General features: G+C 40.2%; 1 protein-coding gene across 1 annotated transcript; it reads left to right on the plus strand.

The window, feature by feature from the left end:
• Positions 1-15,285: 15,285 nt before the first annotated feature.
• On the plus strand, positions 15,286-47,857 carry mao (monoamine oxidase). The gene is made up of 15 exons (XM_044132609.1): positions 15,286-15,726; positions 22,963-23,057; positions 23,497-23,634; positions 34,948-35,052; positions 35,146-35,237; positions 36,083-36,224; positions 38,153-38,302; positions 39,465-39,624; positions 39,705-39,801; positions 41,181-41,234; positions 41,333-41,390; positions 41,474-41,571; positions 43,057-43,168; positions 43,834-43,896; positions 44,040-47,857. The coding sequence occupies exons 1-15, from the start codon at positions 15,594-15,596 to the stop codon at positions 44,193-44,195; spliced, it is 1,653 nt and encodes a 550-aa protein (XP_043988544.1). The 5' UTR covers positions 15,286-15,593; the 3' UTR covers positions 44,196-47,857.
• Positions 47,858-59,028: the final 11,171 nt, after the last annotated feature.

Raw genomic sequence — 59,028 nt, forward strand, 5'->3', positions numbered from 1 at the left:
TGGACGCCTCCCTGGTGAGGTGTATCAGGCGCATCCCACCGGGAGAAGACCAAGGGGAAGACCCAGGACACTATGGAGGTTTCTCAGCTGATCTGGGAACTCCAGGACCAAGTGGCTGTGGAGAGGGAATCTGGACCTCCTTACTTAGGCTGCTACCCCTGTGATTTGAAGTGGATGGATGGATGGATGGATGGATGGATGGATGGATGGATGGATGGATGGACAGTTTGTATACGCCTCTTGTATTAACTAATAATGTTTAGACTTTTATTTATTCTTGCAGTTTGGCCATAGCCAAACTCAATACATAGGTTGCTCCGGTTTTTCCTACCTTCGGGAAAAAAGTGATTAGGCTAATTGGTGTCTTTTAAATTTATCTTGGTTTCTCGTTCACTGACCATTAGAGATAGAAAGAATATGAACTTATTAACGTATGCGATCTAAAGCAAAAGAAGATGGATGGATGGATGGATGGACGGACGGACAGTTCCTATACGCCTCTTGTATTTACTAATAACGTCCGCTTTTACACTGTAAAAAACGAACTTAGGGGGTTATCACATTAACAAAAGAATATCATGTACTTTTAACTAAAGAATTTCATGTTTCAAACAAAAACGTGATTCAACAACTTCACGTTTATGAAATTTAATCATGTTTAAACATGATTCATTACAGTCAGACTGATATAGTGCTGAAGACGAGTGAAATCACGCGAGACAATCGTTTTTGTCCCAACTTGAATAAAGTATTCAAGTTGAGATAACGTGATTCATTATAGTCAGATTCATTTCCCTCCGAAGAAGGTCTAGCGAGATCAGGGGATTACCAGAGATTATACGACATAAGTGTTCTGTGCCTGGGAAAACTTCAAAGCAGTTTTAGTTACACATTAAACTATAGATGTCTAAAACTATAGATTTAGAGATAGATTGGGTCTCAACAAATATCTGCACAGTTCTGTAACAGTGCAGTTCTTAAATGGACTGATACAGTGCATTTAAGAACTGTAAAAATTTAAGAACTGTAATAAAAAAGTTCTCAAAGACATTTTTTTTTTAAAGTCAAAAAAATTTGACTTTAAAAAAAAATCTCTTTGAATTAATGTAATTAAATCATGGAAAGGATTTCCACACGATTAAATAGCTTTCTTTCAGCATGAAACATGTTTGTTGAGCTAACTTAATTTTCATGAGTTGGATCAACTTAATAAGTAGTGTGAAGGTATCACTGTGACATAAGTTGGTTTCTCCAGCGTGCTGTGGTGGTGCAGGGCTTTAGCACACTGCACGTTTGGAGGCCTTAGTCCTCGATGTGGACGTTGCTGGTTCGACTCCTGGGCCTGGCAACCTTTGCCATGTCCTCACCCTGTCTGCCTACTGTCTCACAAAAATATGAGCCACTAGTGCAGCAAAAACTCTTCGAAGAAAAAAAAAGTTGGTCTCAACTAAATTGCCGTTAATTTTGGTCAAGTAAATTACTTGGTGCAAATTAGTTGGGTTGGCTCTTTTAAATTACATTGAGTCCAACTATAGTAAATGAGTTGAATCAACCTTAATAAATTATATTGGGCCAACACATTTTATTTAAATTAGAATAACCATAATATATTAAGTTGACCTAACACATATGATTTAAATAGGAGTAACAGAATTACATGGTGCTGAAATAAAGCAATCAGGTGGAAAACCTTTCCATGATTTTTTTATGCTCATCCAAAGAGGTATTTTTTTCAGTGTATTTATTCTTGCACTTTGACCACAGCCATAATTTTCTGTTTTAATCTAATCAATTTTAGATTAACTCATTAATTAATAACTTGCATCCCTACCTGTACTGAACATTGTGTTTCTTTCTACGATACACTCTTTAAATGGGATGAATAAGTTTTGTCGCAGCCTTCCAAAAACCAAAATTTCCAACAAAGGTCTCTAGGGGGCGCAGAGTAAGAGACAGTAACAGCAAGCTAGCCATCCAGTAAAGTTAAGTGTAGCCATATATTTATAGTTTTCTTCTGTTACCACAGCCAGGGGCGCAACTACATATTTTTAGGTGGATGTGAACATCTCACCGGCGCCCCCCCCCCCCACCCTCCCAGGACACAAACTTGTAGAAGTGACCCAAAGAGCCTGTTAGCCTGTGTCTAGAACCTCCTATGAGCTGCAGGTCTGAGGCTTTTTGTTAGCATGTTTTCTATCATTCTTATAGCTTGATAGGAAGCCTGATCCAAACTGGCAACCAACATTAATAAAATGGTGAAATAATATTGACCACAAAACACTATTTATAAAATATATCTATTCATTTTAATGCCCCTATTAAACTCCACTGTGATTGTTGTCTTCCCCCTACCATCTATATTTTTGCCAGAGGTTTTACTTTAAGGACGGCGTACAATGGGTGGACATTTTAAAAAGACACTTTTTTTTTTTTTTTTACTTTATTTACAAATAACAATTTACAATTGCAGACAGTAGAATGCTCGAGGTGCTGGGGTAACAAATTTTAAAAAGACACTGGTTGATAGCAGCTCACTGCGGCTGCGTAGTGTCCGTCTCTAAGTAACCATGACAACAGTGTCAGTTCGTGGAGTCCTATTTAGGTCCTGCAACAACAATTTATATGACCCTAATATTTCCCGTGTTTTGTTTTGGTCATTATTATTACACTTACTGTTGAGAGGTGTGTGATCAATGTGTCTGTCAGACATTTATAGCAATACGGAAAAAATCGCGTCCCGTATTGGTTCGATACAGGCGGAGACAACAACCAGCTGTCATTTTAGGCTAGCTTTAGCTAACCTGAATATTTACAACTCTCTTGTTGATACACTGACATTATTTACCTTCTGTCTTTCAACCACTTTGAAAAGCTCTTCTTCATCTCTCCAACATCTTTATCCTTCCCCCTCTTCCGTTTTCTGTTTTGTGCCCCGGAGTTTTTTCTGCGCCCCATCTTTAGCTCCCTGTTGTCGAAGCATTACTACAAATTTAAAAGAAAAAAACGCGCCTCAGAACCTTCTCGAAGGGCCGCTGCCCAAGCTACCTGTATGGGAGGGGAGAGCGGTTAGCAGGAGGGGAGGGGCGACTAATCAGTGCTGTTCCTCTGTTATTGATCATTTCATACACAAACAGCTGTTAAGTACTTAAAATGCTGACTAGAAAAAAAATCCCCCTCATCGTTTTGCGCCCCATATAGTGCAGCGCCCCTATGCGTTGCATGCACTGCATAGCCACCTTTTGCGCCACTGAGTCCTCTTGTCTGTACGCCGCCAATAAAATGGTTAAAAAACGCTCAATATATAAACTGATTTTCCATAATTTAGCTTATGTATATAATGTACAGTGTTTTTTGTCACCAGCTGTGTGTGCTGAGGAGCGATCAGAAACGACAGAGAGCAGATTCGAGGTGAGGCAGGCAGTTCTCCTGCCTCAGGGCAGGGGGCGCTCATGATCCCAGACTTCGGTCTTGTGACTCCACTTCTGCTCAGAGTAAGTGACTGCGATACAGTAAATAAGTCAAGTGCTGCCATAGATTTTTTGTTTTCTCCTCTCTTCAGTCGATAACATGGATGACTACATTTTTCTAAAGTTAATTTTCAATTAAAGCAGCAAATAATAACAGGCAGACCAACACTGGAGCTGAAAGGTTTGCTTCAAACAACGAGACAGAAGAGAACCTGCTGTCTTCAAATGGAAAGAAAGGACAGGCTTTATGGATGTCCTGCTAGAAACTGCTTTTTCTGCTTTCCTTGCCGTCTTTTCTCAACTTTCTCAACTCAATGTGTCGAGAAAAGATTTGGCTTTGGATGAACGGATATTTTTGTGCAGAATGAGCTGCGCATGGACTTCATTTATAAGTACAGGTTTGGTTAGTATGTGTAAAGGATGCAGAAGAGAAATATAAACTACAAACTGCTGTGTTAGATTAGCTAGCGGCAGAGGTAGCTACAGTCTGCGCAGCAGTCACATCCATCCATCCATTTTCTAACACTCTTGTCCCTAGTGGGGAAGGAAGGGGTCCTGGTGTCTAACTCCACCCAACGTTTCGGGTGAGAGGCGGGGTCACCCTGGACAGGTCGCCAGTCTGTCGCAGGGCAACACAGAGGTTGTTTGTCCGTGTGTGTGCATGGACAAACAACCATGCACACACACTAAGGAGAATTTAGAGAAACCAATTAACCTGACAGTCATGTTTTTGGACTGTGGGAGGAAGCCCAGAGAGAACCCACCATGCACAGGGAGAACATGCAAACTGCATGTGTAACAGTGTTTAGGTTTAAGTTGTATAATTCCACTTGTTTCATATTTATTAGTGCAATGGGGAAATAGCGCCCTCTCTCTCGGTGTGGCTGGTTATATTTTGCTGGCCACTGTAATCAGTGCCAGTCTGTGAAAGCTACATGAGAGGTGAGTTGGATTTTTCAGCACACAGTAGAAAAAGTGTTAGCAACATAATAAAACATCATTTTTATTAACTTAGACTAATAGTGTATAATAACTATTTACTATATGTGTGTCTGGCACTAATTTTTGTACTTTTAGTTTTGTCAAAATTGTAAAACACTTCTTGTGCTAAGTTAACAGCTAACATAATGCTCTGTTGTAGTGTGCTGAGTGAAGCTGACCCGTTGCACTGATTCGAACCCCTGATATGTTCTTGTTCAGGTACATCATTTATTATTGTATTCTCCATTGTATATTGAAAATACAAATGTTTTACTGTAATTACGGCCAGTCTGTGAAAGCTACATGAGAGTGTGCTGAGTGAAGCTGACCCGTTGCACTGATTCGAACCCCTGATATGTTCTTGTTCAGGAAATAAACTGACTGTTCACCCAGAAACTCCTCGTCTTCATTAAAAAATCTACACAACGCAGAGTCGAGGGGTTACTTGGGCCGGCCTGGTACAGTGGAGTGAAGCAGAACCCGGTTACACATGCAGAAAGACCCCGGGCTGGGAATCGAACTCACGACCTTCTTGCTGCAATACTACTGCAACAGGCTGAATGTTCTGTTCTTTGTGAGGGAAATATTTGAGTGCTTTTTGGTGTTGAATGCTGAAACATAAAGCGCCGTTGTTGTCCGTTGCTCTCTGGGTCAGGCAGTTGAGCCGAGTTGTATCTGTCCACAAAGTTAAAGACGGTTTGATCGTCGTTTACGTCAGTTTTGATTTTCTGCCGATGCCGTGTGAATATGCGGACTACCTCTGTGCTGGAACTCTACTCTGTAAAAGTAGTCAACAATTTCACCAAAGGGCTGTGCAGGAGAAAATAGCAAATCTCTCAACAAAGCTTCTACATGCTTATCAAACATTCTCATGGTAGTCACTGGATTTGATCTCAGTACTTCACACTTTTCTGACCAGTCAAGCGCTTCAAAATCAACTTGTCCACCTTCCTGCTTTTTGATAGCTTGAATAATTTCAGGCCAACACATCTCAGCAGCAGGGAACGTCAGGAAAAATCTTGGATGTCTGAGCCGAGCCAGCATACTGTACAGATCACGTGTAGTTTTTTCTCAGTAAGCTGGAGGACCCCTGAGTGGCTGCATAAATCTGATTTCATCTTTGTTTCTGACAAGTTTCTCCACTTCTGCTTTGTTTCGCAACATTCCTGATGTTATCCTTCGTCCATCTTTGACCCTTCCTTTACTGTATTGTCATGCTGGAATTAGCCAAGGGCATTTCAGTGACAAACTGTGAGTAAAACAGGTAATTAATATCCTTAGCAAATTTCTAAAACATAGAGAATCTTCTCAGATGTCCACAGGCTGCAGAGAACTTTCTAAAGCAAAGCCTCGATTTTGCAAATCATTTTCTGGTTCCTCTGGATTTGGTTCATCTGGTTGTGTACCAACGGATGACTTAATATCTTGTTCATACATAGCTTCTTTCTCATATCTGTCAATTTCCATTAAATCTGCTTCATCATAATTGTCACTCTCCTCATGTAATGTTGGCTCACAAAGCCATGCATCATCTCTGATACAAATATCAGCCTATTGTGTATCAATTTAGACCATATTACTGTCTGAAAAAGTTGATGACCTTTGTACAACAACCGTCTTTTCAGTTTGACTCTCATTACCAGGGACTCACGTCTCAGTCTTGGTAAACAGTCAGCCACTCCATGTAATTCTGATGGGCCACAGACAAGATTGTCACGGATAAGCTGCTGTCTGCCTTTTGGAAGCTGTGTAATCTTAGCGAATGGTAATGTCTCTCCAAAATGTTCAGATCTTGTAGCTGCTACTTTGATGGAGCGCTCTTTCTTTTCCATAAAAAAATGGTCTTACTATGGGCATAATTGTGCTCTTGTATAAACAGTTTATTCCATAAAACAGTGAAGAGAGAAGAGTTTCTTCAACATCCACGTTCTCTTCAAGATGGGAACTGATACATATGTAATTTGATTGTACTGGCGGGGGTTTGTTATCAAGGGACATGTTACACAAAAAAGATTATTTTGAACTCACAGAGAAGTATTCCACCCTGTAATGAATGATAAATTATGTTACTTATCCTAAAAAACCAGAGTGGTGTGTTTTATGGAATTATGGAACCCTCATTTTTGAGTATTTGCCACAATAAAATGCAAAAATTTAACTAAATTCCCCATTTTGATGTTGAACTCTGAATTATTTCCGATCAATATTTCAGTCAATAATTCCATTTAAATGGTACATGGTAATACAGTAGCACGAGAGGACCCAGATCTACATCACACAACTATGTGAAATAAATAGTGGTTTGAAAATGTCTAAGTGGCTGGTAAAAGTGTACGTTGTTTTTTTTTTTCAGAGAAATGTTTTATTTCCACCAACCTTTAAACTACCACCCAACAAATAATCGTGTTTTTAACAATAAAAGTAGAATCCGCTTTTTATTGACATTTTTTCGCTGGATCGTAACTCTTAACTGAACCCAGAAAGCTGAAAAAGGCGCGTTAAGAAGGCGTAAAGCGAACTGAGGGACCGCGGGGTGCCCGAGTTGCCGGTCGGACTCTATTTCGGGAGACACGGCGGGCCTCCAGCGTCTCATTAGACGTACTTTCTCGTGTTTGGGGTCGGGGTGCAGCCAAGCTCCGTCTCAGCTCCTCGCCCACCCGGCGCTGACGTCACTGATGTGCTCGGAGCCGAAACGCTCGCGCGGCTCCGTTGAAACGGCGTTAAACACTCCGACCGACGGAACATTTCAATCCCGACAGCATCTGACAGCTGGGGCCGCTGCTTCACACGTGAGCCTAATAAAATCCTTTTCCCCGAGACTCTGGAGACTAATTTGCCTGTCTGCTGTCTCCTCTCACTGTGGCGCTCCTTTATCACGGCTCTCGCTCCAAATCTGCGCGCAGAGCAGAGAGAAGGCATTTTCTGACAAAAAGGAAAACGGTGTAATTAGCTGGCGGCGCTACAGCGCGACAGAGTGACAAGATAATGGCTGTCAGGCTGATTGTAAATGTTCTCTGTTCAGAGTCTAATGGTGGACAAAAAGAGGCAAAGAGATGCTTCAGGTATTGTGGTCACACTTATTGAAAGGGCAAACTATCGTTCTACAAATCATGTTTTTCTCTACATCCAGGTGTGAGGCAACCTGGTGGACAGATGTGATCTTTTTATAGCCCTATACTTCTGCTGACACCACAGTCATTTGTTCCTCGTGCTAATCATAACCATCTGATCGTTTATTTAAAAAAAAAAAAATTTTAAATCATAGAAAGGAGGGATTTTTATTGGACCGCTCCGATGCTGCCTCCTCATTAAAGAGAAACTCAGGTCCCTGTGTTTATTATTCCATTATAATCCCAGACATGGACAACAGCCATGTGCTGGAGGGCTCACAATATGACTATTCACTGCCTTTCACATTTACTACTTTGAGGCCTGTGATTAAGCTGTCAGCACAAATTTACAGCGAAAAAATCAGCACAATTATGCGAACGCTCTGAAAGAATAGATTCGTGGGGCTTTGCGGGTCCGTCTCGAGACAATGACCGTTTACCCGTGTGAGCGGCAACAGGAACGTTTCAAAGTTGAGCTCTGTGTTTTTGTTTCGTTTCTTCGTTTATTTAGACTGACCCTCGCCGACTGAGAAGGGAACAGTGCGTGAACCGGCGCTGTCCCCCAGCGCTCGTTTCTGGTCAGATGTTCTTCTGTTCCAGCCGACGTTTGCAATATTAAAAAAATCGAAAAAACAACCTCAACTGACAATATTTATGTCAGTGGTATACAGTACTTAATTCTGGATGTTAACATCTTGTAATTTCACAAGAGCCTGTTGTTAGATTCGATGCTCTTTTGTTCAGTGTCTGTGGGACGTTCTCCGGTTGAGCGTTCCTGTTGTATCAATCCTCCAGGCCCACAGAGACTCTACCAAGAATGAAGTAAGCTTCTGGATTTTGCTGAGTCACCTTTATACAGATGCGTCCGTTGGTAATAAATTGTTTTCATGCAGAAATTTTGGTCTAGTGCTGTTTTGATAGAACTTGTTGATAACTGAGCTTTTAACATATTTCAGTGAAGTTTTAGTTGATAATAAATTTTTGTTGCAGCTTCTGTATACGACCAGTAGCTGCGTTACTGTCCATTAACCAGAAATTTGCACAAATTGAAATTACAAAACTGAATTTGCTTAATTTAAAGACTCCAATTTCAAAATAATCTCACTTTTTAAAAAAAAAAAAAAAAAAGAAAGAAAAACGTTTTGCACTAGGATGATATGGATTTTCAGCCATTTCAAAATAGAAGGATTTGGCAAAACTGCAATGGAAACACTTTTTTGCATCACGAGTCACATGACCAACGTTACTGCTGGCGTAAACGACAAAGAAAACGACAGGAAGTGGTAGGAGGATGATGTCTTTTTTTCAGCTGGCTCCTCCAGAGCTCTAACAGCATCACACAGTTCATAAAACATTTTGCATCATTCCAATATGTTGAATCCATTGCTCTTCTATAAAATTGCTGACTGCAATTTCCCCCAAACCAAGTATAAGTTGTTGTCGCCGACGTCTCCTCTGATGGATGATGGATGCTGAGCGCTAGCGCCGTGGCTGAATTATGAATATATCTCTCACATAAGGGTTTACATTAGCAGAGTATAGACAAAGATTTGAGCACGTGTAATATAGACGCAGCTCATGTAACCTTTCTGCAGAACTGATGCAGGTGAGGCTCAAGTATGGCAGTAATGACCAAAAGAAATTAAATGAAATTAAAAACTGAGACTGTGAAGCCACAACAAAAGTGCTGAAATCCACAGCATTGATCCCAATACACAGTCACTATTCAGAACAGGAGCACAGGACTGAAAAAGATACTTCAAAGAAGTAGCTCCACTTTATTTATTCTTTTTTTTTTTTTTTTAGCAAATTCTTTACACACATTTTACAATGTGTGTAAAATGTTGTATCCTATCTTGTTATGCCATACATAACAAGATAGTATACAACATGACAAGCAGCTCTTCAATTTATAGCCTTCCTTTATTACCACAGGTATCAATACAGCCGCCAAACATCAGAGATGATGCACTCAGGATGGCAAAAAGCAACAGAATTTAGGAACATTTCAGAAAACCTGAAAACTGAAACGGATGTATGAGTAGGGATTTATGGAGACTAAATTCAGCTGAAAATGTCTTGCAAACTTATTGGGTAAACTGGCATTGCACAGCAATTCTTTGCCAAATGACTGTAAGATTATTGCCACAAAACAATGTGAGCTCCTTAAAAAGAAATGAGTGTTAAGCAGAGTTTATTAGAACATATTTATTGGTGTAAAAATAAAATGTACTTGGTCATAAAATTTTAATATTCATTCATTCACATAAAACCTTAAATTGCATTCACATATTCAGTGCTTTGAGGTTTATTGTCTGCCACGGTTTTTACACAAAGTTAAAATGAAGTTTTTTGTTTTTTTGGGGGGTTATTTTCTTTGGTTATTGGTGTTGGACAATAACCAACACCAATACAGTGTTTTAATTCCTGTAAATCACTTGGAAACCCTAGAAGAAGATTCGTCTGTGTGGCCAGTGAGGCGTAGGAAACTTCTATCATTCTCTGTTTTCTGTAAATTGGGGGTTTCACCGAGTGTGTAATGCTGACTTAATTGACCAAATCAGATAGAAAACATCGCCTAAAAGAGTCAAATCAGGAGGTTCTGGGACTGCGACCAGCTGGAAATGTTTACTGGCAGGAAAAAAAGAAAACCCAGCTAAACTGGCACCAAATGTTCTGATCGCAGGATAAAGGAATTTATTAGGTAAAATTAGAAAATTGTGTTGGAGGCCTATGCGCAGTCATGTTCAATAATTTAGAATATGCATTCCAGTGGGATTCATTTGCCAGGTTGAGCATAACTTTTTTGAAAATGATCTTTGAGCAGGTGCTCAATCAATGTTCTTTTAAAACCAAGGTTTCGTTCTTAAATGCTTTTTATTGTTCTGTTGCCCCCATGCAAATAAACAATAAAGAGAGAAAGAATTTTACAAGTATGAACAAATACCGAACCATGTGACATTTATAGCCTTAGCTAATTTGCAGCATGCGTCACCAGACACCTCGAACAACATAAAACCGTTTAAAAGACAACATAGCAAGACAACCGACCTTTAGATATTGGGTTTTTATTAACTGTAAGTAAACAGTCATGATTATTAGCAGAAATTAAGGTTTTAAAACATCAGTGAGTCTGTAATTAATCTATAAAATAATGGACCTTTTCAGTATTCTGACTTATTAAAGGTGACTGTATGGTTATGTGTAAAGGAAGTAAGGTTTAGATTGTGGTAAGGCTTAATTTTACATAAAGCATGTTGGACCTTTTCAGGCAACAGAGACTTTTTTCTTCTTCTTTGGGAGGAGGATGAGGGGGTCAAGATTCAAGGCGGACGAACCGTTTCTGACGATGTTAGGATGCTGCTGCCCTCTGGTGGCAAGTCCCAGGACACACATCGTGTTCACTCTACTTGACTGTAAACTGTGGAATTTTCTGATTATTATTCAGACAACACAGAGAGTAAATATGAAGATAAATGATGATAATAATAACTAGGAGGAGGTGTTGGGTGAGTGAATTTCATATGTTGGATCTCATTAACGCTAAAGAAGTGTTTGAAACCTGAGCAAAACAACGTGCAGCACCTTATAAAGAAATTTCATACCCCTTAAAATTTTAGACATGTTTGTTATAACCCCAGCCATTAGAGTATGTTTTCAGATGGTCATCACATTAACAGAAATTGCTTTAATAAACAAAATAAAAACTCAACAAGTTGTGACAGTACGTTATGAGACAGATAATCTGCGAGAAGATCAATTTCCTCCACCGCCTCTCTGAGTGGATATTGCCATCTGTACCAATTCAGTGCTTCAGAACAAAATCAACCAATCAGAGCCAGGAGGAGGGTCTTGGCGCTGTCGATCAACCTCTTGTATGTGCTGCTAAATGTGCTGATGGTAGAGAAACAACTTATCGTTACAGGAAAACTGTTTATCCACCGTCATCATGGGCCATGCTAACTAGCTGTAGCATTCATGACACGCTGTGCTAACTGCAGCGTAGCAGAGTGAGGGGATGAGCTGCGCCACATGGAGGGTGATTGATAGCGCCAGGACCCACCCCCTCTCTCTGATTGGCTGTCTCTAGGTTAGCACTGGGAGAAGGCAGAGGAGCTCAATATTTAATTTTTTTTACGGATCATCTGTCTCGTACCTTACTGTCACAACATAGAGAATAGAGATAGTTTCAACAAATATTTTAAAAAAATATATTTTTTCTAAAGGTTACACAACACAACTTTTAGTGGAAGAAAGATGAAACATGATTTTTGTCACTTTTAAGCCATCTAAAAACATTGCACTTTGCCAAAATGACTTGACATAAGACTTACATAAAACATATAAAATAAATGTATTTAAAAGGAAAAGGTTTTAAGAAACCATTTATGTAATATGCACAAGAGATGTGAAATCCATTAACGGGAGAATGCTTTCATTTAACCATAACTGTGTCTTCTGTTGCAAGACTCTGTAAAATGAAATAAAAGGAGGTTCTAGAAGTGAACAATTTCTGATTAATCAGGATCAGAGGAACATTTCTGTATCGACACGCTCACCTTCTCCTTTCCTGCTCAGTCTCACTGCCCTACTCCCTGAAAGGACATCGATGTGCTGGCGTCGGACTTTAGTAGCTTATTCCATAGATGAGGATTAGGATTACTGACAATCATGCTCAGATTACGCCAAGAGGGGAACCTTAATGTATATCCAGCCCAGCTGAAATGTGAACTAAAAGGATGTCCATGCATTGCGTCAAATCTAAGCAGGTGAAGCAGAGAGTTTCACTTCATCTGTGTTCACTTTGCCAAAATAAAATAAATGAATAAAAATTCTGGCAATCTGTCACACATGCCAACCTAAGTCAGGGGGTTCTGTTCTGTCAGATATGACTGGAATGTGTTCAATAAAAGCTGGATGTCTAAAATTGCAGTGGACATCTCAGCACTTTCAAGTGGCCACAAGAGGGAAACAAAAGCTAAAGAACGCAAAGCGTCGTTTTAGTCTCTAACCACATGTATGTGCAAAGCCTGTGAGTCACACAGACGGAGCGGCCTGGATGTAGGCCACTGTGCCATAGCATGACAGGACACACAGGGTCACAACTGCAGAGTTAAAGGGGCAGTGTTATGTGTTTTCCAGGCACATTGTGCCATTTGATGGCACAATTAAGTCATTATGTTGCCTTCACTTGCAAAAATGCTGCATGAATCAAAAATGAGTTGAAAGAACTTTTAATTGGTAAATGAATGTCTTGAAATTGGGCCTCTGTCTCTTTAAGAAACCCCTGCTCTTTCTGAAACTCCACCTTCAGAAAGTCTTCACAAAATTGCTCGTTTTTACCAGCATCGCTCTGAGAAGTATTCGATATCTGTATTGGTATTGAAAAACAAATTCTAGCTCGTATTGGTGACAATGTTTCCCATCTGTCAGAGCAGATCTATTCAGTCTAACTCTATGCTTCATGCTCTGAGTGACATCGGACTTTAATATTCATTTTACATTATGATCAGAATTCCTAGTTGCTCTTCTGAACCATTTGAAAGAAGGTTTGCAACAGTTTTTGTTGTGTTTGTTGCCAATCTGTTATTCTACTCCTGTCTGAACTGACTGAACAAATTAAAGTTGTGGTTTTTTTTCCCATGTTTGACCAAACTTGTGAAACTATTGGTGTATTTAAGTGTGCTGTACTGGCGCAGAGTTATCAAAATAAATTTCTAATTCAGTACATTTATGTCTGTGTTTAAAAAAAGAAGTAGAACATTGCAGAGACAGTTGCAAGAGTATTGATACACGTTGTTACATTTTGCCACACTGCAGCCATAAACCTTCAGGTATTTTGTTAGTATTTTATCTGACAGACCAGAACAAATCTGAAGCAGGATGGAGACGATTCATGCATTCGAAACCAGAAGTTTAACTTCAAGGAACAAAAAGACTAATAAACCTTTTGGGTGTTTTTTTGTTTTTTTACTGTCTGAAGATAAATCAAAACCAAGCTTCTCTTCAGTTGGATTCACTGAAATGATTTCCATTTCCCAAAAGCCACAAAAATGAGAGAAAGAATCCATCTTCAAGATCAGAACTTTACATACACCTGCTCAGTATTTGGCAGCATGGGCTTTGTACCGGATGGGTCGAACCTTTTGGGTTTCCTTATGGAAACTTCTCCCAATATTCTCCTGGAGTTCTGGTCCATTACTTCAAACAGAACTGACTGAACTGAGTCCATTTTGGAAATCCTCAAAACACACCTTTTCAGGCCCGCCCACAACATCTCCATAGGACTGAGGTCAGAACTTTGTGATGGTCAAACCAAAATCCTGACTGTGTCGTCCTTAAGTCACTCTGTGACCAGTTTGGTCTTCCAGATGGACAGATTGGTCCATTTGGAAAACCAATCTGTGCCCAAAGTTTTACTTCCTGGCTGATGTCTGTAGATGTTGCTTCAGTATTTACTTCCTCATGATGCAATCTATTTTATGAAGTGAACCAGTTTCTCCTAAAGCAAAACAACCCCACACCATGATGCTGCCACCACCATGCTTGACAGCTAGGATGGTACAACCATCCCTGTTCTTCCTCCAAATGTAACAATGGTCATCACAGACCATCTCTCCAGAAATGAAGCTCTTTGTTACCGCAGTGTTCACCTGCAAACTGACACATTCTGTTTATGTTTCTGAACATGTTACAGTTTGTGGCAGAATGCGACACTGTGTGAGAAAGATCCAGGACTATGAATACTTTAACAGAGCACCACCGCAGCTTTACGCAACTACACTGAAAAATGAGAACAGGTAATCCAACTTTAAAAAAAACTGGAGTCCATTTGTTAAAACTATAATCAAATTTATTCAAGGAAAAACACTAAGTGTAAGTTTACTGTTTAGTAGAAAAATGCAACTATCACTGTTTTCTGTTAGTTTGGACAAAGAAACAAAGAGAAAGCCAGGAAATCTTTTTATTCAATAGTTTTCTTTTTATATTTGCAGTTTTACGTTAAAAAAACAACAACAACCTTTTGGTGTCCTTACAGTAATGACAACAGTTTCAGATTTATTAGGTTGAGGTAAAATTGCACAAGTTAATGTTACTTAATCAGCTAATTTAATGAAAACTAAAGAAAAATGAGGCCTGTTTGCATACTTTTTCAGTAAGGAGAACTAATTAGGTATTACAGTATTTAAGTTTTTGTCATTAAAACTTATTCAAAATCATCAAGTTAGTCACGTTGTCAACTTAAGATGAACAGAATAAACAACATTTTGAGGTTATGAAAACTTCTTTTTTTAAGCATACTTATTTAAAGTAAAGTCCACTTATTACGTTTTACAGTGTGCAGCTCTAGAGTGGATTAGATCTGGTCTGCGTCTGCATTGCAGATGAACACTTTTTTATTAATGATAAAAGTGAAAATTTTCCACTTTTTGTTAATTTTATTAAGAGTAAAATTTTTACAGACATAATCAAAAAAATAAATAAACAAATTCAATGAAAGCTTTGGATACAAGAAATTATTTCTCATTTATTCACCAGATTTCTTACTTGATTCAAATTCTGTAGCAAATAAAACCATAAACATCTGAGGATGAATTTAAGTAAATATATACAAAACTGTCCGTTTAATTTATTATTGGACAGAAGAAGAAACTTAAAAAGAAGTGTATAGCCTCAAAGTGATTTGAAGTTGAATTTTTTTTTATTTTATTTTTTTGCTTTCCCCGGCAAAAAGTTGAGACAGAACAGCTGTGAAAGGAGGATAATTCTCCTGTTTTTATGGTTTTTGGAATCAACTCAACGATTTTCGATCATTCCGCCATCAATCTTTGACTGAAATAACAAACAAACCCCTGATCAGAGAAGACTTTGGGCCTGGCAAATCTTATCTGATCAGGAATGAAGTTCACGTCCTGTTCACCCCGCAGACCCACGGACACCTCCCTCAATTAATCCTCCTTCCCCCGGCGCGCGCGCGGGGGCCGCTTTACTATATGTGGGCGGAGCCAGGTGGGTGTGGGCCTGTTTAATACAGATGCGCTCCTCGGTGTGCAGCCCTGCGTTCAGCGGCGATCGGACGGTTCGGTTCGGAGCAGAGCGGCAGACGGGAACCATGACGGCACCCGGCAACAACTACGACGTTGTGGTGATCGGAGCGGGGATATCAGGTAGGAGCGACTTCTAGGGATGATTATTGATCCTGGGGAGACTTGAGTCCGGGCGCTGTGGGCGGGGTGGCCGGCGCAACTGTTGCACAAGAGCCGCTGGATCACCGCTGGGGGAGGAAACGGACACAGAGCGATCCGCTTCCCTTGATTCCGGTTTCCATCCACGTATCTCTCCCCCCACCTCCCTCCCTCCGCTGCTTTATTGTGGGTTAAGTAACGGCTAATCAGCCGCAGCGGACTTTGTCTTACATAAGAGGAAGAGGAGGGCTGCTGGAGGAGGGAAGGGTGGGCAGAAATCATTCCTGGTTCCATCAGTGAGGCTGAGCAGCTGTTCGTTTCACCGCAGCAGCAGCTGCTTGTTGTTGTTGTTGGTGATGGTCATGGTGGTGATGGTGGTCGCCTTCTGTCAGAGGAAGCATGGAGGAAACTCGGTCTGTTAGGCGACACTTTCATGAAGAGAGAGAGGCCAAGTAGTTCCAGGAAACAGAGCATTGTTCTGAGCACAGAGAGCAGGAAGTGCCTGTGCTCCACAGGACACAATGTATGGATTAGCCTGGAGTAGAACACGACTCAAGTCTGCTGCCGTTACTATAGTTACTACAACTTCAATCTATTTGTTTTTCGAAAAAGTAGAACACATTGAGGCGCCGGGCTAGAGGGTCGCCAGAAACTATCTCGGGAAAATTATTTCCCGCCATAAGAACTACTGCTTACAGTGACCCACTGTTAATCAGACTCACCAGACAACAGGAATATAGTATATTGAGTGAAGACAGTACAGCCCAAACATCACTGCTATGTTTAAAAATGTATCTGTTTTACGATTCATGATCAAGTTCAGCAAATGATTACTGTCTGAATGACAAAATGAAGTTGTTACCTCGAGAAAACCACAAGGAAAAAAGTATACGAGGAAATTGGTTCTGTAACAAGCGCTTTTCTCTTTTATTTATCTCACATTATCCAGTTACCATTACAACTGAGTGAAAACCTTGTCAATATTCCGCTAATGTTGGAAAAAAAGGCAACTGTGCAACTGCTGTGTTGAATCAATAAGTCATTAAAAAAACTCGCCTCACTGTATGTCCTTGTCTTCTTCTTCATGGTTTCCACCAGCAGCAACATCTGACTGTTGGTCATGTGACTCGTGTGATGTTAGAAATAAAGTGTTTCTATTGTGGCTTTGCAAAACAAACTTTTTATCAAAAAACAAGGGGGGGGGGGGGGGGGGTTTCCTCCAAATTTGGTGTCTCCATGAAGCAAACTTATTTGTGAAATATGAAATTACACAATGATTATATGGTCAATGAAAATTCAACTATTACCGAGTTACCTTTTTTTTTGTATTGCATTTTTTAATGTTCATATATTTATATAGTACATTTCTGTCATAGTACACATCTTAAACTTCGTTTGTAAATGGTCTTAAAAGTCATAGTTGAAATAATAATAAAACAAACCCTTCATTCTTTCCCTTTAAAGAAAACTGAGCGTCTCTGTGTTTGATCACTGGAGAAGAGGAGTGCGGGCCTCAACAGAACCGGCCCTCGGAGGCATTTTAGCCTGAGTGCGGTTCAGTTTGAGGGTCTGCTTTTCTCTCCTGTTTGAATGAGTCAGTTTACTTAAAGACCTTCTTGCGTAACGTGTCTGAATCTGAGTACACCATAAATCCAATGCAGTTTGCTTTACAGAAAGCTAAAGTTCAAGTTTGTGATTACAGCACTCAGTTCTGATCCTAACTAGAAGTCAACAGGTTTGTTATGGATGGTGCAAGCCATATACTCTATTGTTTGCTTCATGTCAGTATTTCAGCGTGGCCTTCACTGGCCTGGGTAAAATGAGGTTCTACAGGAACAGAGGAGGAGCCGAGAGTTTGGGGAGCGAAGAAAGGGAAACGAGTTTGAAAACAGGGAAGTCGAGGGTCAGGGATGTGAAAACGGAAAGATGAAGGGAAGTGGTTTTAAAGTAAAGCACCGATGAGGCGATTCTCACAAAGTTACTCCTAATAATCCATGAAGGGGAGGATTTGTGGAATATGTCGACTGATGAACTCGTCCAGAATTGGCCGAGCCTATCCAGGAACAGAGCATTGTTCTGAGCACAGAGAGCAGGAAGTGCCTGTGTTTACACATCCATAAGGACACAATGTATGGTTTATTAGCCTAAACCTGAACATGATTCTGATCAAAGGAAATTCCTCCATCTGAAGACATGGAGCTGATGGATATTTGTACAACTGGAAGTTTCTCATCTGTGTGTGTGTGTGTGTGTGTGTGTGTGTGTGTGTTTCTGAGGGAGGGCTCTAGGCTTGAACTGTCAAACTTTTTGAAGAATGATCAAGCTGAATTCATAATTGTTCTATAAAATGCGTGTTTTACAGTTGTAGTTCTATTTTAGGGTTTTACAACAATGAAAATTCAACTTTGACAACAACCAGATCCATCTGACCTATAAGAGGTCAGATGGATGGATCTGTTAAGATGTTAAGATGCTGCTCCAAATTCAAATCCTTTAGAGTTATTGAAGATGGCGATGGCTGTTGGCAGGAAAGATTTTCTGCAGCGGTCTGTGCTGCACTAAAATGAAGGTCAGGGTTGTCCATGATTTTCTTGATCTTATGAAGAATAATTATCTCCAGAGGTTTCACAGTCATCCCCTACATGAAACAAAGTTTATTAACCTAAGAATCTAAGGTGCGGCGATAAACTGGCCGACCGATCAGTCAGCCCAGATTTTCGTCTTCTTAATGGGAATATGCTAATTTAGAAAAAAACATGTTTAGTTTTATTTATATATATTTTTTTTTTTTTTTTTGAAAAGTCTCCAGTAGAATGAGGTGATTTTTGGGCTGTATTAAAATTTGTGTATTTGGCAAAACTGAGATGGACATTTTTTATTGTGAAAAGCAAAAAAAGCAACAGGATGCTGCTACTGGTAGAAATGATGAAGAAGATGACAGGAAGTGGTAGCAGGATGATGTTTGACTTTCTTTTTCTTTCATTTCATTTAGGATTTCATGTCAGAAGGAAGCTGTTTTACTGCCTGCTCTGATGAACCTGTTTGATGAACAACATTCTGTCCTAAAAAGAGGCCCATTGCCTCAGAGTATCTAATGTAAAATATTGAAAAACCTGGTTCTACTTTATATTCAGCAGAAAGGGCAGGCCGGCCACCAAGAAAGACTTTCTTCGGAGGCTTCAAATATACTCACATTAACTGATCTGCTCTGAAGGTTTTAGTGTTTGTTTGTTTTTTTTGTTTTTTTATGCAGTTCACATTTTTCAAGCTAAGGTGCCATAATACCTTATCGCTCATTCAGCAAAGCAATCTAACATTTTTCTGACTACCTGTCTAAATAACCGTAATTCCAGAACCCATCACTATTCTTTCCTTCCAGCTAAAGAAAACAGCTGAACATTTTATTGATCACTGGAGAAGTCGGTTCTGATTATGAACATAAAGCTGAACTCTGAAATCTGGATTGTTCATACTTTTCATGTCAGTATTTCAGCGTGGCCTTCACTGGTTTAGTGCGACTGATGGTAGCATCAACAGCCACATAAAAAAAGAAATTACATTTCTGGAAAAACATTGGACTTGCTGTTAGCCAGGTTTAAGAGGTGCATGCCTTTCACAAAGTTTGATTTTTGTCAACAAAAAATTTCCAATTTCACATTAGTATGTGATGTTGTCGACTATAAATTTCTATTGGTGCTCTCTTATATTTTGTTCAGTAGAATCAGAGCCATCAGTGAAAAAAAGATCTTAGTTTAGTTTTTGTTTTACACATCCTATCAAAACTTGCCTTCACTTTGGATTTGAAACTTTGGTACTGAGACGTATTGTGAGGAACCCAGTTCTGCTTTTAATACACAAGTCTTAAACTCCTGGCTGAAGGTTCTGGGTCGGCTCACGTTTTGGGTCCCTGAAGAAAGGCTGATGTGATTTAGACGCCCTGGGGGGACAGAAGCTGTGAGAGCGAAGAGACGAGTGACAGGGAGGAAGACTGAATGAAAATCAACACTCTTGAATCATCTGCATAAGAACATCTTTGGGCTTATTGAATAATGTTAAACTGAACTAAACCTCCTCCGACTGTAAGAACTGTGTGTCCACTCATGAGGATATTGTTTTATATTGTTTGACTCGTCATATTCACACTCGTCTGTGTCAGTATGACGAGTCTTTGAGAAAAGTGGACAAAAAAATGGAGCGTCAGATTTTAGTTTTTGGTAAAAGACCACAAGCCGTTTCACCCACTAATGTTGGACTCTTGCTTTCGTTTTGGTTGTACAACCAAACGCTCTAAGGCAAATGAGTTGAGATGAAATCTGACCAGACTGGACTGGTGTCACTTAATCTCACTTCAAAGTTGTTATTCCGAAGCGGGAATGTGGTTCAGCGGATGATGGTTTAACATGCTCTGCGTATTCAAAATTTGTGTATTTTGAAAAACTGTGAGATGGACATTTTTTATTGTGAAAGCAAAAAAAGCAACAGGATGCTGCTACTCTGTCCGTTTAGGAATTCACTGGAAACAAACGACAGATCCTCCGCAGACGTGAAAACAGGCACACGTTAGCCCCCTTTTTTGTCCAAAAATAAAACGAAACCCATAAAGTATGACTGATTAGTGAACCCAGTGAATAACAGAAAGCAATGCATCATCATGTTCCAGCCATCAGGCTCTTCCTGTTTCTCGTTTCATGGTTTTTACCTCTCCCTTGCTAGAAGCATGAAAATCTTGACTTTCATGAATTATTTTTTTTCCCAGCTCCGTTCACTGATATGAACGTCACGTTGAATTGATCAGATATGATTCGTGTTTCACATCAACATCAAGTTGAAACCAGAAGTTTACATATACTGAATAAACACAAACACCTTTTTTCTCCTTCTGAAGCTACATCAGACCAAACGTCTCTCGTTTTAGTTGCCACAATAACAGAATGTGTCAGATTTATTTATTGATTTCTTCAAGATCAGAAGTTTACATACAGTATGAGGAGGGAAGGCCCAGATGATGATGTCACAACTTTGGAAACCTCTGATTGGCTAACTGACACATTTCAGTTAACTTCAGGCTGACCTGTGGATATATTTTAAGAAACAACCGTTCTCCACGGCGAATGGAGAGGCGTTGAGCTGTTGATGTTGATTCAGTGTTTGGAAGCTCAGCCCAGACAGACTGAACAGCTTCGGTGAAACTAGCTAAACCAGCCAGGTAGCTAGAATACAGTATAAACTGTAGAAAATCAATGTTTAGAGCGTCTCCATCTGTTTGCTGATTGGCCCGGTTGAAATTCTACTGTAAAGATCTAAGTCAATGGGAGAAAACGGAGACTGAGCCGTGAAAGGAGATGAGAATCCAGCAGAATTACGTCGGAAGGTGATTTCCAGGCTAACGGATCGCTGCAGTCCCTGGGGAGTTCAAAACATGGACACTTCTGGTTTTAACTCAGATATTCAGCACAGGAGCAGGATGAAGGTGGTTTATAGAACCAGTTAGATTTAGAGAGGTTGCTAAGGAAACAGCCAAAAACAAAAAATTGAGTGAGACATTGACTACTGTGAAAGTTATTGACAGAGCATGTGTGTACACTGCAGGTTTAGAGATGTTTATTAGATCATTTTTTTGTTTTTAAATAGAAAAATGACATATTCTTTATGCATTCTACTATGTTCACTTCACTCTTTACTTAAATTATCACAGGGAATATTCACCTAGGAAATGCAAAAGTTTTCCTGAGTATACTTAATATGAAAACGCTATTTTAATAGTAACATGTTGTCATCTTCCTAAAATAACAGCCTAAGTTATTTTTTGGCAAAACTGATTTTTTATTTTTTATTTTATTGCTGCCCAAAAAATCTTTTTGGAAAATAAAAGAGGACATGATTATTATTTTTTTCTTATTTTATTTTATTTTTTTTTAGTTTGCAAAAATGACTTTTGGCAAAAAATTAATCGGGTCATTATTTTAGGAAGGTGTCGATACAATCCTGTACAGTTTCAGAAGTGTACAGTAATTTAAAGTCTTATACTGAAATTTTTCTACTTCACCTGGGAGTAAATGTGAGGGAAAATAAAATATATTTCGATTCTATTGTAGTGATTTATTCTTTTATATATATAACTTTTTTTTTATAAACTAAAAAAAAAAAAAAAAAGAGGAAGCCTCGCTAATGGAAAACCATCTCTGTGATCTGAGCGTTATCCCAACAGGACGTTGGGTTTTAGCAGTGATAGCTGTAGGCATAAACAAGAGACGCAGACAGAACCTCTTTGTTTTTGCTTTTAACTTCAGAAGATGGCATCAATTTGAGTGCAGAGTGAGCCAGCAGGGCTGAGGCCAGAGAAAACCCAGCAAACTGGACTTAAACTGGTTTAAACCCCGCTGGTCTCAACAGGCTTAGTGGGACTCAGTCGTGGGAAGAGGTGGGGGTTCGTGAAGACGATGAGGGAAGAAAAGAATTTAGGCCAAAGGACAGAAAAATATTTACACAGATGTGTTAACCTGGTGAGAGGAGCGATGGGATAGTTTGTGAGCCGCTCTGTGTGTCTGGACCAAAAACTGGTTCAAATCTTAGAAGGAAGAGGTTTTATTTCCTTGCTGTACTGAAAGTAAGACGCAATAAAATGATCATGGCTATTTAACATTGTTGTCAACAGAGTGCTTGCAGGAAAAATAAAGTTTTCAATTGAGATCACACCAAAAACACACAATCTTACCAAAGTATCTTTGGTCTAGTTTCTAGTGCAAATATCATAGTACAGTTGAAATGAGACCAAACTAACATACAAGTAGATTTTCAGCAAGAAATATGAGCTTGTTTTAAATCAATGATATTGTTGGAAAAGCAGTGATGGTTGTGAAGTCTAATGGCTGCTGGGAGGAAGGATCTGTAGTAACGCTCATTTGTGCGCCTAGGATTCACCGTCTAACAGTGAGGCTTTGGTTGCCAGAGATCTGTCTCCCAACACCAGCACTGGCTCAGTCAGTGCAGGAGTGAAAGTGAAGCAGAGTCGTTTGCTCTGGTCTGTGTCTCACATGATCAGCACATTAGCTGCCTTGTGATTTGTTGCTAAGAAGTTTCCCTAACCCTGTTTGTTTTCAACTCTCTACACTGATCTGTGGTTATTGAAAATAAAGAAAAAATGTAAAAAAAAAACATACAAGTGAACATATTTGAAGCACCTACATCTCTGTCTGTGTGTTTATCTGTGTTTTTCAGGTTTGAGCGCTGCAAAGCTGCTGAAAGCTAGCGGGCTGAATCCTGTAGTGCTGGAGGCCAGGAATCGAGTCGGCGGCCGCACCTTCACTGTCCGGGTACGACTGACATGGTCAGCTGTTTGGTACAGCAGCAATGTGTTTCTGGAATAAAGCCTTAAAGGGGCGGTGTTATGCAAAATTGACTTTTTTGAGCTTCATGTCATGTGATAGTGTTACTCCTGTTATTATGCTATATAATGTATCATCCATGTACATGTGTGATGTACATGAAGAGTCATTCACTAAATAATGACACTTACTTCAAAGTTGACACGTTCAATGGACTTTTTTTACAAACAAAATCATGGACTCATACTTCCTGAAAATGTTGAACCCTCGTTTTGTTCTGGTGTTTAAAGTAGTTTGTTCTGTTTGATCTCGTGAACTGGAAATAATTGTTACATATGTATTGCTTATAGCAGAGTCAGCCCTGTTTTATACAACATAACTCTGACCTCTTTCTGGCATGCGATCCGTTTCCCTCTGTTGCTTCCAGAACAAGGAGACAAAGTGGGTAGACCTGGGTGGGGCCTACATCGGACCGACTCAGAACCGCATCCTGCGGCTGGCTAAAGAGTACGGCATCAAGACCTACAAAGTCAACGAGCAGGAACACCTGGTGCACTACGTCAATGTGAGTCCCTCAGTTTCATTAACTCTGTCACTATTATTGAAAAGTCCATTTATTTCAGGAACTTTATCACGAAGTGAAACTCAAATTCTAGAGTAATTACACACAGACTATTGTTTGAAATCCTTAATTAATGGTAATTATGATGATTTTCTGCTTACTTACTGAAACATGACATTTCAAATTAATCAGATCAATAAAAAAAACTGTTTAAAAACAGCAATGTGTGCTTAGTTAAAAGAGTGTTTGAAAAGTCATTTTCTACAGGTTCTTTTATTCTGCTGAATGAGACTCGTATATTTTAGTTTATTGAATGTGTCTGTTTCTGTTTGTGTGATTCAATAGTCGGTGACTGGAGTGAGCAGCCTATCTGAATTAGAGTGTAGATTTATGACCCAAATCAAAATGATCTGCATGACGGTCGGGTCGGACTCAGGCGTCTGTGGCGCCTTTTTAATAAGCCTACAATAAATACAACCAGCACAGAGAAAATTAAGGCACCATAAAACTTGTGTTTATCTACTAATCTAGTCTAAACAGAGGAGCAAGAAGCTTAAAAAAAGAAAGTAACGTAGAGTAGTTCATTAGACTTAATTAGTCATGTTGGATCATGATTGGTCATCATGTCCAGTGGATATTTTAGACCCAATCCAGCCTCTAAACTAAATCCTCATGTATTTTTTAGTGTAAGTTTCAGATTTTTTTGTCTGGTATAGAATATCTAATCACTTTCTTTTGTTTCCTTTGTGAACAAAAAAAGTGTTTTCTGTTTTTTCAGGTGTGAAGCATGAAACCTGGTTTGTAAATGTAACAATTTGTAATATCTGTGTTCCAACAAAGCGTGAACTCGGCCTTTTTTTTTGTTTTAAATACCAAAATGATGTGTCCATTTCTTTCCTAAATGATGAATAATAGTCAGCTGCATTCTTGTAGTCTAGTTTTCCAGACTTTGTTCAAGGACCTGAGATGTTGCGTTTGAAAAAATCAGGTTTTGTGTGACGATTTGAAAACCTTTCAGGGATTCCAGTGGATCATTAACTTTTTGATGTTAAGAGCACAAGTCAAGTCACATTGCAGTGTGGGAGAGAAGTCACTGAAACAGGATTCAGCTGTAACTACAGAGTTGACATTTTAAGCTGTCTTTAGCATCTTATGCTGCCGATTACCACACTTAGCATGGCTACCATTAAAACCTCTGGTCCAGTTTTTAGAGCAGATATTTTTAGTGTGGTTGAAATAAGACAAAACTAATTTGCAAGTCACTTTTCAGCCAGCTACAAGAGCTTGTTTTAAGTCAATAAACCCTTAATATTGATAGGAGAGTCTGAATTAGCATGCTGCTGCTTTCACTGGCTTTCCAAATTTCCGACCAGTCGGTCACCATTCAGGGTCAATTAAACTGAACATGGATAAGTATGGAGGACCTTCAAATTTTGGTAATATATTTGTGACATATAATCCTTACAGAATATATTCGATTGGCCTTCATCAGAGTGTGGGGAGAGTGAAATCTTGACTTTAAATAATCTTACTTATTTTGCTGGGCACAGAGTTACTCACCGTAGCTTTATGTGCAACAATTCTTGTTGCAGTTAGCTAAAAGTTTGCAGTCAATTTCTCTGGATGATTTTTTTTCTCCCTCACGTTGGTCGCACCCTGAACTACATTATCCTGACCAGTAGAGACAGGAGTGTTTAAAAACCAAACCTTATTGTTTCAGCCAGCAGGACAGCCTTCCTCTCCTCTCCTCTCCACCATTACCGACCAGAGAAGCTAATTTTTGCCTCTGGGATTTCTGTAATGTAGTTTCTTAATTCTTTAAGTAAATGAAAGGCAAACAAAGAGATACCATTTTCCTTTGTTCTTTCTGTTCTCCTCATATCTCGTTTGGGTGGGTGCACCACTTTCCCTGCCGCAGCTGAGCTCCTCTGCCTGATTAAATTAGCCTTCGCTGGCATATACTCTGATAGTCAGGTTGTAAAGCTGAGTAGTGCGGCTGGCAGCTCTCCCAAAGGAAGTGCAGGCTGTGTTTCAATCATGAATGCAGAGGTGGACTTTGAGCTTTTGTCCTGAAGGTGTGGACACAATAGCGTGCAAATACACTTACAAAGCGTTATCTACAAAGTTGTCCAAATGTCCACCACCGCTCACCGTAGCGTTCAATTAAAGTCGTAGTAATCCTTGTAAACAGGGCAATTGAAAACACTGCGCTGCATACTATTATCTACTTTAAATCATTCATGAACACTTTCTCTTCTCTATTGCTGTCTGTGTCACAAAGCAAATAGTACTGTTTACAGGACTATTATCGTATCGCTTATCATTTATCGTGATAAATTTATTGTAAGATTTTGATTTATTGTTGTCAGAAAAAAAATCCAATTATTTATATTTCAAAACTAAAACTGTTGGTATTGTCAGGGTTATTATTCTATTTTTCTCCACTGTTTGCTCAGTGATGGTATCAAAACAATATAGATACTTTAGAAAATATGCTAAAGCAACTGACAAACAGCAACTCCGCTGTACGTATCGCGATTCAACACCAAAGAACATGCAAACACTTCCCACACAAACAACAGAACATTCAGTCCGTTCCAGTGTTACGTTGTCAGGCTTGATGTTTATTTTGTGATTGTTAAAACTATTATTGATAAGTGATTGCTGTGGTATCTTAGATACTGCTGTGGTAGCTACTAGATTAGCTAATTTAAACATTTGCTCTACTTTGATCTGTCAGAGCAGGTGTGGACAACAGACAATGAATTCTGCAGCACATCTACATGTTAAGGTTGTCAAAGTCAAGCTAGCATCTTCCTCTGCCTCGCTATTTGTTTTCCACTAAAACTTTTTCCTGACCATCTCGCATGTTGTTGCAGTGTTGACAATTAGTAGCAAAACACTTTGTTTATTTTTCTTTTCTATATCATGCGTACATTTAAGATTCAGCGTGTCATGTTGGCAACTTGCCAGCTGAAACCAGTCATTGGATAGTAGTTTTTTCCCCTCCAATAGGAAGGTGGCTGGTGGCATCTTGTCACGCTGCAGCATGTTGTGACTTTTCTACCCTTTCGTCAAACCATAATAATTTGATCAGTTTATTAAACCTAAGAATTTCATCAAATACACTTGTTTTGAGATTTTATTATTATCATATTGGAATGTTGTCCCCAAGTCTCTATTTTCAATTAAGCTGCACCAGTTATATAATGACTGATTGCCAGTGAAGCGTGGTTTGGACCCACCGCTGTGTCAGTAGCTCTCATGTTCTATTGACCTACTTCAGCGGCTGTCTGTCATGTCGCCAGTAAACACACACGAGGCAGTCAGAAAAGAAATCTCTCACTGACTGTTGTCGTCACGTGAGCTCCTGTGTCTCCTTGGCGACTATCTACTGCGACATGTACGATTGGCGCAGCACTCACAGCTTCCTGGCTGGTTCCCATGGCAGCCATCCTCATCAAAAGCTGCTCAACAAGACGCCTCTGAGCGGATGTTTTTGTGTGTGTGGTTTTGTCTTTGATACAGTGTGAGGACCATTTTTCTAACAACTACTATGTTGTGGGGACCAACTGTTTGGCTCCTTATGCTGCTTGGGTTATGGTTAGGTTATAGAAATGAATCAAAAAATGATTGGAAGTCAATGCCAAATCCCTGTGAACATAGAAAGAACCACTATTTGTGTGTGTGTCTGTGTTCTTTTGCTTTAATTCTTTAAAGAATACAGCTGTGTGAAGAGGCATGAAATTGATTGAACAGCGGAAACCTGGGAGAATCTGATTGGTGGGATGTCCGTGTTGAATATTGAACAGTTGTCCAGGTGCCTGTCACTGTCTGAGTCCAAACACAGGCCACTTTGAGACTTCCACCATGAAACCTCGAGTAAAAATAGTCAAATCTATTTTACTGTCTTAATGTATTACATGGTCTAAATGCTAAATGCCGTGTTTTAAAACGATATGGTAACAGTGGATATCCCCAGACTTTGGCACTTTCTGTGACATTCTGTTGAAATCTATAAGAAGTTTTTCTATTTTCTTGTTTAAGTTCCTTTTTTTCATAGTTTAATAACTGACTGCTTGCACTGGCTTATGGTGCACATAGACAAGGCTGGTTTCATTTATATAACACCAGCAGCAAATAATTATTATAAGTAAAAGTACATTAAAATAATTACAATAGGTCTGAGGCATAACTTGAATCATCTATTTTTTTGTAAAGTGCCTCAAGACGACATTTTTTGTGAATTGCCGCAATGTGAGTAGACTGAATTGAATGAAAGTGAACTGAATTGAATAGAATTAACAACTGTGCCAGCATGCTGCCTTGTACATAGTGGTGTAATGCCGTCCAATCTAGCTAGGCATGAGCTAATGCAGTTCATGTAGAAAACAAACAGAAGTAACCCAAGAACACCGCCTTGAGGAACCCCATGTTTGAGCTTTGTTTGCTCAAACTAATAGGTGGTGAAGAAGAACCAGAGAATCTTGTTTCTGTACCAAAATCAGTGTGAGATGATGCACGTTAGCAGATATGTGGGATACAGATGGACAACACAAATTTCAGCTTGGTAATCATGGTGTTTTAGAAAAACAATGGTTACCTACGGAAGTTTAGAAAAAGCGTTTCGAAGTTCCGTTTAATTCAACTTAAGGAATTTAAAACAAGGAATGTCACAGTTGTAAAAACTCCAATAAAGCTTGAATTTTGATTTGCACAGAAGCGCTTTAGAAAAGTAAAGCCAAAAGGATGGCGCCATCAGAACGTTGCTTTGTGAAGGAACAGGAAGCATTCAGGCTGACAACATGACAACATCTGGCTGTCTTTTTTTTTCTGGTAAAACCGGGAGTTTGTAGTAATCTAGCAAGCCTTTGTGTAATTAGGGTTAGCTTTCATGCAAGCCGCCAGGATAATCAGCTTTTCTGTTGCAGATTCTAATCCTAAAGGCCAGAGTTGGTTTCCTTTATCAGCAAACTAGTGTCTAACAGGCAGCGCAGCTCCGCACTGGACTCACTATCAGAGATGGGGAAATACTCTGAATAAATACGCTGCTCCTTATCAGAGGTTGGGAAAGAGCCCTGCTGCTCCCTCTGTACCGTGGAGAGTTCTGTTGGGTTGAGCAGCTTCTGTTCCTCTCCGCGTGTTGGTCCCTTTATGTTCAGAGAAGGTGCTGAAATCAAGCATGCTCATGTTTTGTAAGACCAGATCATGTCTAGAGTAATTAATGGGAGGTTTACGGTGCATTCACGGTTTAATCCGCTTTAGTGGAACTCCAGTCCGTTTGCCTAAGAAGACTCGATCTCGGTTCGGTTGGAGTAAACTCTGGCACAGTACAAATGTTTTTGAGAACGGCGAAAGGACCGCAGAGCGCTCCAAAAGCAGGCAGCTGACTCTAGCACAGGGCATTTTGGGTAAATACAACCAGAGCAAGCTAGCAAGTTTGCGCTAACAGGAGAAATAGCTGCTGATCTTCAACCAATGGCAAAAGAGAAATCCTACCACCACTACAGTCTGACACCCCTCCATTTTTGTTTACCTTTCGTGACAAAGGAAGTTGCGCTCGGTGTCTTCTCCAATGGCTTTTCGTGGTGTTTTCTTCAGTGGTTCTTGGTGCAGCGCCCCCACAGGCGAGGAGGGGAACAGGTCTCTCGAAGGGTTTGCTTGGTTTGACTCTGCAGTGTGAAAGAGAAGCAGCTGAAACTGGAACACCCGTTGTTTGTTTTACTCCAAATTCATAACTCACTTCATGAGCTGAAAAAAACCCCGTTTTTTTATCCAATGAAAAGAAACTATGATGCCAACATAAATGATAGCAAAAATGTCTGTGTTGAATTTCTGTACACATTTCTGACTTAGACATAATCATAATGGTGTGTATATTTGAGTTGTGGGCTGTTGGATCATTCTAGCACCTCATCAGGACTCAGTAGCTGAGCAGATGCTGTGATTAAACCTCAGTTAATTTGATGTTTGAGTGTCGAGAGCCGCTCCATCCTGGAGAACCGCTTTCTGTTCTGACTGACCTGCAGCTCACTGATGTGGAAGGACGGCGGCCAACCTCCTCCTCCCTCCACTCTCCTGTCTTTATATTCAGTTGGCCAGCGTAACCATGGTGACAGATCACAGCACCGGGTAATATAGATACTGTTCCTCATCCTCTGCAGGCATAACTTGGAAAAAAAAAAAAAGACAATATTACCAAACATTTTGTGGATTTCAGCTGAAAGGTATTACATAAAGTTGTTGCACAAAGATTAATACCGCTTTATTTAAATAGTTTATTTCTGTCCATTTCAACCATCAGGGGTCTGCAGCCACAAGTGGCTCTTTAGGCCCTCAAGTGTTTGGCTCTTAACTAACTTTGACCAAAAAGTTTTGAGCAACTGTTAAAAATGTAAGAGTAATAAGAAAGTGCTGTTACAGTTTCTGATACCTATTGCTTAGAGAAAGTTTTTGCAGTATTTTTTTTATGTAGAAGCATATTAGCACCAAAAAGAAAAAAAAAACTTTGAAGTGTAAAGATCAATCTCAGAAATTGTCCAGAAAAAAAGAAAAAAAAAAAAAAAAAACTTAAAAGACAAAAAGTTTAAAATTTGCTCGTTTTTTTTCTCCCTCTAAAAAAATTCCAACTTTAAAATCTTGGAAATTTCCAAATTTTTTTTTGAAATTTTTTGAGATTAATTTCAAAATGTTAGATTGTTACTTTTGGAAACTGGCCTAATATGCCGTGGTATTTTATTTTATTTTATTTTATTTTAGTCTTGCCTAAATAACTCCAAGGGTTTTTAAAAAATTCTCATTTGAAGGTTCTCTTAAAGAAAATCTATGCATTCACTTTTCTGGAAATGTTTGATTTTCAGAATTTGAAGTTGTTTTTCTTTCATAAAAAAAAATCTTAAAGATATTGATTTAAAAAAAAACAAAAAAAAAAACATCAATTTTGTTTTGAAGGGTCATGCAACTTCTCTCCGCCGGACCAAAGACAAAAATGTCTCTTCCAGTTATGAAGGTTGCTGACGGCTGAGTTTGGATGAATGAGACAGAGTTCATGTTAGAGAATGACAGAAAGGGCTCAAATTCAAAAAAAGGATTGGTTTTATTGAGACGTGTGCCTGTGGATTGCACAGTGTGTGCTGTCAGGAGCTGCTCAGGCCTGGTTCTGCATGGGGGCCCAGCCTGAGGGTCGGCTCAGGAGGCCCAGGCTGCTGTTTTATACGACAAGTGAACCAAACCGACAACTTCATGTACTTCAGTGGGCAGAAAAGAAGTCCACACGATGAAAATACCCCGGCACAAAGCTTTTACCGTCACATACAACCTGTTATTCAACTAACTGTTTGATGGACAAACGTAAAGCAAGACCTGCATTAATCAGATGACATAAATGTTCACACCGTGAAACGGGTTCTGGATTTAAGCAGCTTGTCGTTTCATGTCAACATTCGGCCGTCTTGGGTTCACACCAGGACAAAATACCGGACAGCTTGGATGTGACGGAAACTGGACATTCAGACGACACAGAAACTTTCTGCAAACATTTTTATGTTGCTCGGCTAGAAGACAAAAAAAAAAACCCTTATTGAATGCAGTAAAATAGTTGCTTGGAAATAATAGTTATAAGGCATTTGTGTAATTTAAGTTTTTGTTTATTTTTTTATTTTTGGAAAGGTTTTAAAAATTTGAAACTTTCACACTGGACCAAAAAGTCATAATTTCTGTTAGAATAAACATTTGGATGAAATAACTCGTTTTGTTTTTTTGTTTGTTTTTTTGTTCTTGTTGGTTGGTCTTACATTTTGTTTCTATTATCAATAAAAACGTCTTTAAAAGTCTTGAATTGAACTTGTCTTACGCTGGAAGAACTAAAGCTTAGTAAGTTAACTTCAATATTGATTTCCATAAAAAAAAAAAATTGAAAAATTGTCGACTCATCTATGATACACTTAGTCAGCGAGAAAGTGTGAGGATTAGAGTTTTCTGTGTGTTTATTTTAGGTTTCTGTGTGTATTGTTGTCTTGTCTTCCCAGCTGTTTCTCGTTCCCTGATTACTCTCTGTGTTCTTAATCCCACCTGTGTTCCTTGTCGAATCTGTCTAACTGTGTCTATCTGTCAGTCATCAGTCGTGTCTACCTGTTGCTACCAGTAGATGAGCTTTATCCTTCCTCTCTGTGCTGCCTGGACTTTTGGACTTGATTTTGCTGACTTCAGCACTAAAAACCTCATTTCTTAATTTCAGCCTGGGTCCTCAGCGTCTTCCTCAACACCACTCACTGAACCTCATGACAGAAAGTTTTTCAAGTTTTGTGTTATTATTCTGTTCTATGATGTTTTAAGAATTGTTGTTGTGAAAAAGAATTTGTTTGCATTCAACTTACCTGGTCAAATAAAAGTCAAACAAATCTAAATGAAGTCGTGGCGTTTTGCCGCGCTGTGTTGGATCTGGGTTGCTGAAGGTGAATGCGTTCACGTCTAACTGAAGGTGACTTCTGCTCCACATTAAGCACAGAAACAGTGTTGCAGAGAAATTTCTTATTGACCAGAGGGAGTTCTTTGAATTTATGACCTTCAACCGGTTTGGAGAAAAGAGTTTCCAGAGTCATAAAAGAGAAATGGCTGATAGTTTGAGTTTGGCACAGCGCCCTTGGAAATATGAGCGTATCTAGAGTCACAGACGATTCATCCAAAGTAATCTGAGGTTTTAAAGTTTATTGAATTATTTCCAAGAAAAGAAAAAATAAACAAACATCTGAGGTTACAACATTCCCAAACCCATTTTATCTGTCGTCAAAGGCTGATATCTGCTAGTATTTAGTTACTGTTTAACATCAAAACGGGATTTTATGAGCAGGAAACAGCTGGTGAAAGCTGAAGTCAAATCTTTACAAGGCAAAACGAGGCTGATGTGGCGGTTTTATGTAAGATTCATTTGCAGAAAACCAAATTAAACGACAGTAAAGTTACAGCGAACAGCCAGTAATGGTTTGAAAAGACTTCCAGTCACCACAAACAGACCAACTATGACAACAGACGATCAGTCCTGGTAGGGATGCTGGGGTTTGCAGAACAGATACAGCTCTGGAAAAAAATAAGAGACCACTGCAAAATGATGAGTTTCTCTGATTTTACTCTTTATAGGTTCATGTTTGAGTAAAATGAACTTTGCTCCCTTATTCTATGAACTCCTGACATGTCTCTGAAATTCCAAGCAAAAACTTAGTTTTTATTTGCAGAAAATAAGAAAAGATCAAAATAACGAAAGAGATGCCGTGCTTTCAGACCTCAAATAATGCAAAAAAACAACAAAAAAACAAGTTCATGTTCATTTAGAAACAACAATGCTAAAGTTTTAAAAACTCAGGAAGAGTTCAGGAATCAGTTTTTGATGGAATAATCAGAAGGTTTTCAATGGGGTTCAATGCAGTGGATAATAATATTTTTTCCAGAGCTGGATATGCTGAGCTCTGATTGGACAGCATTACCTATTGCAGATTCCATGCAGACATGAGTGTTGAGGTTGTCTGAGCATTCTTAAAATGTCTTAAAAAGTCTTAATTCATGTATCTAAAATTAAGGCCTTAACTACGTTAATCACAGGTTAGGTCTGTTTCATCTCATATATGTACATTTTCTGTCAGGTGAAAGTTTGAGTCTCACACAGTCCTTGTGTTTTGTGCCTCAAGGCTAATGCTAACTAGCCGCTAACATACTCTTGCTAGCATTTTTTATTTTTATTTTTTGCATATTTCAGTGCAAATTTGTCTGCGGTTGGCTGGACGATGTTCATCTTCACTTCTGCTGTCAGCCTGTACAATACTGACAACAAAGCTTGGCACCACATGGTCGCATGGTGTGTGAGAAGCACAAAGCTGCTACTAAACAGAGCAGAAACTTCACAATTTTTTGCTATGCTTGTTTGTAATACATCCTCCCCTCTTATTCCATAGATTTATTGTTTGGGGCGTTTTAGGTCTTAAATTTAAGTCAAGGTTGCATTACAAACGTCAGTAAAAGTCTTAAACTTGACTTGAAGACGACCTGCAGAAGGGACAATCTGACGGTCACCAGAGGTCAGCCGTAAACTGGAGTGAACGTGGAATCGGCACGTTTCCGCTGATAGCGTGAGAGTGAAGCTTATCTGTCTCAATTTGTGCCCTCTCATCACTTTTTCCCAATGTGGCACAGAAGCAGCAGGTGGTCCCATTTAAACAGTGTGTGGAGTTATGGACGCTGTTATCTGGAGTAGTAAAATATTACACAGGTCCTTCTTCTCTTGTCTACACAACCCTTTGAGTCCTGATCAGTCACTCTGACTAAGCAGTCTGGAGGTCAGCCGGAGGCTAAAGGGCAACTGCTATGCTAATCTGAACAGTACACACACATTCAGCAAACTTATAGGAAAGGGGATATTTAATACGTTTGCCATGGGAAGACATTAAAAAACAGTTGCATGAGATATATTCTTAAGTCAGCTGAGATGCTAGCGCTCATTATTAGCCAACAGAGGAAACATTGGCGTCTTATTGGGGCGTTGGAGCGACTACGCATATGTGCGGCATTTTAGGGGAGTCATGGGGGCGATTTTTTTTTTTAAAGCAATAGCTGTTGATTCAACACCTTAGAAAAACAAACTCAATGTTTATGAACTTTAGTGATGCTCTGAGATCCCTGGTGGAGAAAGCTGAGCGTTCTCCAAGGAGGCCAGAGCCTCAAATAAGCGTCACTGCTGTGTGCTAACCGGCATGATGCAAAAAAAGTGTTTCCGTTGCAGCTTCGTTGAAGCTGCAACGCCCATATCACCAATTCTGATATGGGCGGAAAAAAAACCCACCTTACTCCAGTGCAAAGCCGTTTTATGGAAAACGTGAGTTTGTTGTAAATTGCCGTGTTTCCATAAAGCAACTTTATTTTTGTAATCCCAATTTATGGTCAATGGAAATGCAGCTAGAGTTTTTTTTGTTTGGTCTTTTATCATTGTTTTTTACAGGACACGTGCAATATATGTAATATATTGCAACATTATGGGTTATAATGTTATAACCGTCATCGGTTATAACATTATTATTAGTATTGGCAAAAGGTATTTTCATATCAGGGCATTCTAAAACAAAACCTGGAGAAGGGGAACAGTTGTGTTTCAAGGTGCCTGCAGTCAGAGTCTCTGTGGAACTGATGGGTCCAATATGGCCGCCAGTACTTACATCACCTTACATCAATCTTATCTGCTTCCATTGTAAATTCTGTGATAAAGGACGCAGCCTTCAGTGACTTATCAAGTTCACGGGGAGATTATAACGCTGGTTTTTATCGATCGGACAGGGGAAGTCGTACCCGTTCAAAGGCTCCTTCCCTCCCATGTGGAACCCCATCGTCTACATGGACTTCAACAACCTCTTCAGGACGTTGGACGAGATGGGCCAGGAGGTGACGCAACGCTCAGTCTAGATCGTTCACATCGCTGTTTTGCTGCTTCAGCGTCCCTGTGCAGTTCTCTCATGCTGCCGTGTGAATTTGTAGATTCCCAGGGAGGCGCCCTGGAGAGCTCCCCGTGCCTTAGAGTGGGACAACATGACCATGCAGCAGCTGTTCAACAAAATCTGCTGGACCAGGTGACAGAACCCAAGATTTCCAGTTTAGCTTTGTTTTTTTTATCTCTCTAAACTTTTTAGCTTCCTAAAACATGCCTCCAGTTTGTAAATGCCACAGAAATAAAATCATATCAAGTCCATATTGTAACAGCACATGGAACAGTGTCACCAAGTGGGTAACCTCGTTTTGTCCTGTCTTAAAAAAATTATAAGATCATTAAAAATATAAATTATTCAAAAAGATACCAGATATTTAAACACACTGTCAACTAGGTTATCAGCCAGACTAATGACATATTTCTTTACTTTTATGTCAAACACATCTGGTACTGATCTGAGTTGAAAGGTCAGACAGACAGGAAGAAGTTTTCACTCCTGGAGGAAATGGGATGAAATGAGAACGTCATCTAAACTGTACAAGGATGCGCTTTGCTGCAGGAGGGACTGGTGCGCTTCGCATGTGGAAACCTCATGAGAAAAGAACATTATGTGAAAATATAGACGCGACATCTCAACACATCAGCCAGGAGGTTAAAGTTGGGGTCCAAATGGGCGTACCCAGTGGACAAGGACCCTGGATTAGTTCCTCAATAGGGGGAAGAAAAATGATTGGATGTGTATTTAGAGAGCATCTGTAAACATCTGCTGTCTCACACAGATTGATCTATCTGAAATGTTTTCTTTTCTGTTCATGAAAATTGTAGCTAATGAAAAATAAGTTTTGCAGAAATTGAGAATATGATGTTAGAGCAATAGAAAAGCATCTTTAGAGATGGAAATGAAAAAAAGAGTTTATTATTATTTCAATAAAAACCAGTGCCATCCACTTCATGCATTTTTTTTCGTTCCCCTGTTTCCCTCCACAGTGCAGTTCGTCGCTTCGCCACCCTGTTTGTCAACGTGAACGTGACCTCTGAACCCCACGAGGTGTCGGCACTGTGGTTCCTCTGGTACGTGAAGCAGTGCGGGGGGACGATGAGGATCTTCTCCACCACTAACGGGGGGCAGGTGTGTGTGCAGGGCCGAGTTTCTGTCATCCAAATGGAAAACTTCCACGTTAAAGGGGCGGTATCATGTAAAGATGACTATTTTTAAACCTTATATTATGTTATAATGTTATCCCTTCATCAAAAACATTGACTGTTCTATGCATGTTTGAGAAAACATTTAATCTCCCGTGGCCACTATTCACAGGGGTGCCTAAACGCTTGCGCTGACCAAGCCCTGCCTTGGTCCTCCTCTGCAGCTCCTCCTCACAGCTGCAGTTTCCTTCCTCACTCAGCTCCTTCAGACTAGCGGCAGCAGCAGTTAGCAAGTGCCTGGTGGAACTGAGCATTTGCTGATCTCATCTTTGGAACTAGTCTTCAGCTCCTAAGAACGATGTTAAAGGCTTTATGGGGAAACCGTTGTGTTGGAAAGAGCAGGAGCTTCTTAAAGAGACAGAAGCCCAATTTGAAGACGTTATATCACAAAGTCACATGTCTTTTAAGTCTCATTCGATATACACTAAACAACTGACGGTAATATAGTTCTTCATTGTGCTAATTGGTATAATATGTTTGGAAAACACAACACCGCCCCTTTAAATGAAGTAAAATGTGAACCTGTTTGTTTACATCTTGACTCACATCCTTTAATTGTGATCCATGCCGGGGCCGGGGGCCGGTGCAGGGGCCGGGGCCGTCAGTGGCAGATCCTGAATTAGTCTCAGTGTTTTTTTTGTCTGCGCTGCGTCGGCTCAGCTTCATCACAGGCCTAACAAAGGCTGCTTTCTTGCGGTGCTAAGGGAACTCCATTCCCTTCCAGAGCTCAGTGACCCCTCGTTGCCGTAACGACCGGGGCCTGGGACTGTGTCTCTCTAAACTGGTGACACCGATGTTGTTTTGCAGTTTTCAAGCTCTAAAACTCACACAAAATGCGAAATGATGCATGAAGGACAGCGGGTGGAGTCACTGCAACTTTAAAACAAAGTCTGTCTCAAGTTTTTGTTACTTTTTAAACCATGATGATTAATGTCTGACTCCGTTCTCTGTCAGGACCGATTCAGGTTGAGCTTTTAATTTAGTCGCGTCTGACTGGCGAATTGCACCCAAAGGCTGGAGTGGAATTCGCCCGACGCGGTTAGTGATCGGGGAAAGCAGAGACGGCGACGCCAAGCACACGGAAAAGGTCGGAAAAGGGCTAATCAATTTTGTGAGACAGAGCATCAGCAGCACCTTGTCTCTCTCCAAGCCTCCACCCTGAATCGCAGACTGTCTTCATGATGTAGCAGTTGGTGGCCTGAGCTCTGTGCATGCACATTTGCAGTGAAGGGAAAGGAGGACAAGTGAAGAGAACAGTGCAGAACATCTGGGAGGGCAGCGGATTTGATCAGATCCTCCACTGAACACGACTCTGCTCGTGCAGGAAGAGTTGATCTCTATGAGACCGGACGGAAGGACGAGGATTTCACTGAGGTTTAAGAGAACAGTTTGGATCTACACTGTAAAGAATCGACGTAAAAACTACATAATGATTGTACAGCAAGACTGTAACAAAACTACAGTAAAACTGCATTAGAATTACAGTAAAATCAACAGAACTACAGTAAACTAGTAACACAATTGCATCAAAATTGCAGCAAAACTGTAATATAATTCTGCAAAACTGTAAAGAAAATTTTCCAGTAAAGAAAATGTGTTAAAAAAAAACCCCCCACAATATTAACTCCTCACAATAATTCTTCCACACATGAATCCCTCTAATGGAAGGTTTTTAAATTTCGTCTTGAACTTTACCTTTTCTAAACTTTCCCTCTTAGGTTGTTTATTTCATTTCAAACCACCTCTGCACACACTTGGCAAACGTGTAAAATCTGAGGTGTGTAGATGTTTTATCCGGCCGCCGCGTCAGAACACACTCTCTCTGACCGCCGTTCTCTTGGTCTTCTGGTGAAGGAGAGGAAGTTTGCGGGCGGCTCCAGTCAGATCAGCGAGTGCATGGCCAAAGAGCTGGGTGACAGGGTGAAGCTGCAGTCGCCCGTCTACAGGATCGACCAGACCGGAGAGATGGTTGTCGTGGAGACGGTGAACAAAGAGACTTACACGGTGAGTGGAACCAAACCGCGGGACAGTGGGAGTCGAGGAATCGATATAAATCGCATCGTCAGTGAAGATGGGACGTCGTGCGGAGCAGAATACGATGATTTATGAAGCATTTTCAACCTGTGTTCACTTGAATTCACTACAAAGCCAGACATTTAAAGAGCTAACTGATAAACTTTATTGTTTTCTTTGAAAATGTTGACCTATTTATACAAAACATTCTAAATCAGAGCCATGTAAACCTTCCCTTCTGACAAACCTCAATAAGCTTTTGGGAACTCATCGTTGAAGCTTTTGTATTTTTTAATTCTTTTCCCATCGTTGTTTGAGATACTTCAGTTGTTCAACAGCCTGGGGCCTCAGTTGCCGTATTTTTGCGTTTCACGATTCAACAAACCTTTTCAAAAGTCACGTGCGATCGGCGCTGGTTCGGAGAGGTTTCTCCAGATTCTCTGAGTCTTTTGGTGACACTTTGAACTGCAGACCATGAAATCTCTAAACTCCCTGCAGTTGCACTTTGAGTAACGATGTTCCTAAAACGTTGGAACTGTTTGCTTGTTCTCAAAGCGATGGACCTCTTGTGAACGACTGAAGCTATGGAGGACGCTCCCTCTGTTCCCCATCCTGACTCTCACCTGCTTCCAGTTAATAAACGAGAGATTTTTGAGTATTTTTCAACTTTCCCACTTTCTTGTTCCCAACTTTTTTAGAACGTGTTGCCAGCGTCAAATTCCAGATGTGTGGATGTTTGCATGATTGCGATAAAGTTTCCCCTTTGAACATTAAATATCTTGCCTTTACAGTGAGTTCAGTTGAGTGCAGGTGGGAAGGAACTTTAAAATCATCATGTTCTGCTTTCATTCATGTTTTATACAACGTCCCAAATTGACTCGGGTTGGGGTTGCCTCATTTCAACTACATATAGCTTTTAAATGATTTCATCCTGTTGCTGTTTGATTCATAACTTTAGTTTTTCCATCACTTTCTACTCCTCCCTCTCTTTTCTTTTATAACTTTATATGTATTAAAATTGTAATTAAACTTGGACGTACTGTGCAGCTTCAGAGCAGAAACACAAATCTCAGAGGAGAGAAGATTTGTGTTGTGCTGCCCTCTGCTGGCCGCATCCTTCCTGAATTGTTCTGCCGGCTTTTCTTCGCTTCAGGCCAGATACGTCGTCGTGGCAACGCCGCCCGCCCTCAACCTGAAAATGCACTTTAACCCCGAGCTGCCGCCCCTCAGGAACCAGCTGATCTACCGCGTGCCCATGGGCTGCGTCATCAAGTGCATGGTCTACTACAAGGAGAACTTCTGGAGGAAGAAGGGTACGGAGAGCAGGACGGGGGGGATGAGAGGGGCTGCATCCCGGTGGGGGACAGCAGGTTCTAATGTTTGGTCTCATCAGGTTACTGTGGCACCATGGTGATCGAGGAGGAGGGGGCTCCTATTGGCCTGACTCTGGATGACACAAAGCCTGATGGGACCGTGCCCGCTATCATGGGGTGAGCCGCCAGTTACACAACGAGAGAGAGAGAGGAAGAGGAGGAGAAAGAGAGGGAGAGAGTGTTGTTTTTCTTGCCACATTTTAAAGACTTAAGAAGTCACTTATTTATTTCAAACATGGTAGAAGTATAAAATCACACACTTGAACCAGGAATGCAAAAGGCATGTTTTTGTGCAATAATCTCAACATTTCAGATTATGAAAGTCATTTTTATTTCCGATGAGGAAAACTTGAGGAAAAATTAAAAAGCAGCTTTCAAAGGATGATTTCTGTTGCTAACAGAACAAACAACAGCCTGAGCCTATGTGACAAAGTGATTATCTCACTGCCTCATTATGAATTAAACATGGTGAACCGCAATTTTGGAAAACGCAGTTCAGTTCTACTTGCTACAAACGGATTCCCTGAGCTGTAAATTTAAAAAAAATCATTTAAAGGGGCAGTATTATGTGTTTTTCGGGCACATGGTGACATTTTATAGCACAATTAGTAACTATGTCACCTTCAGTTACTATAAAAATACTCCCTATCAAATATGACTTAAAAGAAATTGGACTTTGTAATTTAAAGCCTTGAATAAAGATTTTTCTGAAACGCCGCCTTCAGGAAGTCATCCAAACATGGCTCCTCTGTTAACCCTTTGACAACGTTTTACTAAGCAGTAGCTCCTATAATGAGCTCAACTGATGCTCCACCATGTGCTAATTGCTGCTGGCTAGTCTGAAGGAGCTGAGTGGAGGACTCATGGGTGGGGGCTGCTCTGTGAGGCGAAAGCTTTGGAAGCTTTCTCTGGAAGGTGGAGCTAGGTCCAACCAGGTGTTTTGCACTGCTGAATGGTTGCCATGGAGATTAGCGGATTTTTCAAACACGCAAAGCAACACTGCAGGTTTATTTTTGATGAAGGAATAAAATTCTGACATGATACAAAGCTTAATAAAAGTTAATTTTGCATAATGCTGCCTCTTTACGTCCATTTGTATATATTTTGTTAAATGGTAAATTGAGGAGCCATGTTGTGATGACTTAAGTTTCAGAAAGAGCAGGAGTTTCTTAGAGACAGAGGCCCAATTTTAAGGCGTTAAATTATGAAGTCAAATTTCTTTTAAGTCATAGGATATTTACAGCATTTTTTTTATAACAACTGAAGTTAACACAGTTACTTTATTGTGCTATAAAGTGGCACTATGTGCTTGGATAACGCCCCTTTAATAATTTGAAACATTAAGTGACAAAAAAAAAAGTAATCAGTAAGGGGCAGTTAAGTTTTTTACTCTGTTTTGTGTCCAATCTGTGCACAGCAGAGCGCTGGGGAAGGTGGCGATATCAGATCTAATTAAATATAAATATATAAATCTGCATCTCTCCCTCTTCCTGCAGGTTCATTCTGGCTCGCAAGTGCAGGAAGCTGGCAGACCTGACCAAAGAGGAGAGGTGTGGAAACACGCCGGCGACAGGCCGTCAGCTGAGCTCAATCTCCCCCCGAGCTACAAGCTAGTTTTAGCCTGAACTTTGTTTTTGTTTTCGTTCAGGCTCAGGAGGATCTGTGAGATTTACTCCAGAGTGCTGGGCTCAGAGGAGGCTCTCCACGTGAGTCCGGACACTCAGAACCACGAGCAGCAACACGGCAGAACGGCTAACCCGCTTCTCACACGGCCTCTGGTGTCTTTCAGCCGGTGCACTACGAAGAGAAGAACTGGTGTGAGGAGGAATACTCCGGCGGCTGCTACACAGCTTACTTTCCTCCTGGAACCCTGACCCAGTTTGGCAGGTGAGTAATCCGCAGCCCACGCGCTTCTTGTTGCAGATGTTGAGTGTTCAAACCGAGGCTAAGGCCTCTGACGCTGCGCAGGGTTAAAGGCTGGAGAGCGAAGTGAGTTCAGGTTCAGTTCTGGTTCAAAGGGTTTTAGGATCCCAAAGCCGGTTTCCTTCTTACTTGTCATTCATTCATCCATTTTCTAACACCCTTGTCCCCAGGACAGGTTGCCAGTCTGTCACATACTTGTCATTCAGTTCAAATTCAAAATACTTTATTAATCCCAAAGGGGGAAATTAAATATTAACTGTGCTGGAAATCTAATGGGTTGACAAAATATAGTACAGTTAAAGTTCCTTTTATTACTTATACTGCAGTTTATTTAATAAAGTAAAATCTTAATTTTGTTGTCCCAGTAATTATTGCAATAAATGATAATATTGTTGTCTTGAGACCATTTTCAAGTTATATATTGATGATGTTTAATTAACTTTAATTTGTAAAGAAAACCTAACACTTGAACTGGTAGGTATTTTAAGTATCCAAAATTAAACATGGCAACCAAAAATAACAAATAAAATGTAAATAAAAAAAACCCCACTTACAACCTAAACTGTAAATAAATTGAAATGACGTCTCTAAACAAGTTTACCCTTAAAAAAAAAAGACAATCTTTAGAATAGAAATTAATTAACTCATTTTAATTTGTCAAGCAATTAAATAATTACAAAAGTATACTAACTTAATATTTCTTACATTTTTAAATTTATAAAAAGTATGCCTTAAGTATTCTGTTACCAGCTCTTTTTAAGTTTACCAAAATCTACATTCAAGAACACTCATCCTACAACCACTAAAACCCATTTTTGTTGGTATTTTGAGGAAAATGGAAGTAGTTCTCATTTCGTCTTCTGAGGATTTTATGTTGATTCCTTCAGTGGTTCTTGGTGCAGCGCCACCACAGGTGAGGAGGGGAACAGGTTCTTCAAAGGGTTTGGCTGGTTTGACACAATGCAGTGTGAAAAGAACTGCAACAACTGAAAATGTAACAAATGTCGTAACTTTGGTCCCAAATTTACCCGAGTCTACTGGACTGTCTGGTCTGAAAACATTTTTAGTTTTAATGTTTGCATTATAAGCCAAGTATACTTCACTATACTATTCTCAAGCATATAAAACACAGCTTGTAAAAAGTAAACTTCAAGTGCACTGCCTCATTTTCCAGCTGCATAAATCGCTTTTTGCTAAGTGGGATTTCAGGAGGAGATCAACAGATGTAGGAGATCAGGAACTGGAGTTACTTATTCTAATGAACATCTAAAGCAGTCACAATAAATCCGGCACATTTCCCACATTAGTGTGTTCTAGCAGCACTAGGAAGCTTTCCAGCGGCGTATAAATGTAGAAATAAAAAGAAGATGGAGGCTAAAGCGATCAGTCAAAGCACAGAATCAGTAAAATAACTCCTCTGGCGTGTTCTCTGTCGTTTCCTGTCTGCAGGGTTCTGAGGGAGCCTGTTGGCAGGTTGTACTTCGCCGGCACGGAGACGGCGTCAGAGTGGAGTGGCTACATGGAGGGGGCGGTGCAGGCTGGGGAGAGGGCCGCCAGAGAGGTCAGAGAACTCTGCATATTTTATAGCCTTCCCCTCCACACATTTATGACTATAAAAAAATTAACAGAAAAAGAATATCACTATCCGATAGAAGTAAGAGAGAAGTTTCACCTTCCAACATAATAATCGCTCCAAACATAGGGCCAGTGCTACAGCAGACGAGATAACCTGACCTCCCCTCTGAGCTTCTATTGCCGCCTGAAGAAATGCAAAGCTCCCGGTTAAAAGCAACTAATCAGAGCCAGGGGGAGGGTCTTAGCGCTGTCAATCAATACTGCAATTTACCAACACAAGAATACTGGTTATCCATCGTCATTGGTGGCTATGCTAAGCTAACTAGTCTTAGGATTCATGTCAGTTTATGTTGTGGTGGACCGGCTGAAGTGTAGCATATAGAGGAAGTGAGCACAAGAGTGATTGACAGCGCTAAGACCCGCCTCCTGGCTCTGATTGGTGTATTTCTTACTACTGGGAGCTAAAATCTTTTTATCCATCTCATGCTATCACAAAGTAATGATTATTTGAACAAATATGTAAAAGCATCTCTTTTTTTCCTCCTAAGTTACATCCTACAGCTTTAAGTCTGGCTTTAGTCTGAAAGTCAACTTCAGTCCCTGCTGTAGAATCCATAAAAACCATAAACTCATCTTTATTATGTCTCGCAGGTCTTGTGTGCGATGGGTAAAATCCACCAGAGTCAGATCCACCAGCCAGAGCCTGAGAGTCAGGTGAGGGTTGTTTTCACATCTTGTCTTGAAAACAACAAAAATGACAGAAGTTGTTCAGCCATTTTAGCATAAACCAAAATAGGAATGGCTGGCTTATGAAAGTCGTTCAGCCAGAACATAACGTCCGTCTCTTCCCCCTGCAGGAAGTTCCTGCCCTGCCGTTCGTCACCAGCTTCTGGGAGAGGAATCTGCCGTCGGTCGGTGGTTTCCTCAAGCTCATGGGCGCCTCCGCCGTCCTGTCCGCCGCCGCCGCTGCGGGCCTGGTGGCCTACAAAAAGGGCCTATTCCCCAGGAGTTAAACTGCCTACACCTCGTCTTCTCACTCTTCTGCAACTCAACGGGACACAACTCAATAGAAACCGTATTCATGCACTTCTGTTTTTTTTGGGGGGTTTTTTGTAGTCTTTATGGGGGATTTTGAAACGGTAGGCCATGAAAGGCAGACTCTCCAAATGAAGCAAAATCAGATTCACTTTGAGTGCAAAGAGTGAGCCGATGTTTAGTCTTAGAGAGAAGAAGAGCTAACTGTTTAATTAGCACTTAATCTGTATCTCAGATTATTAAACCAATGAAGGAAAAACAATCTGGAATCAAAATAAATAATCTCTACTAATGTTCCACACATTCATCCTTCTCGTGTGCATGTGTGGGAGTGTGTGTGTGAGTGTGGGGGGGAGGGGGTGCGTGGGAGTGTGAGTGTCTAAGCTCTGCCTGTTTGCATGTGCACCTGATTTGGTAATTCTGCCTTTGTGAGTGTCTGTTCGTTGAAGTGTGTGTAAGCATTTCTGTGTGTGTGTGTGTTGTCTCTAATTACCTCTGCTGATTTTAGGTGCTGGTTCATTCTGACCTTGCTTGTTTAATGAGATCCAGTAACACTGAAACACTGAAAGTGAGTAGGGCTGTGCCATCATAAGTTCTAACAAAGAGGACAATCAAGATTAAGGCAGTTTAAGTTTTTTTGTTTTTTTTGGTCATTTTGTGACCTGAATGTTCCGTTAAAAAGTGATGAAAAGAAAAAGAAAACAGCAGCTCTGTGACGTAGTGTGTCTCTTTGAGTCATTCTTACTGCTGCTGTATGTTTTTATCTGAGGTTTAACACCAATCGGTCTTCAGTATTTACCGTGTTCAGGTAATGTTAGCTAAACAGAAGGGTATTCTCAAGTTCAATGTCTGATTTTTGTTTAGAATGTCATAAAAATGTGGTTGTACATGTAAGAGAAGTTGTTCTGGGGTCCAGATGTACGTTTGTTTTGGGTTTTTTTTAATCTAAAGGAAACTAATCTAAAGTAACTATTCATTTATTGTCTAAACTCACATCCATGGCAGTCAGCTGGAGGTGGGGAGTGAGGTTGTTGGTGTAGACTGGTCTGTGGGGGGTGTTATGGGGTCTATCTCCAGCCATGATTGATAAAGAGCTGTGGTCACTCAATGGATAAATTCCTAAGCAGAAGGCTAAGTTTTGGAAATGTGTGAAAATCCAGAGCCATTTCTCACTTGAGTTGTAATTAATGAACAACTCTTCAGATCCACACTGCAGAGATAGCAAGGAAACAATTAATGATTGTTAGCTGTAGCTACCTGTGGCTAATGAATTCATTAACTGTAGCTAGCTTTAACACAGTAATTTTCCCTATCTGGAGCAAATTAAGCTAGTTAGCTGTTGCATGTTATCTGTAGCTAACTGTGGACAATAAATCATAAGGCTAGCTGTGGCTAGCTAGCTGTAGCTATCTTTGGTTGATCATTTTTAAAGCTAACTGTTGACTTCAGGCTGTACTTAGCCAAAGAAAACTGACTGTTAAAACTCATGGCTATTAAAAAGGTAAAGCTGGCTGTGTTCTGCTGGCTGTAACCAGATGTAGCTAATAAATTATAAAGCTAGCTCCGAGTTATGAGCGCTCCCTACCTAAATATGTTATAGTGATAACTGTGTAGTTAAACAGTTTTCTTGAATATCCTGTTATTGTTTTCATTTTCACTGTTATACGCTGAACTCCTGGTATTCCCAGAAGTTAGCAGAGCACAGCTGTCCATGATTAGCTAAAATCCACAAATACTTCCAAAACTGCTTAGGACTGCATAATTTAATAATTCACATACCAAATATACATAAATAAGCATCAGTGAGCACCATGGAAATTGTCTTTGTGCTACTGCAGAGGATTTCATACAGTCTTCCTTTTTTCCACTCTTAAAATTTGACACAGCCAATCAGCGCCAAGAAAAACAAGTGCAGCTTCTGGATTGGCTGTTTTGCAAACACCAGTCAACTAGCTTTATGTTATTCCAGCTTCCCAACCTGTGTTTTCTATTAGCTAGAATATTTTAGATATGATCTACAAAAAAACATACAGCGAATAAGTGAATCTGCAAATTGAATAAGAGTCCATTATGACTGAATTCAGTTATTAGAGACGGAAAAATCCTTGTAGTCACCTAAAGTTTGCTAACACCTAGCATAAACCAAAATAGTAATTTTAGTGTTAGTTTAAACTAAAAGGTGTAAGCAAAATGCAGTTCCTTTTTCTCCCTCTTTCAATTATACCGTAATAAGGAACAGATCTTATGTGTGAAAATTTTCAGTTGCAAATCTGCAGTAAAGCTTCAACCTTGTGGTAAGAACTGCATTATTTTAAACCTAAGATATATAAATCTAAAAATATTTTATTGATTTAAGACTGAATCAAATATAACATAATACAGGGTGGGGTTTCCCTAGGAAAGTCACAATAGATGAAGCCGATCTATTGAGGAGAACTTGTGTTCATGGTGTGTCGGCCATGTTAAGAGAACTGTACAGTGTATGGCTACAGTGAGGATCGTGTTCTTGTTCCGAAGACTGGTGTTTGTGACTGTAGTTGTGTCTGTTGTGCCTTAATGAACGTCTTGGTGTTTTGTCATTTTTCTCAAGTGCCTGTGTAACTCTGACTGTTTCTCTCTCCTACCTTTCCCCACACACTGTTATAGCCAACACTCACCAGGTCACTGCCTCAAAGGATCTTCAGTGACACTCAACTCAAAATTCGATTTTTAAATGCCCTCTGTGTTACCTGAGTTCTATCCTCATAATAAACTTGACTCAGGTAATGCCAGGCATATGAAGTAGCACTCTGACTGTTGGTGTGATCTTAACTGGTCTCCAGTGGAACCAAGTCTCTGTGTGCTTTGTATTGTGATTGCAGTGCTTCACCATGTGTCCCCTCTGGCGTGTTGTAGCGTCCTCGTGTCTTCATGGTCATCGAACCACCAGTAGAGGTTTTCCAAGCTTAGTGTTGAAGTAAGGATCTGTCACTAGCTGCGTTTCCATTATTAATGTGTGAAAAACTTTGCTGATATACAGCTAATACAGTCGAAAAAATCCAATTTTGTAATTGAGGTGTTTCTGTAAAATAAAAAAACTCAATTGAAATCACGTGAATAGGTTCGTCCACGCGATGAGTCATCAAAGATGACAATGCCATGATAGTCCAACCATTGCAGTTTAGCGAAATAAACCAATTTCGATACAACCGGAAAAACGCCACTTCATGCTAGTACCAAAACGTTTTAACAAAAAAATGAAAGCTTTTCCGAATTTGCCATGTTTCCATTAAGCAACTTTATGTTTAAAATGTGAAATTGTCCAAATACTGTACATGGGCAATGGAAATGCAGCTAGTGACGTTGCTCACATTTGAACCCATCTTGTTTACAGTTGGCTGATGTTAGTGAATAAACGCCAGCAGGCTCTGTAGGTCTGTCATTTGGGAACTACAGCACCGTCACCAAACCATCAGCAAACATAACCTACATGGTCAAGTCCTTGTTGATTTCTTTCTTTTTTACTGATTGTTTTTCTTCTTCACCTGATGTGCACACAAACCTCCCCAAACTAATCCTGTAACCCGTTCTTTGATGTCTTTGATTCCTCAAAGCAAGCTGGTGATATTAAAAATGTGAAATAAATCCTAATTTCATCTGATCCTATCAGTCTGTGTGTATAATTGTGAGCTTGATACATCTTTGTATTGGTTTTAATGCAGTTTTTAGGGAATCCATGAAAAGTTTGGAGTAGTATGAAAAAGTCAGGTGTGAATGGAAAGAGCTCTCTATATGACGAAAACTTTCCATTGTATAATAAGATCTGGTTGTTTTTATATTAAAATTAATTTAAACTTGCTATATATTCGTCTCTTTCATATATCTTTTTATTGATTACTAGAAATGTATTAACAGATACTGTACAAAACCATGTATGGTAATCAAATTTGAATGAATGTGTGTGAAATATGTATTCTTTCTGAGCGGCCTTAAAAGTGGAATGTAAAATGCGAAGGGTGAGGCAGAAAGTACCGTGCCTCATTGATAGGGGGCAGTGCTGAGCCCATTAGACGCAAAAGGAGCTCTTCTTCTACGCATTGAAAAAACTGGAAACAATCTGGAAAATAGAGAAAATACGGTTGGATTAGAAGCGTTCAAGGTCGCTCTCGTCTCTGAATTCCGGATTTTTAAGGATTAAAGGAAAATGAGGCAGAAACAAGGACGTACAACTGAATGCTAAAAAAAAAGGATAGGTGCGTGAACTTCGTATAACAATACAGGTACTTTAACACACGATTTGACATTTTAATCTGAAAAGAGGGAGGTCAGCCTAAGTAAACATTTAAATTTTAATAAATTAAATGTGACCTTTTTTATTTTTCTTGTTATAGTGGCGAATTCTATGAGCTGTAATCAGTTGCGGTCAAAACCGGAATATAAACTGCTAATTTCGATTTTGGATTTGTATCTGCCTCTTGCTAGTTCTGAGCATTTACTGTCAGAATTGCAAGAAAATTAAAAATGATAGTGAGAAGATGCAGCGATTGTCAAAACAAAACATGTCGGACAGTCGGACCTTACTCACAATGTCTGATTACTTTTTTTATTTTACTTTATTCATTTATTTATGTATTTATTGACAAGTTGAAAGATGTTCTTCTCCTCTGACTTCGCAAAGACATATTTTTAAAAAGTTTGCATTTGCGAAAAAACAAACAAACAAAAAACCAAAAAAAAAACCGGTTATATTTTGTTGGATCTTCAAAATACACAAAAGAGAAATGGCAGTGAATCAAATATGTATGAGCACGAATTTAATTGCAAACAACGATAACAGTGAAACAGGCTGTTTGAAGGTCCTTGGTTTAGCGACCAATCAGATTCACTGAAAAGTGTTATGGTCTCCGTTCTGAACAGCATGTAAAGAATGTTGTTTGATTTTTGCTCCTTTTCAGTCATGAAACATTATAAAACTGAGGTTTATAATTTCACATTTTGAGATGGCAATGATTTAAAAAAAAAAAAAGAAAAAGTTTTGTCTAATCTCAAGTTAATTGTTGTAATTTCTTTTTACACCCAATATTTTCTTGTTATCGTCATGGGTGGGTGTGGGGTTTCAGGTTTTTAAAATCTGCCAGCAATTTTTACATCTCTGCCGTTTAAACCAGATATGTAAGGGGGAAGCAGTATGGATGAATGAAGAAAAAAAAAAAAAAAGTTACACAAAAGTGTTTCACTGTAAAGATGGTTTGTAGTTTGTTTTGTTGCAACTTGACGTGTGAAATAAACGTCAGTGGAGTTTTGTAAACAAAATGTGTGTTTAGGTTTATGTCTGGTTGAATGATGTGTGTGCCCAGTTGATTTTTTTTCTTTATTTGGGGGGATTTTATTGTAATCTTTGGGAACCACTGGGCTGAGAGGACGTTCTGAGTGATTTTTAAAACTCTTTTTATTTATTGTGTCTTTCAGTGTAATTCCAATTCAATTAAGATTCTTTCTACAACACAAATCACAACAAATGTCACCTTGAGGCACTTTAATAAAAAAAAATAAAAAAAAGTAATTTCAGTTCAGTCATAAACTCATTCCAGTTTGTCCCGTCGGGTTTCTGCAACGATTCTCTGAGGGTTTGAGAAGACAGAGCAGAGACCCAATCTAGAAACAGATGACCTGATGCAGGAGGGCTTTATATTAATGACAACTAAAACATTAATGGCAGCAGAGGGAGAACAATTCATTGATGGCATTATCTCAGTTGAGGCCCTCCTCCAGGAAGGCACCACAGCAAATACAAAATTACAGACCAGATGCAGCTTATGTAGGGGAAAATAAATAAAAAAAATATAAATCTAACCGTGAAATAACAGCAAATAATGCACATTAGGGCACAGTAGAAGAAGAAAGTCAGAAAAAGTGGTCAGTTGGTCCTCCAGAACCCTATTTTGCTATCTATCTTGCTAGCTATTTTGCTAGTTATCTTTTTTGCTATCTTGATTATCTTGTTTGTTTTTTGCCATTTATCTCACTGGCTATCTTGTTAGCTATTTTACTGGTCATTGTGTTTGATATCTTGATAGCTATCTTGATTATTCTGTTTCTTATTTTGCTATCTATCTTGCTGACTCTCTTGCTAACTATTTTGTTAGTTATCATTTTTGCTGTCTTGCTTTCTTATTTGCTAGAAATGTAGAGAGCCAGGCTGTAGTTTTTTTGAGTCCACTAGGGGGCAGATGATAACTGCTACAGCCTGTCATCCTTGTACACACTGTAGCTCTTACTGAACTCATGTTTATTGCTACAGACACACACACACACACACACACACACAGACTGACACGGAGGAGGGAAGCTGTCACATTAATCCTGGGCCGGGGTTGGTCATGTTTTATCTCGGGGCTGATTCTGCTGGTTGACATATGGCACTCATGTTGTTCTCATCACTCTGCGTGTGAGCAGTGATAGCCAGAGGCCCGTCCAATCCCGGCCTGGCACACCAGGCTTAGTCACTGTAAACACTTCCCAATCCCACGCTCCCAGGTTGTGACAGCGCGCTCACCAGGCTGCAGCAGAGGTTGCATAACCGCAGCGTGAGCAGCAGCAGCAGCAGCAGCAGCAGCCTCATAGGTTGCTGCTTGGATTGCCTCTCCCCTCTCCATCATTTGACACAGGTGTCAATTGACATGCATCCAGATGCACACGCATGCACAGATGAACACACACCCATAGTGAGTTCAGATCCAGCGCAGTTGCAGCTCTGGCCCCAGTGCAGCTCGCCGCGATACGAAACCTGTCAATTTCCCTCCCAATCCGTCAGACGGCCGATTGGACTCAGAGTCCTGAAGTTTGACCTGGAAACCACCGGCTCGGACAAAAAACCCCACAAAAAAAACAAAAACAAAATCACCACGACAATGTAATCAGCTGTAATCTTTCAATAAATGTCCCTGCTCCCACATGAGGGTTTTTTTTGTTTTTGTTTTTCTCCAGGATGTGATCAGAATCCGTTTCTGGTCTGCTGAGGGGAAATGAGGTGAACCGTTTCCCGCTCAACTGTTCACACGACACTTCCAAGAGCTCCTTAGATTAATATCCACCCTGGAAATATCCTCCATAAAACTCCTGTTTTCTAACAGAGTCCAGTTTAGTAATGGCTAATAAAACGTCTTGTAGCCAAACTACAAGGTGTTTATGGGGAGCAGGCACGCTGTGTGCTTACAAATCATCCAGGGGGTTGTTTACTGTAGTAGTTAAGTACTTATCAATCCTAAAGCTACATTAATAAAACATGCATCTGTGATGTTTTAGCTGCATCTTTCCCTGCAGGTTGGTATGCGGATGATCACGAACACTGGAAACACTAAATCTTACCAAGTAGTTTTTGGTCTAGATTCTAATACAAATGTCTTAATACACTTGAAATAAGACCAACTAACTGGAAAAAAAAAACTTTTCAGAAAAATCTAGAGGCTTGTTTTAAGTGAATAATTCCTTGATATTGATCAGAAAAAGACTCTGCTCCTTATCTGCTTCAGCATAGAATCCACCAGACTGAGTTTATTGTTGTGATTTATCTGATAAGTCAGATCAGATGCAGTGTCCAGTCAGTAACCGTTATCCAACAAGGACAATATTTAAATTAAAGTTTCATTTTTTATGTGGTTTGACTGTTGTATTTGTTTTAACCTACTCAACACAAAATTCATGTCATCCAGCTGTGAGGACAGAGAGAAAGACGAGAAGATGACAGAGGAGGAATCAGGACAGACGGGGGAAGGCAACAGGTTGGTCTAATACAGGTGGGAATGAAGGAACAGCTGCTTCTTAAGGTCTGTCATTTTTTGCAACTAATATAAAATGCTTTTCTTGACCATTTGACTTAGTGGTCTCCTTCATCAAGACAAGGGATGAAGGAGACAGACATGAGGTCAGTGATGGTATCTGTTGTAGAGGAGACAAGTGATGACATCAGGAAGGAATAATTAAGTTAAGGAGGCAACAAAAACCTAAATACTGTGATGGTTTGAATTCAATTACCATATTTTACAAGTGGATGAATAAGGGAGAGCTGTATGGACATATTAAACCTGGGGCGGGAAGGGAGTGGGGTGGTGTGTGTGTGTGTGGGGGGGGTGGTGATAACGTATTTGCATACACCCTAGAAAGAATGTATTTGCGCCCCTGCTAGCACCAGCTGGTGGCCTGGCGAGGGCATTACATCCTTTTGAAGTGTACCTTTACTGTGTAAACGAAGATTGTAATTAGAATGTCTTCATATAAATGTGTTAACAGAAATGACATCTTCGTTGGATCAGTGTCATGTAAACAGGGCCTCGGTTTGAACGTTTCTGTTGGATTTGTGTTACTGGTATGCAACGGGATGTGGCTTTGAACCATGTTCCGTTGCATTGGTTCTGATGACGCATGTTGCCTTGGAAACGCAGACAGCCGTTTCAGGTTCATAAGATCTGTACTTATTTCTGATTACATACCCGAGACAAGAAGAAGACGACGGATGATTGGACGGACGGTGAAGACTCATCAGTCTTTCTTAAAGACCCCAACGTACTCGGGTGTACTTCAGTCCGCGGAGGTCAGGCGGACATCCGCTTCGAGTTCGCACAAGGATAGGTTTTTATGACCGCGTATTCGGTGTCGCTCATTAAACTACCCGGTGGAAACAGTGTTCACATCGAACTGGTTTTTATGTGACACTGGGCTGATAAGTTTGAGAATAAGGGTTTCATGAGTTCATGTTGTTTCAAAGTTGACATCAACATGATAACAGTCAACATAAAGTTGTCACGGGGATGTGATAGACATGTAAGTGAAAAAGCTTACAGGCAGCAGGCTTTATATATTCACGCACATATTGACATGATGAATTACGATGAATTACGCAGAATTATAAGAACAAAAAGCAAGACATCATCCCAGACTTCTTTATCAGCAGAGAGGTGGTCCGATAAGTTGAGTCTGACTTTTTTATCTTTCCTCGAACAACGGCAAGGAAAGGATGATCGGGTATGTGCTCATTTTCGATTGCTGCACAAACTATTACACCGATCACAATAGTGCTTTCGGAACATAATAAACAAAGCTCATTGAATGGATCCCTGATTACAGCTAAACCCAGCGCAGCCTCCTGCTGCTCCTCTGGCTCCGGGCAGCGGTTCACTGTCTTTGCCGGATGAACCGACATGTGACTGCCATTCTCTGCCCCGCACTGAGAGAGGAGTTAAGGCTTCTCAGATGGAGAAGAAATGGAGCCAGGCGCCCAATTAGTTCATCAAACTTGCTAGTTCTCATTAGGATTGTGTGAAATAAAGAAATTTTAGGTAATCACTACGCTCGAGTATGAAGACCCAACCGTCCGCGGACAGTGCGGTTCATGAAGTGTGCACAGTACCCCCGAGTATGTGGGGGCCTTTACAGTTCCAGAGCCGTGTGAGTCTCTGCTCTGCTCTGGCTGATTGTTGCAGCAGGTCTTTGGTGAATCAGCGGGCCGGATGGAGTCATTCCAGTCTGAACTGAGCCTGAGGGGCCTCCCATCCCCCCACACCCTCCACCTCTCACTGCTACAGGCTCTCTAACTTATTGTTCTGGGCTGCTGGGACCTCGGCGAGATTTACTGCAAGATCCCAAACTGATTGCAGCATCGCCTCTTGTTGGACATTTTCTGTTCGGCTTGGCAAGGAAAGGCAATCTCTTTAGTCGTCCGCCCTTATAATTTATGGAACATGTTTGCGGACGTTGTGGACGCGCTCAGAAAGAGAGGACACAAATTATTAGGACTGTGTCGCAATCAATGCGCCGGGAATTACAGCATTCAGCACCGCTGAGGTGTTCACGGTTTGTCACGACGCAAACACAAACGTCGATGTATTTTGTTTGGAGTTCAGGTTCTCTGGATGGAAATCCAGCTGTTCTGTTCCTGACCTTTACAAAAAACAAAAAAAGTATCCTTTTGATATTATTTATATTTTTGTTTGTTTGTCCAATCTAAGAAAGAATATCTGGTGACCTCAGGTCATTGCTGTTTGATTTTTATGTGTCCAAAAATTTGGAAAACATGCACAGTTGTCCTGCTGTGTCACATTTATGAATTACTCTTTGTCAATCTGAAACTTTGGAAGAGTAGCACTGCTTCAACACATTTTTACTCACGTAAAAGTAAAAAGTACCTCAAGTAAGAGTAAAATACAGTTTGGTAAAAAGGTAACTAAAGTACTGAGTAACTAATCGAAATGTTAGTAAATTAATATTAAAAATATTATGTCATCAGACGGACCAAAATATAAAGTTGTGTGACAATTTTGATATTTTAAGACCAAAATGAAAATGATTCCTATAGGTACCCAAATAGTCGAATTAGACAAAAAAAAAAAATCCAAATGAATTTATTTCAATACAGAAGCTATGAAAGTGTATCAAAAACCGATTTCTGTGTCTGCTGAATATTTGATTCAAACAAACTTTGTTCTGTAAAGTTACTCAGAATTTCTCAACTAAAAGTTTTGATACTTCATGTAAATAAATTACTCAAGTAAAGGTGGTAAAGATAGCAGAGTCAAAATACTCCTAAAATTACATTGTTTTGTACAACAATGGGTTTTGTACAACCAGTAACTGGTTACTATCCAACTCTGCCCAAATTACATCCCAGTATTTTTATTTTATATATTCCGTTGCATTGATTATATTTGTATTTACCAATATCTAACACTTTGGATGGAGCAATTTTCCCTTGGGGATCAAAAAAAGCTATTGACAATAAAGACAACATGTTAAAAGGGAGGTGAATGCTTTCCCCAGGCTCCATAAGGACTCAGACTGCCTAAAGTTGAGTTTATAGGGGAAAAGTTTGAGCTGCAGGCCTCTTGTTACATTAAGACGGAGTCGCTTATTGTGAGACAGAACATAAAATCCGCCCCAAATTGTGTCCAAGTGTCTGTTTCCTGTTGTTTGTAAAACGGTGATGTATTGCCTCCCTGCAGTCTGAGCTGCTACAGAGATCCCGGCGCTATAGGCAGACTATTAGCCGAGCGACGGTTTCCAGGTGACATTGACGGAGCACTGAGGAGAATTTCCTCTGATAAGGAGCCGTCAGAGCTCAGTAATGACCACCATCAGTCACTCTGTCAAACCGCACAGACAAAGGAAAGCGAGACCAGAAAGAAAAGTTAAAGCTCAGGTACGATGTTTGAAAATGTGGAGGGGGGAGAAGAGGTGATGGTGTGGAGCTGAGAAACAAAAGTAAAGAAGAGAAAGTGGAGGTTTAATCTGGAAAACCGAGACGAAACGTCGACTTGAAGTTTGTGTCTCGATTCGAGGAGCTGGAGCTTAAATCAGCAACGAGGCAGATCAAGGTGCTTCACGCCATGAACACACGACAAAAAACGGCAGCAAACATTGAATTTTGTCAAATGCCATCATCAAAATCATCAGGATAATACTCATCAAATAGGCAGGGACATAAACACTCAAACGGGAGCACTTAAGGGGATCAGTGAACACCGTCGTATTCCCATCTGGTTAAAATGGGCTCCGGTTCAACACAAAATGCCTCAGAGGGTCCACACCACCGATCACAACTTCTTCTCAATTAGCCGACCCCGGCTAGATCAAATCAGAAAGCTAACTGTGCTCTGCGTTGTTGGATTATTCCGCCTCTGTACAGATGTCATGGAAAACTGGGCGCATGTGCACAAGATGAAGAAGTACATCAATGATGCATGGGGCCTCATCACAATCCGACGGCTCACCTGTAGAGCTGAACTCACTCAGAAAAACTCCATGCTGAAGGAGACAAAGGGGAAGAGGGGACGTTGGTGTGAGTGTGGTGAATTTACAAACATGTCAAGTCATGGATTATTGGAAGAACTGAGTCAGGAAGGGAATTTAAAGGGATTTGGTGATTAAAGTTTCACCACAAAGAACCACCATCAAACAGTAAAATTCAAACGGAGGAATGGAGGATAAAGGACTGTAGATGAAAGAAAGTATACAGTGAGGTGTTAAGCAGAAGATAACTTGTTCAAGTGTAGGCCGAGTATGTTCATTTTCACGTTTCACTGTTTTAAATGAACCAAACCCTTTGAAAAACTTTCACCAAGAACAACTAAACGACACAAAAACCTCATTAGAAGACACTGATTTTTTTAACAATGCAAGAAAAACTGGAGCAGCATCAAACTTTAGTGGTTGTAAGATTTCTCGTTTGTCATTGGTAAAAGACAATGAGCCATTACTCCCACTAGCACTAGACACACTCATTTGTTTTGGTTGTATTTACCCAGAATGCCCTGCACTATAGTCCACTTCCTGCTTTTGGAGTGGTCTCCGATCCACTTGGTGTTTACATCTGCGTTCGGTTGAAGTGAGCCAGAGGTTCATTTCCACGACTAGAGTTCTCATTTTTTGGTCCCCATCAGAGTTTGATTACACGTTCACACCTCCCCAAACAAAACGGACTACAAGAGAAACCAGAGTTCGATTAGTGAAGACTAAACAGGGCAGGTGTGGATGAACCCTTAGAGGCTTGATTGGAAGATCATCTTCAACTAGAACAACATCTCTAAACATGCAGACAGAGCTACAACTCAGTTGTTCACATCGGATCAAGCTTGTTTAGAAAATTCTGGGAGGAAAGTTCAAGGCAGAGCAATACTCCCGTAGACACATGGTTGTGGATTTTTTCAAGGTTATTTTAGTTTGCCCCCTTTTTTTGCCGGCATGGAGCAAAGTCCTTTGTTCCTCCTCCTTCTGAGCTCTGTCCATTGTTCCATCGCTTTCAGTCGCAGAACAAAACCTCAGCCGTGCTGCCATTCCTGGCTCTTCTTGTTTAAGGCATTATGGAAACAGTGTGTCACTTTCTCTGTGATTACAATCCATTATCATTGAGCTAAAAAAAAACCAAAACAAAAACGCTCTTCATTTTGTCTGTCAGCGACACTGTTTATCATAACGTCTCCCTTGAGTGCTTTTTGGAGAGCAGCCATCGCTTGCTATCACAGCTGCTAATAAACCAGACAGGACAGACAAACATGCAGAGGATTGGAGATCTGAGTACCAACGCTTCTCCGGACGGCTCGAAGACGGGGAGGGGAAAAGGAGACGGCCAAACGAAACAGAAGAGTTGGAAATACATCCGTCAAAGTGAGAACGGAAAACAGTCTTGATATGTCAACCTGTCCTGAAAGACGGAGACAAACATTTGCTTTCAGATCATTCCCACGGCCTCAATTAGAAGTTAGGAGACTTGTTAGAAATGGTTGTCATGGCTACAAGCCACTACGAGTACTTTTTCCACATCTATCGTATCTTGTTGTGCTTGTGTGTCAGAGATTTGCACCTTCCTTCCTGCCCTGCAGAGTCCCGGCTAACACTGACCTTTAGTCATCTCTTGACCCCACGCCCACCCAGAACACCTGTTACAACTCCCTAATCAGCCGCCCACACTCGGAGCCCGACTGCTCCCACTCACATATGAACCTCTGGCCCTACTCGCTGTGTTTGCTCCTACTGAGCGCCTTAATGAACCAACCTCCACAGTGAACTCGGCGTTCCTTGTTCTGGAAATACACGGCGGTAAAGAAATCACAAACCTAAAATGGTCGCTGTAGCAGCTGACGATGCTGTTAACCGCTTCAACAAATACAGCACAAAGAATAACAATGTCATCGTTTCAGGAAGTCCTAGATTTTACAGGTAGAGGAAGATATTTCAGTCCTGTGAAGACGACGGTGATGCTGCACCTTTCTCTGTTCTGAAATAAAAGGTCGTCCTGGGATGTTTCACTTTATGTGCAACATATTTATTCTCATCTATTACAACGTAGCACCAACGTTACGCAATGCAGATGGAGGCCAGGAAGTAAATGCAGCCCGTTTACTTGTGATGATCCAGCATCAAAAAGTTTAAAGTCCTGTAGGGTCATTCTAGCCGTTCTAATAGAGAGAAAGATAAACATTATTTTTGTGCTTCGAAGGGAGTTGGTCACAAGGGAGATCATTTTAAAAAACTTACAGAAAAAACAGGAGAAAAGTGGCTCAATCCACACCTAAAAAACAGGAGGTGCAGAAACTAACAATGCCAGAGTTCGCAGCGCCACTTTCTAACAAGTAACGATTGCATCATTTAAATTGTATTTTCAGATGTTTTACTGGACAGTTACTTAGAAAGACAAGCATTTATATGTAAGATAAACACTTACATTTACCTTACATATAAATGATAAAAGATATATTATTTTTACGCCATAGCTTGGTAGAACCATGTTTTAATGGGGTTCCTGTAGATCACTGTGAATGGTTGACCTGCATTGTTGAGGTTCAGTATGACTCAACATTAACACAACTCCAGCATAAATCTGGGTTTACAGAAGCTAAATAAATTAGCTTCAAGTAGATTCATAGAAATAATAACATAGAAATGCTTGTTAGCGATAGCATTGTTACCATAGACTAATAACTTAAAACAACTCACTGTTCACCAGGGCAGAAACCATTTAATGCTTCTTCTGATCCTAAACGTTTGACCCATCCTTCTGTATGCTTCCAGGATTTTGAAAGCGTTTGTCTGGTCTGCAGCACCAGATAGTTAGTAATGTTGATCGCTGGGTAAGTCCTCGTCTGTTCCAGCCTATTTAGGGCATTAGGGTACTCGTTGTGATCCATTTAGTTCTGTTTTGAAGCGGAGAAATCCACATCCTGACCCCCATCCGAATTTTGCCCGTCGTCCGGGTTACGTGTCTGAAACCCAGCAATAAGAGTTTCTCCTGAAATGAGTGTCAACCTTTCTAACAAAAATCTAATCTTCTGAGTTGTACGTGTC

The sequence above is a fragment of the Gambusia affinis genome, linkage group LG11 (genome assembly GCF_019740435.1).
Source record: "Gambusia affinis linkage group LG11, SWU_Gaff_1.0, whole genome shotgun sequence".
NCBI lineage: Eukaryota > Metazoa > Chordata > Actinopteri > Cyprinodontiformes > Poeciliidae > Gambusia > Gambusia affinis.

Excerpts from the sequence above, each read along its gene's own strand:
- mao (XM_044132609.1), top strand. The coding sequence starts at position 15,594 with ATGCGCTCCTCGGTGTGCAGCCCTGCGTTCAGCGGCGATCGGACGGTT. Across the intron at positions 35,053-35,145 it reads TGGACGAGATGGGCCAGGAG|ATTCCCAGGGAGGCGCCCTG; the intron begins GTGACGCAACGC and ends GTGAATTTGTAG. Across the intron at positions 41,572-43,056 it reads ACCCTGACCCAGTTTGGCAG|GGTTCTGAGGGAGCCTGTTG; the intron begins GTGAGTAATCCG and ends TCCTGTCTGCAG.